At 40.1% G+C, this 59,691-nt stretch overlaps 1 protein-coding gene across 1 annotated transcript; it reads right to left on the reverse strand.

Moving 5' to 3' along the window:
- Positions 1 to 33,705: 33,705 nt before the first annotated feature.
- LOC109214984 lies at positions 33,706 to 34,227 on the reverse strand. Its single transcript, XM_019378966.1, has one exon. The coding sequence runs from the start codon at positions 34,225 to 34,227 to the stop codon at positions 33,706 to 33,708; it is 522 nt and encodes a 173-aa protein (XP_019234511.1).
- Positions 34,228 to 59,691: the final 25,464 nt, after the last annotated feature.

Below are 59,691 nucleotides of genomic sequence, written 5' to 3' on the forward strand. Positions count from 1 at the left end.
CGAAAGTTTAGATAATCAATTAGTTGGGCTACTAAGATTCTTCAATTTTAATCTACAGTATGGACATTATAAAAATTCTTTTATACTTAAGTAGCCTAATCTTCTAAATAATCAGTTTCACTTACAGTGACAGTCAATTGTATGTAATTATCCTTTAGTCGGTCTCTCAGTGTACGAAAATTTAACTCTCATGTAATACATCAATGCAATGCCATCAAATGTGTCTACTTTACTAACATATTAGATTGCCATAGAGTCTAGAGATCCTTGATTTAGTGTTTGGCAATATATTTTTTATGCCTATTCAATGCAAACAGTGCCGCCGAAAAGAATTTTCCAATTTATTATTTCACAAAATGAAAAGGGATACTTTATAAGATCACAACAAATTTTTTTTTCTTGTTAATTTAGAAAAATATTTAAAAGAAATTTGGTATACGATCAAAACCGGGCTGATCTATTGCATGACGGACCGGTGCTGAAACGTGATGGGTTGAAAATCGACCACGGATTATATCGAACCAAGGTACGAAGTTAGAGCATGCGTCTTCAAGATCATCGAGCCCGTAGCTCCGGAACCGACACCGACTCCGATCAAACTCAAGGAAATATTATCGGACCGAATAACGGAAAGCCGAAATATCCGTAACGGTCGGATATCACGGCGGGAATCTCGACACATATCAACGAGAGACCGACTAATTAGCAAATCATGAGATTTCTTATCTTTTGTAGAATTGTATCTAAAGTAGGACTCCCCTACTATATAAAGGGGGTCTGATTATTTGCAATACATATTGTAACACGCATCCAAAAGCAATACACTGTTATATCTAGTTGTTATTATCTTGTTATTTTGTTATGACATCGATTGAGGCACTTTTTGACTCGAGGGTGACCAACCTTCGTGACTAACACTGTTCAACTTGTGCGGTTTGCATTCACTTTTCTGTCATTGATTTCAATATTAATCTATTTTCTCAATTTGTGTCAAATTATATCACTTATCCTTAAAACCGCGTAAAAATTTAATTGTTATCTGATTTTGAGGGTAAACAGTTTGGCGGCCACCGTGGGGCTAAGAATAATAGTGGTTATTTGATACGAATTGCTATTTTTCACTTGTTCTTTGAAGTGTTTTTGATTTTAGGCTTAAGCTCAAAATGTAAAACTCACAATTAGCACCTCTACCTACTGACGCTGAGTCTGGTCACCACAGTAAAAACAATAACATAGCGCCAGGTAACGAGGTACCGCATGTTGATCCCGTTGGAATTCCAATTGCGGACCGTTCGACGCTAATTCGCATGTGGCTATCGACACAAGCCTACCTACTGACCCCGAGAATAGCATCTGTGGTGGAGTCCGGTTAACTCAAAACAATAAAGGAGACGAGGTCAATCTACGGATGATCTCTGAAATGTTGCAGGCTCCACAGGCGGCAATAGTTCAGTTAAAAAATCAGAGCCGCGTACTGAGCAGAATCGAGCCCGGTCCATCTCGTGAGATCACTCGCAGGGAGGAACCGGTCGCGGAAAGTTCGAAGGAGAGCGAGTCATGTAACAACCCCGAAATCATAAAAATGCTTGAAGAGCTGACAAAACGAATAGAATCAGGGAAAAAGAAAATCGAAGCATACAACTATAAAGTGGAAACCTACAATTATAGGGTCGACCAGATCCCCAGAGCGCCTCCGATATTGAAAGGCTTGGATTCTAAGAAGTTTGTACATAAACCTTTCCCTCCGAGTGCGGCTCCAAATCCAATCCCTAAAAAGTTCTGCATGCCCGAGATTCCTAAGTACAACGGAACGACAGACCCAAACGAGCATGTCACTTCATACACATGCGCCATCAAAGGAAACGACTTAAGGGATGATGAGATCGAGTCTGCCCTGCTGAAGAAATTCAGACACCCTGTCAAAGGGAGCCATGATATGGTATCACAACTTACCCTCTAATTATATTGACTCATTTTCTATGCTTGCAGACTCTTTTATGAAGGCACACGCTGGGGCTATCAAGGTTGAAACCAGGATATCGGACCTCTTCAAAGTGAGGCAAAAAGATAATGAGATGCTTAGAGAGTTCGTATCTCGATTTTTAATTGAACGGATGGACCTGCCACCGGTTGCTGATGACTGGGCCGTTCAAGCTTTTACCCAAGGACTCAATGTTCGAAGTTCGGTGGCTTCACAACAATTGAAGCAAAATCCGATAGAATATCCGACTGTCACTTGGGCTGATGTGCATAACAGATATCAATCAAAGATCAGAGTCGAAGATGATCAACTAGGGGCTCCTTCCGGTACCTATTAGAGCCGTCTATAGAGTCAAGCAAGATATTGATCGTGAACCAAGGTCGAGCGGGGATCGATACCAGCCATATAATAAGGATCGAAGAGGCAATGGGTCCATACGGAGTTCTATACAAAATGAAAGAAGAAATGACCGAGGCCAGAACAACTGAGGACTCATGAGCAAGAATTGTTTCGGCAGGCCTATCGGACCCAAAGAAGCATCGAGGTTGTCAGAATATAACTTTAACATAGACGCTGCTTCTATCGTATCGGCTATCGGACGCATCAAAAATACCAAATGCCCTCGACCTCTACAATCCAACCCAGCCTAAAGGGACCCAAACCAAATATGCAAATATCATGGCACTCACGGCCACAGAACAGAAGATTGCCGATAATTGAGGGAGGAGTAGCCCGGTTATTCAACAATGGGCATCTTCGAGAATTCTTGAGTGACCGAGCCAAGAATCATTTCAGAAATAGGGTTTCCAATAAACAAATCGAGCAAGAAGAACCTCAACACGTCATCCACATAATCATTGGAGGGGTCGATGTCCCTCAAGGTCCGATGTTAAAGCGCACCAAAGTATCCATCACGAGGGAGAAGAAAACTCGAGATTACATACCAGAAGGAAATTTATCTTTCAGCGATGAGAATGCAGAAGGAATCATGCAGCCCTACAACGATGCATAGGTAATATCTATACTCATGAATAAATCTCGAGTTAAAGGTGTGTTAATTGATCCAGGTAGCTCGGCCAACATCATACGATCGAGGGTCATAGAACAAATCGGCCTACAGGACCAAATCGTGCCTGCAGCTCGGGGTGCTAAACGGGTTCAATATGGCTTGTGAAACTACTACGGGAAAAATAACGTTACTAGTGAACGCCGTCGGGACCATCCACGAAACCAAGTTTTACATGATCGAAGGGGACATGAGGTACAACGCCCTGTTCAGGAGACCATGGATTCACAACATGAGGGCAGTACCCTGGACCCTTCACCAGGTGCTAAAATTACAAACGCCAAGAGGGAAACGATCTATGAGGAGCAACCAGCCGCAAAGGAAATGTTTGCAATAGAAGAAGTGATTACGGTATCAACACTGACAACATCGAAGGAACCAAGTTTGAACACAAAGTAGGAAACTAAATAGCAATTATCGACACTAGCCACGACCCAATTGGATAAATAAGGGACCGACGAAGATGATGATTACGGGGTTCCCGGATCTTTTACAGTACCCGATGATTCCGATGCTACAAAATCAACGATTGAAGAGGTGGGGCAAGTCACACTGATCGAGCATCTACCCGATCGGAAGGTATACCTGGGCACGGGGTTAACCTCCGAGCTCAGGGAAACACTTATTCAATTTCTCATCGCTAATATAGATTGTTTTGCTTGGTCCATTCTCGACATGACAGGGATCCCACCGGAGATCACCACTCACAAGCTAGCGTGGACCCGAAATTCCATCCGGTCAAGCAGAAAAGGAGACCCCATCCGAGATCAAACATGCTTTCATCAAGGACGGGGTAACTAAACTCCTTAAAATAGGGTCCATTTGGGAAGTCAAATACCCGGAATGGTTAGCAAACGTAGTATTAGTCCCTAAAAAAGGGAACAAACTAAGAATGTGTGTATCTTATAAAGATTTAAATAAGGCATGTCCCAAGGACTATTTCCCTTTGCCTAACATCGATCGCATGATCGATGCCACGGCCGGCCACGAGATCCTCAGTTTTCTCGATGCCTACTCCAGATATAACCAAATAGAGTGAACCCGAATGTTCAGGAAAAGACCTCCTTCATCACTAAGTATGGCACATACTGCTATAACATAATGCCATTTGGATTAAAAAATGTCGGTGCCACTTACCAACGCCTAGTAGACTGGATGTTCGAAGAATAAATAGGGAAATCCATGGAAAGTCCCTGCGAGCAGAGGACCATTTAAAGCATTTGCAGAACCTTCAGTATATTGAAAAAGTACAACATGAAGCTGAATCCGAAAAAATGTGCGTTCGGAGTCGGTAGGTAAATTTCTCAGATTCATGATATCCAATTGAGGAATCGAGATCAACCCCGACAAGATCAAATCTATCAAGGATATCATAGTATTAGACAACGTGAAGGCCGTGCAAGGGCTAACAGGGCACATTGCCACCCTGGGGCGATTTATCTCGAGTCCTCCGATAAGAGTCACCAATTTTTCTCTTTACTGAAGAAGAAAAACAACTTCACATCGACCCCGGAATGTCAACAGGCCTTGGAAGAACTTAAGCGATATCTATCGAGCCCGCCACTACTTCACACGCCGAGGGCAGACGAACAACTATACATGTATTTGGCAGTATCGAAAATAGCGGTGAGTGGAGTCCTAGTTCTAGAAGAACAGGGTACGCAATTTCCAATTTATTATGTTAGCATGACCCTAGGTGAAGCCGAAACTAGATATCCTCACCTAGAAAAATTGGTGCTCGCTTTGCTAAGAGCCTCTAGGAAACTGAAACCGTCTTTTCAATAACATCCTATATGTGTTGTGACAACATACCCATTGCAAAGTATAATGCATAAACCCGAACTCTCGGGACGATTGGCCAAATGGGTCATATAAATCAGCGGATACGATATTGAGTATCAACCCCGAACAACCATTAAGTCTCAAATTTTGGCAGATTTCGTGGCAGACTTCACGCCGGCCCTAATACTCGAGGTGTAAAGAGAGCTGTTGGTAAACTCGGGAATGTCTTTGGGAATCTGGACCCTCTTTAAGGCTGGTGCCTCGAGCGCAAAGGGGTACGAACTTGGCATCGTATTGAAGCCACCCACAGGCAATGTAGTTAGACAATCCATGAATTGTGAAATTAACTAACAACGAGGCCGAATATGAGGCTATGATTGGAGGTCTAGAACTGGACAAAAGCTTGGGGTTGGAGGTGATTGAAGCTAAGTGTGACTCCCTCCTTGTGGTGAACCAAGTTAATGGAACAGTTGAAGTCACAGAAGAACGAATGCGAAGGTACCTAGATAAGTTGCAGGAAACATTACATCAGTTCAAAGAGTGGACTTTGCAATGCGTACCTCGAGATCAAAATAGCAAGGTAGATGCCTTTGCAAACTTAGGATCGTCGGTCGAGGACGAAGAGCTCTACTCGGGGGCAGTCGTACAGCTCATGAGATCGGTATTAGAAGAAGGTCACACCAAAATAAACTCCACAAGCCTAACATAGGGTTGGAGAAATAAATACGTAGAGTATTTGAAGACCGAGAAACTACCCTCAGATCTAAAAGAATTGAGGGCCCTGCACACAAAGGCAGCCCGATCCAGCTTGCCCGAGGACGGAACGTTGTTCAGAAGAATGTTCGATGGCGCGTTAGCAATATGTCTGGGACTGGGAGATACCGAGTATGTTCTGAGGGAAGTGCATAAGGGCACCTGCGGAAATCATTCAGGCGTCGAATCATTGGTTCGAAAGGTAATCAGAGCCGGCTATTACTGGATCGACATGGAAAAAGACGCGAAGGAGTTCGTACGAAAATGTGACGAATTTCAAAAACATGCTCTGATGATTCACCAACCCGGGGAACTGCTGCATTCGGTCTTGTCACCCTGGCCATTCATGAAGTTGGGAATGGACATTGTTGGCCCTCTTCCATAGGCATCGAGTAAGGCTCAATTTATCTATGACTGACTATTTTTCTAAGTGGGTTGAAGCCAGGCATATGAGAAGGTCAGGGAGAAGGAAGTCATCGACTTAATTTGGGGCCGCATCATATATCGGTTCGGAATGCCATGTGAAATTGTATATGACAATGGGAAACAATTTATCAGCAGCAAAGTGACCAAATTTCTCGAAGATCATAAGAGCAAAAGAATCTTATTGAGACCTCATCACCCTAGTGGAAACGGACAAACCGAATCTACCAACAAAACCATACTCCAAAACCTCAAAAACTGTTTAACCGATGCCAAAGGAAAATGGAAGAAAATATTACCCGAAGTCCTATGGGCATACCGCACGACCTCAAAGTCCAGTACCGAGGCCACCCCATTCTCACTGGTTTACGTTGCCGAAGTTCTAATATCGGTCGAAGTCAATGAACCAAGTTTCAGATTCTGATACGCAACAAAGGAATCGAATGATGAGGCCATGAGTACAAGATTGGAGCTATTAGACGTAAGGCGCAAAGCCGCACTGGTCCGGTTGGCCGTCCAAAAACAGCGAATCGAGAGGTATTACAATCGAAGGGCCAACCTTCAATACTTCAATATTGGGGACTTAGTACTAAGGAAGGTCACACTAAACTTCCGAAATCCGAACGAAGGGTAGTTGGGTCCGAACTGGGAACGACCGTACCAAATTCTCGAGGTCACTGGGAAAGGATCCTATAATCTCGGAACAATGAACGGAGAATAACTACCGAGCAATTGGAATGTAACATACCTAAAATGATACTACTGCTAAGGTATGACCCCATTCGTTTTCTTTTATTTATATTTCGAACTAACACTTGCAAGTGACCAACAAGGAGCCGTACAATGTATTAGGTCTGAAAGCACGCATTGAACTCTTTTTCCCTTGAATCAGTTTTGTCCCGAATGGGTTTTCCGGCAAGGTTTTTAACGAGGCAACAGTGGATCGTGCTAACTTAGAATAGAAGACCAGTCATGAATCGGTGTTAAGGATGGCATCAATAGTATCCGAGGCTTCTCTCTATAATCAACCTCAAATATTGGGGAGCATTACCCTCGAATAAAGACTATAGCAAGTAAATTACTTCGTGATGAAAGGGTCTCGATAGGTAGGGTTTATTTTAAGGGCCAAATGGTCAAACGAACCGTGCCCGCGAAGATTGCTCGAGCCCTAACATAAAGCATGTACATATGTATAACTGTTTTAGACAAGAATAGAGAGAAGTATCTTCCTTGAAATCATCTTGTCTTTTAAAAATCTCTTATTTACATTTCTTAAAGGATTCCCTGCTTCCGATCCCCTAAAGATAACGAGCCCAAGGGCCGCCTTAACCTGAGATCGAACAATCACTCTCTCACTCGAGGACTTTCATCCGAAAATCAACTTGAACGGTTCAAGCTAATAGACATCGGGGGCATAATACCTATAGGCAACCCTCGAATTTTAAAGTCCATGGCCATTCCCACTCGAGGATTGTTATCTTAGGCAAACCTGGATAACCCAGGAAAGCAAGCCCACTAGGCGACACCTGAACTAAAAGGCTACGACCATATTAACACGGCTCGGAGACATCCGAGATCTGTAATAAACAGAAGGCCTTCAAAAAGAAAATTTTCATAACCAGTTCTAAAGGCTACGCTCGGAAAACTATAATCTCAGCTACGTACTTTGGGAGGAAGTTTCCGGTAACACCGAACCCCCAAAATGCCTTAAAACAGATTAATGTAAAGGCAAGGTTTGTTTGAAACTTCGAACATAACCAGTTTATTTCGTGCTAAGGAATTTTGATCTTTGTGAATATAGATAAGAAAGCGAAGGGAAAAATTCGAAAGCCGAGAAAGAGAAAGAAAGTCTTATATATTCATAACAAAATTCTTTTTACAAGGGACAAACAGCCCGATAAAATTTTTTACAAAGACTGAAAGGCCTCAACAAAAAGTCAAAAGAAAAGAAACAAAAACATCTAAAGGCTTAAGAGCCTCGTTCCTCATCAAGGGCATCATCTTAATCCTCGGGATCTTCCCCACCTTCGGACTCGCTTAAACCCTCGGAATCATTATCATTCTCGGGATAAGCAAACTTTTTAGCCTCAGCTTTGAGCTCCTTGGCGATCTCAATCTCAACTGAAAGGTCGAAACCCCGAGCATGGATTTCCTCAAGGGCCTCCCTTCTAGATTGCTATTTAGCATGCTCGGTGATGTCTTTTGCTCGAACCTGAGCCACCTCGACATTGGCCTTATAAACGGCCACCATCTTATCGGCATTGGCCTTAACTACTTTTGCCTCCGACTTGGCTGCTTCAAGCTCCGTGGCCAGACTTTCTCGATCAGAGGCTAGGTGGTCCATGTTCTTTTTCCATTCTTCGGCCTCAGCCTTTACCGCATCTACCTCTTCCTGGAGCTTCCCGATCTTGTCAATCTTCTGTTGGACCTATGGGCTTGGACCGTTAGTCACCATGCCCAATTCGTCGTTACTAACTTCAAAAATTCTTCTTACCTGCTCAGCTAGGTCGGCATGCTCTTTCCGAGCAACCACTAACTCAGGTCGGGGGCCCTTAGCCTCCCCTGCTCTTTGCTCACTAAGAAGTTTGTAAGCGTCTCTTTTCTCAATAAGCCCTCAGATCTAGGCCTCGTACTGGTTTAGCTCTTCCCGGTATCGGAGGAATATTTCATGGTGGAGTATCGAAGCCTGCAAACACAGGGAGAGGAGTTACAATCATCTACAAAATAATCTAAGTACAAACTAGAAATTATTAAGAGATATCTGAGGTTACCTGATTTAATGCCTATTGGGCTTCGTTGAACAAACAAGGCAATTCCACCTCGTTCATCTTGGCTTGATCCTCCTCGGTCACCAAGCACCGAAGATAACTTGCCACCCCCACGGGGGCAGAAAGAACCCGGGCATCTTTCGAAATGGACATAATGATTGACCGCTTCCGGTTAGGATTCGAACTTGGGGCTAGGAACCAGTTGACTAATTTTGAGCTCAAGGCAGGTCCACTCGATGGACTCTATTTCGGCACTGGTATATCACCCAACCCGGTGACATCCTCCGTAGCGGTAGAGTCCACGCCGTCAAGGAAGTTGTTAAAGGGGTCTACTGCCCCTTGTGGCCCTTCGATTGATCATTCTTTCAGTGCCTGAGCATTGGCAATCATAGAATCAGAAAATAATGGGGAACCAGAGAGGTCTATTACTCCGGGTACGGCCTTCGGAGCGTTACCCTCTATCCGGGAAGAACCGACTATGATCTCATTATCGGCCTCCCTATCTCGAGATAGAGTGGCCTCACTCCCTTTGATTCATGAGCTTCGGCTATAGCTCTCTCATCGGCCTCCCCAAGTAGACACAACTCAATTTCAGCTCCCGTCGATTCGGAGGCCTCTCGTATCACGACACTTTACTGCACGCGGGCCACCAGCTTGGAATTCTCTTCTTCTTTAGACTCATCCCTCAGCCGGTGGACTGAGTCCGAGGGTAGAGAGCCGGTGCTTTCCTTGGGTTTGCGCGCCAGCCTCCTTTTTGGTTTTATCTTTTTCAAGCTCGGAGAACTTGGAGCCCTCTTCCTTTTCATCTCATCACCTTGCCTCGGAGTAGGGGAATTGAGAGGCACATCCTCGTCACCGGATGGAGGCCTCATAGAAATATCCTTGGAGAGACCTGCAAAAGAAAATGGAACTAATGAGAACTAAGCGGCACGAGGAGAAAATCAAATATTATTAAATCGGAAAAGAGATCTTACCATGGGAACGGGCCTCCCACCGGCCCTTCAATAGTTCGCGCCATGCGCGCTCGAAATAGGGTTTCTGTGACACAAGGTCCTTGACCTACTCCTTGAGTCGAGGAAGTACATTTGGCATTCGAGCAACGGCTGCACCACAAAACATTGATAATAAGAGAGGAAAAAGGAAAAACAATAAACAAAATCTTTAAGGTAAAGTTATACTTACGTTTCATGTTCCATTTCCCGGAAAATGGCATGTCCTCGGTCGGGACTAAATCCGAGGTCTTCACTCAAACGAATCGCCCATCCAACCTTGGTCCTGATCCTCGTCTATACTCGAGAAGGGGGTCTTACTGGGCCGGAAGGCAAGTTTTATTAATCCCTCTCGATAGAGTCGGGGACTGTACAGGTGCATGAGATGATCGAGGGTGAAGGGACACCCCTTGATTTTGTTTACAAAAAAGCGGAGGAGAATTACTATCCTCCGAAAAAAGGGATGAATTTGACCGAGGGTCACCTCGTACCTCTTGTAGAAGGCAATGATGACCGGTTCTAAGGAACCCAACATGAAGGGATAAGTGTAAACACTTAAAAAACCCTCCACGTGGGTAGTAATTGCTTCCTCAGGCAAATACACCACCACATGTTTATCAGCCTAGTTGCAATCCTCTTGGACCTTGGAGAGGAGATCATCAATGATCGAGCATATGTATCTCGAGACCGGCTCGCATCGAGCCGGTACCGAAGAAGTTTCTTCGACCTTGAAATCAGCACCGATCGAGCACCCACCAGGAACAAACTCTTCAGGGTGAGGTTCCGTTGCTGGTCCCTCGCCGGCAGGATGTGATAAAGAGGCAGTCTCTTTTGTGGAATTGTCTTAGAAGTTTTTGCCATTTTTCTCTTGAATAGAGATGAAGAAGAGGAAGTTAAAAGGTTACGCTTAATGTTTTGGAATGTAGATAAGCAAATATTCTTGCAAAAGCCTCAAGAAATCTGGTATAAGTGATAGAGAATGCAAAGGTTTTTTAAGAACATGAGTAGAAGAGGTTTAAATGTAAAGTTTGAATGAATGAAAGTTGGAGTATTTATAGTTTGCAAATGATGGTTCAAAACTCGTAATGGCCGACCAGCAACTAACGAACATTAAATGCCATTAAAGACGTGACTGATGAGATGTTTTGTCAGTTTTGTCATTTCTAACGCGAAGAATCGAGACAAAGATTGGGGGCTCATATCGTTTCTCGTCGTTTACTCTCCGAAAAATGAGGGGACTATCTGTATACTGTGAGCACGTGATTTTTGCCCTAAGCAAATTATTCCCAAAATTCAAACAAAATAATTTTTGTTTTTCTTATTATTACTATTTTTACAATTTTGGTGAATCTTGGTGTCATTTTGTGCTAATTGTTTGCATTTTGTTTGTGCATTTTTATTCATATAAAATACAAAGATACGCATTTGCATTTAGGTTTTAATTTCATGGTTAGTATCAATTAGGGATTAATTTGTTTTAGAATAGGATATGAAGAAAATGACAAAAAATAGTTCACTTTATGCATTTTTTATTGTTTTAACCGTGAAATTGTCACAAAATAGTTATTAAATAAATTTTAGGCATTAATTAGTTTTAGCTTAATTGTTAGTTTAATTTTGCATCTTTGTAAAAATTAGAAAAAATAAATACAAAATTACAAAATGAAAAAAAAAAAGAAAAAAAAATGAATTAAAAAGAAAATAAAAATACAAAGAGAGTGGCTTGAATTAAAGGCCAGATTTGGGCCATTTTTGCACCCAACCCGCCAGGCCCAAGCGAACGCCTAACCCGGTCCGCTCACCAAAACGACGTCGTTTAGTGCCAAACAAATCTAGACCGTCGATGTACAATAGATCAACGGCTCTCAACTGTGGGTCAATTAATATTTAACGGTCGGATACCCTCACCCCACCCCCAGGTCGTCGTCTCCGATATACCCAAACCAGACCCTGTGTAATACCACCGTAACCGCCGCCGGAAATCGTCTCCGCCGGCGGCGGAGTTCCAAACGCCACCAAAATTACACCCTAGAACCACCTTCCTCTCCTCTTTCCAACCCCCATCTTAGTTTGTCTCGAATCCCATCCAGTCGCCTCGAATATCAAATCTAAACTTTTCCGGCCATGACGCAACTTCGTCCAAACCACCCCAAATTAACACCACATAAACGCCTTTACCTCCTCTTTCAAACCCCCCAAACCCCGTCCCTCGAATCTGTCCGGAGCGTCTCGAATATTGAATTGAAATTTTAAGGCCAAAGTCCAAAATAACCCAATCGAGCCTAGATTAACACCATAAAACCGCCTAGCCTTCCCCTATCAGACCCCATGGGTGTTCGGCTCAAATGTGACCGGAATAGTTCGAATCTCGATTTCAAGTTTTCCGGCGGAACCCTAGATAAGTTTTTCTTCAACAGTTTCCTTTCTTTGCTTAATTTTTGTTTGCATGTGTTTTTTCGTGTTTAGTCCAATTTCAGCAATTAGGTTTAGCCATCGATTGTCTTCTTGTATTGGCTGTTTTCTTCTTTTAATCAATCTCCTGTTAGTTTTGATTTTTAGTGTAGCAATTAGGTTAGTGTCAGTGGCATTGGTGCATAATTCTGATTTAGTTAATTTTCCTTGTTTCATCGTCCTTGACTGATTTGGTTTTGACTGCTAGTTTGATTGTCATCTTGATCTGATTTTTATTAAATGTTTAAATGATAGCTTTAAGTCATAGAGCCTTCTGTTATTTGGTAAGTTTGTTCGCGATTTAAACCTGTTGGAATTAAGATCTCTAATTGTTTTAGATGTCAATTTGTTAGTTTAACTTCTGTTTATTTTGATTAGGTTAATTCTGTTTTTCTGATTAGAATTATAGGTATTCATTAATTAATTTTTGATATAGCTGATCCATAGCTAAGTTTGGGGAACTGTTGGGTATGGGTAGTAACTCCTAGACGTTTTAAGGGTAGTATGGGTAATGGAAAAGGGTATATTAATCTGATTTGGTAATTGTGGAATTGAGGTAGGGGTAGAATGGGGATTATAAGGGGTATAGAATCTTCTAGAATAGACTCTAGTGTAGATTTTAGATAAATAGGTGCACTTACTTGTATAACAAGTCAGAAAATAAAGGGTAAGAGTAGAATTGAAATAGGGACTAAGGGGTAAAAATGAAAATCTGGAGTTGCACCCTAAGTTCACCTATAAATAGGCATTCTTTTGCCTTGTGCAGGAGGTTTTTTTTGGGGGGGAGCCATCTAAAATCCCCCAAAAGCATGCTACAAGCTTTGGAGCCTCCAGAATTCCCCAAAAGTGTGTTCTTCAATTTTCAGATCTAGGATTTGAAATTCAAACTTTAAAAAAACAAAAACAATAGAAAATCTCCAAAAATCAAAAAAAAACTGTCACATTGATCATTTTTCAGACTTTAGCTCTTAACTCAACTGTTAGTTCGTCTGGAATCAGAATTAGATCAGTTTACTCTGTTTCTGTTCTGTGCTCAAGTTCAAAAGGTGCTTGGAAGTAACTTGGGGTGCATTTGCAATTTGTTATTGGTGTTTCTCAGTGTTGATTGGTTTTTCTGGAGTTTCTGGGCTCAATTTCAAGTATATGTGGTCTATTCACGTCACCTATAGCTGATTTCCTGGTTTTATTTTGCTGTGAACTCCTCCTGGATCATTGATCTCATTTTTCTGGGCTGTTGACTTATTTTCTGAGCTGTGCCAAGCATCAGTGAACTGCTGCTGCTGTGTTTATTGTTTGCTGACCTATCCTATTTCTCCTTGTATTTCGAAATCAGGTACACATTCGCTCTTGTTTCACTGTAGATCGCCTGCTGGAAATGAAATGAAACTGAAGTTTAAGCCATGGATCCATTGTTTAGTATTTCTGTTATGTTTGAATGATTTTGTGCGATCTGGTTGGTTGTCCAGTGTAATTAACAGTGGACTGTACTAGGACTTTAACGATTTGGACTGTGTTGATTTCCAATTTGTAGTAATCTTAAGGTGGCTATCAACACCAAACATGACAAGTAGTTTATGGAGATTCGATTAGCATTGTTAGTATGCATAGTACTGGACTGGTTGAACTGTATTAATGTAATTTGTATTTACTTAGTTTTAAATTTAGTATAGTTAGTACTCGTTTAGCCTAGCAAGTTTATATGTAAAATTCAAAACCATGCGTAGTTTAAGTTTGCAATTGAGTTGAAGCTGATGATTGGTCATGTTGAGCAGTTCTAAGCAAATGTTTAATGTAAAGGTTGACAATTCTAGGTCAGTAGTCGAAATTAATAGGTCACGCCAGTTTTAGTTATCTTCTCTTCAGTTGGTTCTTGAATTTAAGTGTTGATCAGGGGTGAAATGGCCGTGACATGGTGATTTTGTGAATTCCAGTTTTGTTCCACCATCAGTATGTACCGAACTAAGCCTTGTTGCTGGGCTCGTTCAGCCCAATGGCATGAAGCCTTGACAACCACTGGTTGTCTGCCTTCTGGCCCTCATCTGGGCCTGAAGCCCAATTTAGTTGCACTCTCGCGTATTGGGCTGTTTTGGGACTAGTAAGCTGAAAATCATAGACCTAGGACTTAAGCCTCTTAATGAACTAATTGGTTGATAGATAATTAAGGCTTTTTCTTTTATTTTAGAGACAAATCAAGTGAAAATTGTAGTTTGCTCTAGTTTGGCCTTTAATCAACACGATGAGACGAGCCTCGCCAAATAAAAATATAAATTGCGGGGTCCTCAATGATTGTTATATAAAATACTTAGAACTCGGGCGGACCGTTTAGCGAATTTCGCGGTCTTCCCCAAAGATAATAAACGCGTAGTTGCTTTAGGCGCGTATTCTAATAATATTACCTTCCTAAAAGTGGGTGCACATTTATGTGACCCAAATCCAAATCTCAACGAAGTCGAAATGTGTTAACAATCACGGGTGCACTGGTGCGACGTGGTTCGAGATGCATTTTTACGACGTTGCAATTCTTATTAAAATAAATAATAATAAAAGCGGTTTACTAATGAAAGCATAGGAGTTTGGACATGTTTCGAAATCAGATAAAATCAAACACAACAGTTGAGCGACCGTGCTAAAACCACGGAACCCGGGAATGCCTAACACCTTCTCCCGGGCTAACAGAATTCCTTACTCGGATTTCTGGTTCGCAGACTACTATACAGAGTCATTCTTTTCCTCGGTTCAGGATTCAACCGGTGACTTGGGACACCATTAATCTCCCAGGTGGCGACTCTGAAATCTTAATAATAAATCCCGTTCCGATTGTCCTTTAAATGGAAAAACTCCTTTACACCCTCACAGGTGTAGTAAAAAGGAGGTGTGACACCACTCTCTTGTACCTGGTGCACAAGCAAATCTGAATCACCGATCACCACCAACTCCTGAATGTTCATGTCGACTGCCATGTTGAGCCTTAGTATGCAGGCTTCATATTCAGCCATGTTGTTGGTGCAAGGAAACCTGAGTTGAGTAGACACAGGATAATGCTGACCTATTTCTGATACCAAAACTGTTCCAATGCCTAGTCCTTTGAAATTTGTGGCTCCATCAAAGAACATCCTCTAACCGTCATATGCTTCGGTAATGTCTTCTCCTACGAATGATACTTCTTCATCAGGAAAATACGTTTTCAAGGGTTCGTATTCTCCTCCCACCGGGTTTTCAGCAAGGTGATCTGTCGATGCTTGTCCTTTGACCGCCTTTTGAGTTACGTAAACGATATCGAACTCACTTAATAGTATCTGCCAATTGACCAATTTCCCCGTCGACATGGGTTTCTGGAATATGTACTTTAGAGGATCCATCCTGGATATAAGGTATGTAGTGTAGGCACAGAAGTAATGCCTCAATTTCTGAGTTGTCCAGGTCAAAGCACATCAAGTGCGCTCAAGCAAAGAGTACCGTGCTTCGTAAGGTGTGAACTTCTTACTCAAGTAGTATATGGCCTGCTCCTTCCTTCCTGTCTTGTCATGTTGTCCCAGAACACATCCGAAGTCTCCATCCAATACCGAGATATAAAGTAGCAAAGGTCGTCCCGGTTCTGGCGGGACCAGCACTGGCGGTGTGGACAGGTATTCCTTGATTCTGTCAAAGGCTTTCTGACAATCCTCTGTCCAGCTTGTTTCAGCATCTTTCCTCAGCATCATGAAGATGGGTTCATATATGACTGTGGATTGTGCTATGAAGCTACTGATGTAGTTGAGACGCCCTAGGAAACTCATCACATCCTTTTTGCTCTTAGGTGGCGGTAACTCCTGAATAGCCTTGACTTTAGATGGATCCAGCTCAATCCCTCAACGACTGACAATGAATCGCAATAGCTTTCCTGCGGGAACCCCGAATGCACATTTTGCGGGGTTCAGTTTCAAGCTGTACCTCCTTAGCCGGTCAAAGAACTTCCTCAAGTCTGCTATATGATCCGCGGCCTTCTTGGATTTGATAATGACATCGTCCACATACACCTCTATTTCTTTGTGTATCATGTCATGGAATATGGTTGTCATGACTCTCATGTAAGTGGCCCCAGCGTTCTTCAAACCAAATGGCATCATCTTGTAACAATATACACCCCATGGTGTGATAAAGGCTGTCTTCTCTGCATCCTCTTCATCCATCCAAATCTGGTGATAACCCGTGAAGCAATCTAAAGGATTGGAGTTCATGCTTGGCGTAGTTATCGATCAGGATGTGTATATTTGGCAATGGGAAATCGTCCTTGGGACTTGCTCTGTTTAGATCCCGGTAGTCGACACATACTCTGACCTTCCCATCCTTCTTCGGAACTGGCACAATGTTAGCTAACCAAGTTGGGTACTCAACCACCCTAAGAACCTTGGCTTTGATCTAGTTTGAACTTTCTGAGTTTCTGCTTGACTGGCGGACACATGCGATTAGTAGGCAACTTGTGGGCCACTATGGACGTGCTCAAATCGGTCATGTCATCATATGACCATGCAAAAATGTCCTCATACTCTCTTAGGAACCGGACGTACTCTTCTTTCTCTGTTGGTGACAAGTGAATGCTGATGCGGGTCTCCTTGACAGTCTCGGCGTCTCCCAGATTTACTGCTTCGGTCTCGTCCAGATTGGACTTAGGCTTATTCTAAAAAATTTCAACCTCCCTAACAATTTCCTCAGGTATCTCATCTTCCTCCTCTGAATCACTATTATCATGTTGCGTTACCTCATTACATGTCACAGTCACTGGTTCATCAGGAAAATTAATAATAATGCTGTAGAAAAGAAAAATGTAAGGATAGTAGTGAATAATAAAGAGTGAATTCATTTGATTAAAACTTGAAGAAAATTGTCCAGACAAAGTACGACTCGATGAATCGAGCATTCATTTTGAAACAAGTAAAACTTAAAACAAAATTACGGGAAATCTTAAATGCCTAGAATGGCTTATAGAAGTAAATTCTGCCAAGCTACCCAGGGACTTGGCGGGCTCGGGATGGTGTGGCTGTCCAGTTCCTGAGAACGGCTCCCTTCTCCATAGTCTGAATAGTGAGGCCTTCCTCCTCCTCCTCCTCCTCAATTATGGCACTGCAATCCATGTCCTCATCCTCCAAGAACAAATTCCTCAACCCTGCTAGCGCTTCTTCTTTTGCGGTCCCAAATATTGTGTCAGCTTGGTGAAAAGCTTGTTCCAGACGTGGCACTGGCTGCTCAAGTGGGTAATATGGTCTGTGCCATGGAGGCGACCAATTCCTGTATTCTTGCCATGTGTACTGGTATCCGAGCCCAAAGGTAGTACTATAATTTTTCAGCTGTATCGGTTTGGTGATACCTTGGAGGTTCTTTCCCAATCCTTTGCCGGGTTCATATCCGGACCATGCCAATATACTTTCTATCTTGTTACTCTTCCACTTGTCCTTTTCGACAGCATTGACCCGTTCGATGTGATAGTAGGTTTCCCCTCCTATCCTTCTTCTATGTGCAATGGCCGGGATGGTCTGACTAGTGTAGATGGGGTTACTTCTATCTCCGTCAATGATTACCTCTTGGCGGTTCCATTCAAACTTCATGGCCTGATGTAGAGTGGAAGGCACGGCTCCAGCAGCATGGATCCATGGTCATCCCAACAGAAGGTTATATGAGGCTGGTATGTCAAGTACTTGAAATTCAATGTCGAACCAAGTTGGCCCCATTTGCAAACAAAGGTTGATCTCCCCGATCGTGGCCCTCTGGGACCCATCGAAAGCCTTCACATTCATGTTTCCTACTCGTATCTCGTGGAAACCTTTGTCCAACCTTTTCAGAGTGTCCAATAGACAGATGTTTAGGCTCGAACCTCCATCAACCAAGACCCTGGCAATGAACTTATCTTCAAATTGCACCGTAATATGTAACGCTCGATTATGATTCCGTCCCTCGGGTGGTAGCTCATCTTCGTGGAAGATGATCTTATGACTTTCTAGTACTTGCCCATCCATGTTGTCCATTTCTCCGCCGGTGATGTTATTGGGTACATAAGCCTCGCTCAACACTTTCATTAAGGCGTTCTTGTGTGGCTCTGAATTCTGCAAGAGTGATAGGATGGATATCTGAGCAGGGACTTTGTTCAGATGGTCAACAACAGACCACTCCTTCGCCTGTACTTTCCTCCACAGGTCATCTGGCGCAGTCTCAATGATAGGTTGCCTAGCAGTGGCCTCCTTACTTGAACCTCCTAGGTGTTCAGGTGTATAGACTCTTTCGGTTCTAGTCATTCCTTGTGCCGCGTTAGATTCCTCTACTTTGGCCTTCCCTTTTCGCCGAGCCTCAGCGACATAATCCCAGGGTATTGCTTTTGAATTGAATCGGGGTGTGGTTGATACTGTCACAGTGAAGGGTGTGACCACTTCTACTTCAAATGGAGTGGGGGTGGCTGGGGGCGGAGGCACTTCTACCTCGAATGGATCTGATAGAGTTACCTCAACCTTGATTGGTGCCTGAGTCTGAACCACAATGGGGGTAAGTTTGACTGCGACCTTAGAGTCATCGCCTTCTCGAATAAGCCCGATTGACCCCTCAGGGTCCCATTCTTCATTTGTCTCTATTACATGTATACCGTCACCTCTTTGATCAGGGAGGGGATTGTTGCGAACATTATGTGCGGCCTCCTTTGCTTGTATGACCTTGTTGTCCATTAGCGTTTGGATCTTATCCTTCAATGTCCGGCACTCAGTAGTGGTGTTCCCTTTCATACTAGAATGGTACGCACAAGTTTTGTTCGGATTGACCCACTGGGATGGATTTTCTAATTCCATAGCAGGAACAGGAGTGATATAACCGGCGGCTTTCAACCTTTCATATAATTGGTCGATGGGCTTAGCAATGGCGGTATACTGTCTGGGTGGCTTGCGGTCAAAGTTGGGTCGTGGTCTTGGATAATTTTGACGAGCTGGTGGTGATTGGAAGTGGGATGGTTGGGAATTATAGGTGTGATGGACGGAGGTTGGTTGGGAGTATCTGGGAGATGAAGGTTGGTATGTGGGTGGTGATGCCTGGTATGTGGGTGGAGGTGTTTGATATGCGGGTGGAGGCGTTTGAAATGTGGGTGGAGGTGTTTGATAGACAAGTGGAGATTTTGGGCCCTGGGCTACCATTACTGCCCCAACATCTCTCTTCTTCGATATGCCACCTGATTGTAGTGCTTTATTCGTGGCTTGCAAAGCCTCGAAGTTTGTTACCATCCCGCTCTTGATCCCTTCTTCAATTCTTTCTCCGAGTTTGATGATGTCAGAGAATTTGTTATTTTCGATAACCATTAGCCTCTCATAATATTGCGGGTCCTGTGCCTTGACGAAGAATTTATTCATTTGTTCTTCTTCCAAAGATGGCCTGACCTTGGCCACTTCCGACCTCCAACGAGTAGCATATTCACGGAAGGTCTCAGTGGGTGTTGGTTTTGTGTGCTTTGAGGAGGTGCTGGGTTCTTAGCGTTCTGTTGGTTGATGTCAGGGACATTCAGGGTAAGTGACAGGTTTGCCAAGTTGCGAACTTGCTCAAGTTCTCCTTGCAGTTCCAGTATCTTTTGCTCCAGTCTTAAAACCAGATCATTTGGGGCCAGAGTACTACGGAGGTTGGAGGTTTCTGCATTCTCAACATTCTCCTTTCGGATACCACTTAAATCATCCATCTTTGCCTTTCCTTTGCCTTTTGTGTTCCTTGGAGAAGGAGGAGGTGGAGGGCCTCTGGATCTGGTGTGATATGTTGATGAGGCCAGTATGATTGAACCAACCTAAGGGGATGGGAATAACAATAAAAAAAAAGGCAAAAACAAAAGGTAATAAGTCAGTGAGGATCCTAAAATGTTTTGCAGTATTTAAACACATATTGCGGAAATATAAATTCGCGTCCTAATTTGGGAGCCTCGTTGTGCCTGAGGTAGGCCTAGCGACAAGTACATTTGGAGAACTTTTATTGCCAATAAATGCTTCATTTCATAATGTAAAAATAGACGAATCCCAAAACGACACTAAGATAATAATAATAAAATGAGTTACTACTGGCACTTGGCCTTATTACATTTTAGGAGAAGCAAAAAATAAATCCAGCCTATTTGGTCCCAGAAGGACCTTCCCCAGATTCGATCTTCCGGACTCCATCATAGAGATCTCCCAATTCACGCAGCCCTAGCAGCAAGTAGGCCCTGGCCAGATGTCCTCCTTCAGCTCCTTCAGCGTTCTGGCAATTCTCAATTCTTTTTATGACCTTGCCTCCCAACTCCACTATTCTTCGCTCCAGATATTCCAGTTTCCTATTGGAAGTGACTGCCATCTCTTTCCATTCCTCGATCAATCTCACATTCCTCTCATGTATCTCCCGGCGTTCGTTCTCAGAGTCGTGGACCCTCTTGCGCAGCCTGTTGTACTTGACCTGAGCTTCAACTTCCTCATCTATGATTCTGTTCCCTCGACCGGCCCCTAGCGTCCCATTCCTTTCAGATTGTCTTCCAACCATGCCGGGTAGAGAGGCTCGCACCCCGCATGATACCTGTCTGGCTCGATGGTGTTCTTCTCCACAATGATTTTGCAGTGCCACATATGCTGAGCCTAGCACTTATGAGGGACGTCGTCGTCTTGAAAGTCTGCCCTGAAATGATTCATCTTAACAACCCTTGGTACAACTTATTTTCGGCCTGCTTGCCTCGTAACTCGCATAGGGACATATGGGTATATACCCCTCAACCCGATTAGCACCAAGTGCGAAGCATCGCTGGATCTGATAATAAACTCGTCTATCGGGAACTATTCGACCATGCACATGTTCCTCGGTTAGATTGTCGAAGAACTCTACCCATTCCTTGGCGCTTTCTGGATGAGCAAATCTATCCGGAATATAAGTCATTTTCTTGGGGTGATGGAAGGCGATGTGATCGTTCCAAGCCCTTCGCGGGAATTCTTGGCGATAGTGACCCTTTTGGAAATGCTCCAACAACCACAACTGCAGTAATAAGTTGCAGCCCTCGAAATGATTTACCCATCTTTGACAATGCTCCAGAGCCCTATAGATGTCGGCTACGATCATGGGGACTATGGTATATGCCTGTCCATTAATTCCTTCCATCAGAGTCTTTGCAACCATAGCCAACCTAGTGTGAATTCTTCCCTTTTTCATTGGGAACACTATCAGGCCTAGGAAGCACACAATGAATACAAATACCCTGCGGTGGATATGACCCAGAGAAGTGAGCGAGATCTCATCATGGTAGGTGCGGAAAGATTTGCTATGGCCATACCTCTCGTACAGGTATTCGAAAGGTATATAAGATTCCTTCAAGCACACTAAGTTGACATTCTTCTTCAATCCCATCATCTTCTAAAAAACCCTGCCCGTACGGTTTTCCGGTACCAATAGCCCAGGACTATCCCAAGTTAATCCTGCAAGCCCTCCAATTTCCTCCAAAAGTGGTGTCATTTCTATGTCGCCGAAACGAAACACCGCCCTCTCACTATCCCAAAATAAGGTGGCAGCCTCGATCAGTTTGTTGTTTGGCTCAATATACAGCAAGGAGGGCAGATTACCCAGGTACTTCCTCACATGTTTCATGTCACTTGAGGAAAGGTCCTCCCACCAATCTAGTAGTAATGATGGGATGTTGCTAACCATACCGAATCTGGGGATCTCGTGCTTCATTTCCTGCAAAACAAAAGGTTAGACCCTACCCCCACCAGACTCGACTATTTATACATTTGTGATCAACATATCGGCATTTAGTTCTCCAAATTAATGCACAAAACGTGGTTGTGTCCATTGGGATTATGGAAAACCCGATGGACTTTGGATAAGGCTTATCTTAAAGGATCATTATACGGACAACATAACTGATCCGACTAGGTCTGACCATGATGCATGCACAATTTTAACCAGAGTAAGGTTTCTATGGGGTTTTAGACTGGTACCCTCGAGCGGACAACTCGAGGGGGAAGGCACGAAACCATCGACTGCACCGCTGATCGACTGGTTTTACCGCAAATAAGCCTTTCCGAATTTAAGGGTAGTAAATAGGAAGAGCGCAACCACTCATTAAAGCGTTGCTATAGGATTTGATATGCACGAGTGGAATATGATGTGGAGCATGATTTATGAAGCAGTTAATAACACGTAGTCAAGTATTTGCACGTAAGGAAAAATAAATACAGTATATAAATAATTGAAAGACGGTTACAAGAAAAGAAAACAAAGAGACAAGTTAGTTTCAAGCATAAAGAACAATAAATGCTTAAAAGAAAAAAAACAGTCAAATTAAAATAAGGGAAGAGAGTACGGGATAAAGCATGCTTGGACTAATTCATAAGAGCAAGTTCGTTTTTGTAATAGCCTAATTATCCCCAGCAGAGTCGCCATGCTATCGCGCTCCCCTTTTTTCCCTCCTCGCGGAGGGAGGTCCGGGTTTCGACATTCCATGGGGTGTGATAACTCATTTCCTTTTGGAAATTGGGTATTTGAAGAGTCGCCACCTAACGGATTATGGTGCGTTAGGGCACCTAGAGTGATTAACTCTTGGATTGGTTTGCATTACCAGAGATTAGGGTAAGGGCTCAAAATAACCTCGAGGGGAAGGTGTTAGGCACCCCTCTTGGTCCACAACTATGGGTCCCGGCCGAACTTATATTCACAAATTAGTCCATAAATAAACAATTGAAGCAAATAATTGTAGGCAGAGCATGTTGGGCATTGTATAATAACAAGACAAGAATTTAAACAAGTTGTGTGCAGGAAAGTAAAGCTTCGAGTAAAGAGAGTTTAGGAGAGGGGTCCTAGGTTGGTTAGCCTATAGGATCATCCCACACAATGTCCAGTAAACACTCCTCGATGAGGGGCTACACGTGACATCAGCGTGTAGTCATCATATCCCATATCTACCCTTCCCATCCCCTTAGTGGTTATGCAAAGCGAGTGTTTGGTCAGCGATCTCTATTGCGTGCTGCTACCCGTCCCTTCTTAATGGTCCTGGAGGGATTTAGGACCTCTACCTATAGGTGGTTCTAGACAGACCCCTAAGGTTTTAAAGGTGAAAATTCTAAGGTGACAGGCAAAACAAGTAAGACTTTTAGCACATAAGATAAAAAGGAGCAATTAGAGGCTCAAAGTTTCCTCCTCAAATAAGGCACATAAACAGCACGACTCAAGCACAATTAAGGGCTTTTTATTAAACAGTATCCTGAGGCAGGATGTCTAGGTGAATATGCAGAAGACAAGCAATTTATTTTATAAACTCAGGAGTAATGACCCTAGCAGTTGCCTATTGGTTTTAAAAAGCTTGTTAGGATCAGAAAAAACATTAAGTCCTACAAACAGTTTCAGGATTGCAACTTTTGAAAACGCCCTACAGGCTTGCCTATACGCGGAATACTGATGAATACATTTTAAGGTAAAACATGGCAGATTTTAAAATAGACCTTTAAATCTTTATGGGCATGCTGTCTAATAACATATTAAGCAGTTTTTTAAAAGAACTCGTTTCAGGAAGTATAAATCATTAATTAGACCAGTTCAGAAGTGAACTAAACGTAGACTGGATTGATTTGAACTGGTTTAGATCGACAGACAGAATTTCTGGTGGCATTCCTTATAGGCATGATATCTAAGTTTAATACTGATTTCAGAAACTTTTCACGCATGAAAAACATGTAAACACATATTATAACAGAGGCTGGGTTAAATTATACCCTATAGGCATGGCATCTACTTGTGAAACTGATTTTGAGACTTATAAACATGATCTTTATTATGAATCACTTGAAACCTATAGGCATGATTTCTAACATGGCGAGACAAACATGACAAGATGTGAAGATCCTATAGGCATGTTTTCTACTTGGTAAGGCAATCATATCAAAATGTAAAGTCCTATAGGCATGGTTTCTACCCGTATTACCTCACAAACATGTAACTACCCACCCTTTTTCACTAATTACCCCAATATTTGTTTACAAGTTATTACAGACCATATGAATGAATTACATAAGTAAATAAGAAAATAAGAAGCTATTCTATAGGGAGCCTTCAATTAGGCCCAGATTTCCAAAGCCTCCAATAGCCTCAAATGCCCAAATTCCATAGACAATGTCATAGTCCAGGTGCATCAAAGTTCCCTAAGGATCTCAAGGATCCCGGGCAGTGCTTACACCTAGACTTGGTAACCAAATTAAATAAGTGCAGTGTGGAAGGGCCAGCCTCAGTATGCCAGAGTTTAGAGGGCTCTCAAGAGGATCCCAAGGTAGTAAAAATACTGGAGGGGGAAGAACCTATTAACCTAGGAGTAGAGTGAGAGTGCTTGACATAGTTTGAAAGGGTTTTAGTAAGAAAACAGTGTTAAAAGAGACTTGTTTGAAACAATTTTGTAGAATAAAAGAGAGGGTCATGCAGTAAAACAACTTTGAAAAGAGAGAGTTACATGATCAAGCAATAGTAAATCAAACATGGAATCTAAAATCACATCAGCAATGTTCACAGGACCAAAACCAAGAGGAAAGAAACTACACACAAGGGTGATGGGGATTGGGCACACATAGAACACATGATTGTAAACACAGAACCAGCCAAGGTCTTAAGAAGTGGTATACACATGCTCAAACACAATTGATCAAGCACAATCACAGAACCAGCAACACTTAAAGGGATTTAGTAGGATCCAGATGATTTAAGACCAATTCCAAAATCATACAAGTCAAGAGTGTAGACTACATAGAGGGGATTCATAACATAAACCAGATAGTGCAAAAACAGACTACATAAAGGGGGAACATGTTCATACTGATCCTAAGGAAGGGGGTTCATAATATGCCAATTATGTAATCACATTAACTGGAAGTTTCACAGCAAAACCATAAGTAGAAGCAAATTAGAGAAAAGATGAACTGAAGCAATAAAAGAACCATGTTGTTGTTGAAACTTGAATTGAAACTAGAATATACCAGTAAAGACGACAGTAAGCAAAAGTGAAGGAGCAGGAGAGCACAATAGTTAGCCTTGGCTTGCAGCCGGCTAACTCAGAATAAGAGCAAGTAACACAAAGAGCAGAAAGTTTTAAGTGTGAGAGAGAGAGCTTTTGAACCAAAGTGTTCGTGTGTTGTGTTAATGAAAGAGTGTGTATATATAGTTTTAAAGCAGGTATCAAATAAGGTAAAAATCAAAGTTCATCAGTAATTATGGGGACTCAGAATCAATCAATCACGAAATCATGGTAAGTACTCCTTTAATTGAGGAGTCAACTTCAAACGGTAATAAACATGTGGCAAATAAGGAAGGAAATCGTATGAGGCTGAGCATAACAAATAAGGAAAGATTTTCTGCATAGTACAAGTACACATACGTAATAGAGGCTAGGTTCAGCATATTTCAATCAAGGAAAGAATTACGAAATCAATTAATAGCATAATTGGCCGTAGAATAAGGTCAAAAAATATTTTACAAGGTTAAAAATCAGTAGAGATATCATGCGAAATCAGTGAAAGATCAATCATAAAGATTCAAGGATTCAAAAGTAGAAAATAGCACTGATTTAGCACGACTTTATAATAACAAGCACATTGTAAGCAAAAACCAGAACTCTAAGAGGTCGAGTAGGGCAAAAATCATATATAAATTAGGGATTCCTGTACAGCATAGTCTGAATTAGTAGAATAAGCATATACAGGAAGGAGAAGTGGAGAATCAGAAACATTGGTGAACAAAATAGGGTAAAATCACACAATAGGCAGGGATAGCCATAATTAGGAACCTTAACAAGCAATCATAGGGTAAAATCACAAAATCACAGAAACATATAGATTAACTGAACACGTTATCAAAACAAAACTCAGAAACCCAAGATTAGAACTAAGAAATTAGGGTTTTCAACATAGGCAAGTTGAAGAGGTAGTAAAATCATAGAATCAGTTGAAATATGCAAGCGATAGAAGTTTTAAACATAAAGATTCGATTGAAACAAAGTTTTGAAAGAAGTTCCGAAAACCCTAATTTGAGAAGAAGGTAAAAACACTTTGAAATCGATGATTCTTGTAAAGAGTTACTAGGATAGTGTAAAACATCAAAGAAACAAACTCAAATCGTTTAAAAATTGTACAGATCTAGGAGATGTAAGCAAAAATTAGGGTTTTCAGAAGAAACCCGAGTAGAGATGAAAGAACCTGTTTAAAATCTCAAGGATCGTAGTGTGATTTCGCTTGAAATCACACTGAAGTAACCAAGAATAGACAATAGCAGACCCTAGATGCAATTCGGCGTGGCCCAGCCCTTGAAGACCTCAGAGAAGGTGAGCATGGCAATAGAGGAACCATTGGAGGCTTAGGAGTTGAAGGGAGATCAGCGGAGAAGAACGAAGAAGAAGGTCGGCGGTTGAGAAGATCTAGGGTTAGGTTGAGTGGTTGAGAGATGAGAGAATACAGAGGCGGCGGAATTTGGAAATGAGATAGGGTTAGGGGATCGTTGGAATTGAAAAAGGAAAGGATTAATACGAGCCGTTGATCTGAGAGATCAACGACCAGGATTTGATTGGTGCTGGGTCGGGTAGGCGGGTTCAGGGTTTGGGTCGAGTAGTTCAATATGAAATTGGGCTGGGGTTGGGTTTAATTTAGGCTACAATTGAAATGTAAATCTGACTATATTTTAAATATCCAATTTTTCCCATATAATTTATAATAAATAATAAATAATTTCTGGAAAATAATTTTGTGTACTAAAATGATTTAAAATATATATATATATATATATATTTAACATTTTAAAAATATAGGAGACTAGTTTTACGCATATAAATGTAATTATACATTAATAAGGCCAATATTGCAATTATATGCAATTTTGCTTTGAAAATACAAAATGCAACTATAAAAATGCACAAAAATATTTCAACCATATTTTGGCATAAATATAGAAATTAAATGACTAAATCATCATAAAAATAATTTGAGGGATAATTATTGAGGATTTTATGAATAAAAGGGAAGGAGATAAATCAATTTAAAATTGTGGAAAAAATTGTAAAAACCTTGTGCATGCTTGTATATGCATATATATGCTATTTTGAAAGTATTTATGCATATAAAAAAATATATATAGGGAAAAATTGGGTATCAACAGCTACGTGTTGCGGGGGCTACGTACGCACAAGGTGACAGGAGTCCGTACGTAGCTAGATTCATGTTATTGTTCGGCTAGACTTAGGGTCACACCATGCTATACTTGTACTATCGGGGTTATCTTTGCTCGTTTAATTCCTTTATTTCGCATTACGACTTGAGACTAGACTTGTGTAGAGTGATAGACTTGCTATTGTGGAGATTAACAGGCTTCATGATTAGCCGTGGATTAATTGTACTCTCCTTAAGAATTTATCCTGCGTTGTGCGTCTTCATCGAAAAGCACATTTATTCGTGAGTGGGATCAAGGACCCGTCAAAGCTTCTTATTCTAATGGGATCGGGCCGTTCGTCTTGGCAGTGTAATAGATATATCTATGGTTCGTGCCATTCGATCCTGGGCAGTGCGCACATCTTATGGGATCGGGTCGTTCACCTCGGCATGATTATGTACCACACTCTCATGGGAGCGGGTCGTTCGCCTCGGCAATATAATAGATGTTTCTATGGTTATGTACCAGATTGTGAAGGGATCGGGTCGTACACCTCGGCATTTATATAAAATATTCCTATGAAATCATGCGTAATATTAGTCAAGTCGCTAGTGCATGTAGAAAGTTTCCTGATTTAAATTATGACAATCTATCTGGTGAGGTCCATTATTTATACATTCTTCGGTTGAGGAGGTAACTGTTAATCGAGAGTTTGAGTTTGCAGTTGAGAGGAGGATTGTACCACGTATTCACACTTGTTTATTTTATTTGTTACTCTGCCCCATATCTGTTTACTTCTTACTGTATCTGTCTTATTGGACCACTAGTAAGTGTCGATGTCGACCCCTCATCACTACTTCTCGGGGGTTACGCTAGATACTTACGGGGTACGCATTGATTTACGTACTCATGCTGCACTTATTGTGCAGGCATACATATATGTTTCTGGTGGTCCTCTGGGTGCAAAGGCGCGGCTGTTGCAGAAACTTTACGGTGAACTGCACTTCCTTGATACGATCCGCAACATACAGAGTCTCCATCAGAGTTATTTATATTCCCAGTCTAACTTGTATTATAGATGGATGTTGTATTATTGTTGTACTCATTGATAGATGCTCATGCACTTGTGACAGCAGATTTTGGGGGTTCTTACGGGTTTTTCATTATTGTAGTTCGTGTAAATATTATCATTTACCCTGTAAATTCTATTTCATACTATTTAATTAATAAAAAATACAATTTCAAATACTAATATGAGTAATTAAGTTAATCATACATCGTTGGGTTGCGTGACGGCGGTGTTAGGCGTCATCACGACCTTTAATGGATTTTGGGTCGTGACAATCGGTCCTACATATAGTTTAAATTTGTATTTTCATCTTTAAATTCAACATCTAGCAATAATATGGAACATTGAAATTTTAGTCAAAATTTTTTAAATCGGAAACATTTTAAAAAAAAGGATTAACGTTTTACTTAATACGGGAATCTTTAATTTTTTTTAAATAAATTATAAAAATAACATAATGAAATAATATAGAAAGTACATTAAAATTTTGATAAAATTAATTAAAAAACTCATAGAAAAATAAAATATCTAGAATTGTTTTATAAGTATGCATAACACAATAGTGTCCAATTTATTATAAGATATAAATCAATTATAACATCTGAACTTTCAAATAATTAAAATATTAAATTTTTTTTATAAAAATATTAACAAACTACACATTTAATTACCTCTCAAAAAGTAAATAATTAAAAAACTTTATAAGTACTATAAATAAAATATTACTCCTTCATAATTAAGTACAATTGTAGTAAAGGAATAAGTCTCATAATTTTGGGAGACATAATGCTAAGAAATAAAGTACAATAGCAGGTGAAGATATAATTTTTTCGGATATTCATTTTTAAAAGAAATATTCAAATGATATTCACATTCATGATGTTCTCACTCAAATAGTAAATATGCAATATTAAAACTCGATATTTTAGTTAATCTGAATCTTCATATTTATGTATATGAATAGAACTTTTATCATTCATTTGTTAAATTATTTTGAGGGTCAATATTACTAATTATAAAATTTAACATATGATTTACGTAGTAACTCCCGAACGCTAAGAATAGTCGTGTTCAGGATGCACAATTTGACATTTGGGGCGTAAGCCTCACACATAAGCCGTCGCAATAAGTGCCTCGCCTAGGAGTGAGTCATGGATGAGTCCCGAAAAGACTTTTAAGACATTAATTGGCAATTGCACAACTCGTCTATTCGGAGGATAAACATCACAATATTTTAAAAAATATAATAATATAAATAACGATATTTTGATTCTAGAAAAAGAATAATTCAACAATTAAAAAATACAAAAATTTTCAATATTAGATGTACATGTTCGTAATTATCGACTGATAATATGACATTTAAAGTAAAACTCATTATTTTTTTTTTATATTTGTATCAAATGTCATAACTTTTACGATATTTGTTCAAACATCCTGTTTTTACTATATTTTGTATCAAATATCATTGTTTTTTTCGTTTTATTGACATTTTATATCAAATGTTATTTTTTGCAACATTTAATATCAAAAATTGTAGTTTTTACAACATCTCTTCATAAATGTTGGTGTTTTTACGATATTTCTTTATAAATGTTGTTGTTTTTACGATATTTCTTTATAAAATGTTGTTGTTTTTACGATATTTAGTATCAAATGTCATTTTTTTACAATATTTAGTATCAAATTTCATTATTTTTATGATATTTTGTATCAAATATCGTAATTTTGACGATATTTCTTCATTAATGTCATTTTTATTACGACATTTTTATCAGATGTCATATTTTGATGACACTTAGTATCAAATTTCGTTGTTTTGGTGACATTTTGTATCAAATGTCGTAGTTTTTACGATATTTGTTAATAGATGTAACGACCCGACGGTCGTTTTGAGCATTTGCATATTGTTTAGCTATTTGAAGCCTTGAGTAGCATTGTTTTATGTATTATGACTTGTGTGAATCGTCGGTTTTGGTTTTCTGGTTATTCGGGATTGATTTGGAAGAATAATTCTCAACTATGAAGCTTTAAATTGGAAGAGTTGATCAAGTTTGACTTTTTAGTATTTGACCTCGGATTTGAGTTCTGATGGTTCCGTTAGGTCCGGATGGTAATTTTGGACTTAGGTGTGTTCCCGGATTTGCATTTGGATGCTTCTAGAAGGTTTCGGCACAAATTGGCGGAAATTGAAAGTTTGAAGGTTTGGAAAGTTCATAAGTTTTATCGAGAGTTAACTTTGTGGATATCAGATTCGGATTTTCAGGAATTGGAATAGCTTCGTCATGTCATTTGAGACTTGTGTGCAAAATTTGGGTTCATTCCGGGTTGATTTGCTATGTTTCGGCATGAGATATGGAAGTTAAAAAGTTCAAAGTTCATCAAGTTCGAATTGAGGTAAGATTCATCATTTTGGTGTTTTTATGTGTGCTTTAAGGTGTCCGTGTTGTGTTTTGGGACTTGTTGGTATATTCGGACGGGGTCCCGAGGGGCTCGGGTAAGGATCAGAAGGATTTTGGATAATTTTTGCACTGCTGTGTTCTGCTGATTTCTGGTGTCACAGTTCTTCATCGCGATCGCGACTAGCTGTCCGCATTCGCGTAGAGTTGTTTGAAGGCTGGGAGAAGTTGTTCTTCGTCTTCGCGAGTCCTCAGATGCGTTCGCATAGCTTGCTGCAGATTGTGTAACGTGTTCTCGCAAGCTTTCACACGTTCGCATAGTGATTATGAGACTGAGCTGGGCAGAGGCTGTTTCTCTTTGCCTTCACGATGTTGTTCCCGTGATCGCGTAGCTTTGAGAGCCTTGGGTGTTTCATTCGCGAGGCTGTTCATGCAATCGTGTAGAGTATTTTGGTGGCAGATTTCTTTTGTTCATCGCGAACGCGATGTCTTTTCCGCGTTCGCGTAAGAGGGAAGCCTTGGCAGAATTATAAGTACTATATTTCGGGGGTTTCAACCATTTTAGCATTTTTGGAGCTATGGAGCTCAAGTTGAGGCGATTCTTGAAGCAATTTTCACCATGTGGATTGGGGTAAGTTCTCTATACTCGGTTTTGATATATTTCATGAATATATCATAATTTTGGCAATTGGTTGATCAATTTCAAAAGATTAAATTGAGGGTTTTAGCCTAAAGTTTCATAAAGCGAATTTTTAAGTTTTGAACATCGATATGGAGTCGGATTTAAGTGAAACTAGTATGGTTGGACTCGTAATTGAATGGGTTAACGCATTTTGTGAGTTTTGTCAAGTTCCAAGGTGCGAGCCCAGGTTGGACTTTTTAGCCGATTTTGGGCTTTTGATTAAAGATTCGACCTTTATCGATTGGGTTTGTTTCCTTTGGCATTATTTGCTGTATTTGAGTTGCTTTTTGCTAGTTTTGAGCCGTTCGGAGGTCGGTATGTGCGTGATGGCAACTTTGGGGCATTGTTTTGCTTGCTCGGTATTGGATTTGGCTTGTTCGAGGTAACACTTCTAAACTTGATGCTGAGGGTATGAACCCCCGAATTACGTGTTATGAGTTTGTTGTTGAGGTGACACACATGCTAGGTGATGGGCGTGCATCGTGTGAATTGTGACTCCGTTATTTCTGCGGTACTGTGTAGTTACCTGATCGTGTTTGTAACCATGAAATCTCTACGTATTAGAGCTTTTGAGCTGTGACCCATATTAGAAACCATGTCTAGGCTACATGCTTTTCCTGTTGGGACCCATTGAGGTCATTTATGCTGTTGAGTTACCTACTTACATTGCATTTACGTACTCAGTCATATGCATATCATATCTCAGTCTCTGTTGCCATTTATTGATACATCATATCATTATTTTTGGGCTGATTTTTCATACCATTAAGAGCAAGAGAGACTAGAATGATTGATGACTTGGTGAAGCCGAGGGCCTGATTGTGAGTATGTTTATGGGATCGGGCTGCACAGTAGCATATTTTATTGATTTATGATGGGAGCGGGCTGCACGCCGCAACTTGTTTTACTGATTTATGCCATGATTTGGCTTGTTATAGCGCTTGGGCTAAAGGAGCCCCTCCGGAGTCTGTACACACCCCCAGTGAGCGCAAGTACCTACTGAGTGCGAGTGCCGAGTGTCGAGTGCTGAGTATTTGGGAGGACTGAGTGATTGTGAGGACTGAGTGGCTGTGAGGACTGAGTGACTTGGAGGACTGAGTGAACTGATACTCTAAGAGTATGCATATGGTTTATTCACTGAGTTGCATCACATTTGACATGCACATTTTTTGGTAATTATATTTTTCATTAATCACCAAAGCAGTCATTACAAACCAGCAAAGTCATCCTCGACTTGCTATAATCTTTACATAATTCTATCTCTATAATTATACTATATGCAATACATAAGGACTTGTATGACTATCTTTGCCTTCTAGTCTTTTACAATTGTTGCTCTGTGTCTTTTAGAACTGAAGCTGCTGCATTTTTGTTCTTACTACCCTCTGTGCTCTAATGTTGCATATCCATGCCACTTATCTAGCAATTTGCTCTTCAATCCTTGTTTGATCTTCAAATATTTTACTGTTCCTCTCCTTTCAAATTCCATAAATGTATTCTGCATACATCATCTTCAGTATTTTTGCTTTGCACGACTTTCCTTTTGATTGGAGAATCAACCATGTAACCACCTGTGACCAAGGATTCATTGGGTATCCCATATTTGTAGCCATCTCAGTAATCTCAACCATACTACTCTGGGGAAGTTGCACTCACCAAACAGATGAAGATGTGATTCATCTGCAGTCAGACATAAACTGCATCGTGGGCTTACTTGGATTCCCCATTTGGTTAATCAATCAGCTGTTAGCATTCTTTCATGGCACTGGATCTACATTGTAAAAACTGCTTTAGGTCTAGCCTCATTATGAAATATCAAAGATCTCCACTCCACTTTATTGTGATTTCCCAGTAAGCCTAGATAAATCTGTCTAATAACACTCTTACTTTGCTTTAAATCTGGAACTTGCTGCATGGTTTTCCTAGCCTCCATAATCTTCCTCACCATCCAACTTGCCTATTGTGGGATATTCATTTCCAGAATACTTTTCCCTTTGATGTAGTATGCATGAACCATCTTATCCAAGCTTTGTCTTCCTTTTGAGCCAGGTCCCAGTGAATTTTGGTGATTTCTCCATTATTCTAGACTTAAAGATTTATCAAATTATAGCCTCCTACAGATTTAGGCAGACACATCTTTTCCCAAGCTATCAATGCTTTCTTTGTAATTGTATTAGTGCCAGATCATATGTAGCTTCTACAATATGCCTCTATTAACTTCATCACTTTGCTGGCATGATGAACAGTTGAGCCCAATAGGATTGAATACCAATAATAATTGCCTGTACTAATTGTACTGTACCAGCATAAGACAACTTTCGAGCAGTCCAAGAAGTTACTCTTGCTACTATTTTCTCAAACGGAGGTTGCCATTGCAAAACAGTTATCTTCTTTGTATCCAAAGGCATCCCCAAATATTTAAAAGGTAGTTCACCTAATGAATATCCTGCATTTTGTAGTATCTTCATCTGTTCTATCTGTGTCACTCCACCAAAATGAACGACACTCTTAGTGAGATTGGCTTGTAAACCAGAGGCAGCAGAAAATTTTTTGAAGCAATCTTGCAAAGCTTGAATTGAGCTATTGTCACCTCTGGCAAACATAAGAAGATCATCTGCAAAGCTGAGGTGAGTTATGTTCAGCTTGCTGCATCTTGGATGAAATTTATACTCCTTGACTTGCTTCAATCCTCTAAGTAGCCTACTCAAGTATTCCATGGCAATTGCAAACATAAATGGTGACATGGGGTCACCCTGCCACAAAAGGCTTTGTCAATTCTCCATTAATCATGATCGAGTAGCCCACTGTTGACATACATGTTTTCACCCATTGTATGAATTTAGTGGGAAAACATAAGTACTCCATAAGTTGTTCCAAGTATACTCATTCCACTGAGTCATAGGCTTTCATCATGTCCACCTTCAACATACATCTAGGACGACATGCACACTTAACATACATGCATAGAGATGCATTTTCTTCATGCTATACAGTATCACGTCCTTCATGACTTCTCACGCATATTGACATATAGGCATAGAGATGTATTTTCCTCATGCCATTTAAAAATGAAACATTTACCGTGGAAAGCTTTTGGGAAAAATTACAGTTTTCAAACTTACTCATATTTATGGCAATTTCGGTAAAAGACTTAGGTTTTCACCGATATACTTGAAAAAACGGAACTACTTTCAGAAACTATAAATAAGCTGAGATTTTTATCTCTGAGTTACTTATTTTATTACTTGCTTTACGTTGTTATGAACTGTTGTTGGCTATTGGTGTTGGATCCGACCTTTGTTCCAACTCGTCACTACTTTCAACCTAAGGTTAGATTTGTTACTTATTGAGTACATGGGGTTGGTTGCACTCACACTACACTTCTTCACCTTGCATGCAGATGTTGGTTGTTGATGTTGCTGTGATCGACGGGAGCTAGAATTTTGAAGACGTACCTGAATTCTGGTTGTAACTGCTTCTTGTTCATGGTAGCCTTAGATTTATAAAATTTGTTTATGTACATTTCGAACAGATGATGTATTTATTTCATACCAGCTTTGTAAATTCTAATCTTATAAGCTCATGATTTGTACTACCAGTCCTTGAGAAATGTATAAGATTCAGATAATTTCTTTTACTTTTGTCTTATTAAATATTATTGGAATTGGATAGTTATTAGCTGTCTAACCTAGCGGGTTGGGTTAGGTGTCATCATGACTAGTTGAATTTTGGGTCGTGACAGATTGGTATTCTACAAGTCATCAGCAAGTGTCTAGTAGAGTCTTGCAGATCGGTATGATGACGTCCATACCTGTCTTCGAAAGGCTACAAGGCATTTAGGATAAATTTTCCATCTTTCATTCCTTATCATATGGCATTGATTCAGCTCAAAGCTTAACTTTTTGAATTCCTTCCATGCATTCGTATGCGCATGTGAGCGCTAGATATCAGTTGTGCATCGACGGCTTGCGATTCCATGGATGAGGTGCGAGACATTATTTCTGTGCCTGGGGATGGGCCACTCTAGAGGACTTGAGGCCGGGTTTCGACTGTAGCTTGAGCACGGGTATTTTAGTTATGTGAGGACAGGTTTTTGAACTTATATGTCCGGTATTGTCCCAATGAGTAGAATTATGACTCGATGATGGTTGGATGGCTATATGATGAGTATGATGTGGTTGCGGGATGTGTTCAGATAGATTGAATGTGAAGAAAAGAGTTTGCATGAGATGAAAAAAAAAAGAATATTGGGTGCTTGATTTCTGTCTTGATTTAATGTATAGTCTCGAGTTATGGGTGTGTTGAAGGACCTTTCATTTTGGTTAAAGGTAGAAAAAATTATATTCTCATGTCTTGTTGATGAGTTCAGAATCAGGAAGATTAAGTTATTGCGTAGTAGTTGTGACTGTGGAAGGGTATAGAGAGATGTCAGTTTGAGGCAAAGCAGTTGGGTTATCTCTTGCGGGGGTGTCCTGAGGTCGTCTGATCCTTATGTTGTTTTTTAGAGAGTTATCTTTTACAAGTGAATTATATGTGTTGCAATTTGGGTTAGGATCGCTTATAGGAGTTGGCTTGACTGTTACAAGAGTGAATGCGACATTAGTAGGTGATTTGAGGATTAGATGGTTTGTGTTACATGAGCTTATGAAGGATTTAGCTGAATCTCATTGCGGTATTATGGCAGTAATAAAGTATGGGCATTGTGAGTTATTGTGTGTTTTGATCTATGGCTTTGGGCCAAGTGGGGGAGTCTACTGTCGACGATTTTATTGCATGGTTATGTATTGTATCGGTTTCAGTCTGAGGCATACTTGTGGATCGGTTATGACTTGCAGAGGTTGGTTTTGAGGATGAATTAAGCAATGGAATTTCTGGATGCATGATGTATTACACTTTATGGGTATATGGGAAACAATGAGTGAGAGTTTTATTCTTAAAGGATGTAGTGGCATGGAGTAAGACTTTACTCGGCTGCAATAAGGCGGGGTTACTTCGTTGGGTGTTGTCGTGCTGTTGGGGAACAGGTCATTTGACCCGTTTGATCGGTGCAATTGAGATTTGATCAGAGTAGATGACTCTCGAGAATGGTTCTAATGGATTCAAGATTTATATGTAGCAATTAAGAATTTCGAATTGGTATATGGCTAGAATCTGAGATTTACATTGGATGGTGTCGAGACTCGTGGTATTTCTATATCATTATGGATTCTACGTTTCAATATCAGGAATGTGAACAAAATGTCTTTAGATTCATAGAAGGTCTCTTCAGAGTGGGTGTCTCGATTGTGGCACTTTTGGGGTGTTTAAGAGGAAATACATCGGCTTATGCACCTTAGGGAAATGTGGTTTTATGCTAGGATCTATTATGGTGAGCGTTGGGTTAAGGGTCGTAGTCTTCTAGCAAGGATAAGTGTCAAATTGAGGGTAATTCAGAAGGAAACTCAGAGAATTAGAACAGCTTGGTAGTAGGTTGGATCAGCACAGTAATGGATATGATCGGTTCTTTGGGTACTTATGATGTGGTGAGTCTCTACAGGTGTTTTGTGGCAATAATGTTGAGTTTTGTAACTTGCGTGACTTGGTTGAGTTAGAGAGATTCGGTTCTGATGGTCTGGTTATGTGAAAATAGGTTTCGAAGATTTCTCGATAATTTCTATCACAGTACGAGGTGGATATTTCCTACAGGCGTGAGGAACATGTTGCGTATTGGGATTTTCTCTTGGATGAGATCAAACGGAAGGTCCCTGGCTAATTGAGTATGTAGTTTGCTTGTGATCAAAGTTGATTATGAAAATCTCGTACCTTTACTATGATGGCATGATAGATGTGGCATTGTATGGGATTAAGATTTGCATGTGCATGGTCACGGGTCGGTTTTGAAGGGGAGATCATAAATTCTTAGACAACAAAGACGGTTTCAGATGCCTATATGAATGTTATTGCTACTTGGTATTGCTTGAGAATGGTGTGCATTTCAAAAATGACATTGTGTTTTGAGTTACAGATGCTTCATTGGTATTGCGGTACTCGCTTAGTTGATCGACTGCTGATTTTCAGATATTTCTATATCGCACGGAAGAATTAGAGAAGTATTCCTCATGAGATGATCATGTATGAGAGATGTGTTAGACATTCAGGTGGTGGCATTGGGATCAGCTATGGTAATTCGTGTGTTCAATGGATTTGGTGACTAGGAGTTCCCAGGAGCTGATTGTTTCGTGGTTATGGACTGTGAAAATGTGGCTAAAGCTAGCCAGATAATAGTATGTGTTATGGTCCAGTCATTTTGGACTTTCTGAGGGTTATATATATCTATTTGTGGATGACTAGGGTTGATTTGGGGGCCATTAGTAGGCCTAAGGATGATGTGTATTCTACACCGGGTCGGATTGGTCGACTCCGTACTACTATTGTTGATGGATATGCTATTCAGTTGGAGTTGAGCTTATTCGTGTTTCATATGCTTTATGAGTTACCCTTCTATGCTACGAGGAGTTGTGATTCGTTGGTTATATGCACACATGGTGCGTTTATTGGGGGCATAATAGCGGAATTTGAGCGAGATGGGTATTTGGGTGTTGCATGATTGATCGCGCATTGGTTATGTTCTTTCGGGTTTGTGCAGAGATGTGTCATTTGCTTCTCCGTGGTTATGGTCATGCACCTTTGGTACTAGACATCAAATTGTGCGTGATTGTTTGATTTTGAGCATTGCGACTTGAGATATTTCGTGTGGAACAGTGTTTGGATGGGTCACGCATTGCAGCGAAGTTATGTTGGGATATAATCCTTTATGCTAGATTCTTGTGTTTTGGTTCTACAGTGTGTGTTGGGTTCTTAACATTGCGTGGTGGTGGTACTTGTTGAGCTTGCGGCACGGTTCTCTCATTAGAGTCATTTACTATGTTTGAGCACGTTTACATTGTTGCGTATTGGTGCAAGGATTGCACGGTTTGTGTCTTAAGGTTGTATTGATACGGCATGTTAGTAGGGCGGCTGTATTTGATAAGATGAGGTCGTCGGACCTATAATGGGTACTATCGGATCTGATTGCGGTATATTTGAAAGGATAAAGTCGCTAATCGGCTTAAAAATTTGCTGCAATTCTTGTTGAAGGAGAGAGATCCATGACTTGTTGATCTAATAAACTGTTATGAGTTTCTGCGTGTTTCTTTCATCATTGGTAGTGTACGAAGGTTTTAGAACGAGGTTTTGTTCGATATGATGTGTATTACCGGTGTCGGGTTTGTTTCGAGCAGTTATTGTGGTCAGAAGTTATTGCTACAAGTACGCGAGTTATATGGTATATCATGTGTTTACATCTTGGTTATGGTTATGGATTGATACATCTTGTTCATACTTATACGATGTGTAAATGCGAGATTGAGGTCTTACAGGAAATACCGGATGTTGGAAATTTGGTTCTAAGGTTTACGGGCTAAGGTTGAAGTAATGATCTTTAGTATGTTCTGTTGTCAGGCCTATATGGAATAGGGTGACGTGGGATCACCCTGGGTATGTGCATGGTAAGGTTACACGACAGTTTGATGGCTTTTGGAACAACTCTTGGCACGTTCAAGGATGAACGTATGTTTAAGTAGGGGAGGATGTAACGACCCGACCGGACAGTTTGAGCATTTGCATCACATTTAGCTATTTGAAATCTTGAGTAGCATCTTATGTATTATGACTTGTGTGAATCGTCAGTTTTGGTTTTTAGGTTATTCGGGATTGATTTGGAAGAATGATTCTCAACTAGGAAGCTTTAAATTGGAAGTGTTGACCAAGTTTGACTTTTTAGTATTTGATCTCGAATTGGAGTTGTGATGGTTCCATTAGGTCCAGTTGGTGATTTTGGACTCGGACGTATGCCCGGATTTGCATTTGGATGGTTTTAAAAGGTTTTGGCACAAATTGGCACAACTTGGAAGTTTGAAAGTTTGGAAAGTTCATAAGTTTGACCGGGAGTTGACTTTGTGGATATCGGATTCATATTGTGATTCTGGGAATTGGAATAGATTTTTGTTATGTCATTTGAGACTTGTGTGCAAAATTTGGGTTCATTCCGAGTTGATTTGCTATGTTTCGGTACGCGATATGGAAGTTGAAAAGTTCAAAGTTCATCAAGTTTAAATTGAGGTGCAATTCATCATTTTGGTGTTGTTATGTTAGCTTTGAGGCCTCGAGTAAGTCCGTGTTGTATTTTGGGACTTGTTGTTATATTAGGACGAGGTCCCGAGGGGCTCCGGTGAGGATCGGACGGATTCGGATCATTTTGGCACAACTGTGTTCTGCTGATTTCTGGTGTGACAGTTCTTCATTGCGATCGCGACCAGCTGTCCATGTTCGTGTAGAGTTGTTTGAAGGTTGAAAGAAGTTGTTCTTCGCGTTCGTGAGTCCTCAAAAGCGTTCGCATATCTTGTTGCAGATTGTGTAACGCGTTCGCGCAAGCATTCACACGTTCGCATAGTGATTTTAGGGCTGAACTGGGCAGAGGCACTTTCTCTTCGCGTTCGCGATGTTGTTCCCGCGATCACGTAGCTTTGAGAGCCTTGTATCGCGCATTTGCGAGGCTATTCATGCGATCGCGTAGAGTATTTTTGCGGCAGATTTCTTTCGAACGTGATGTCTTTTTCGCGTTCACGTAAAGGGGGATGCCTGGGCAGAATTATAAGTACTTTATTTCGGGGGTCTCAGCCAATTTAGCATTTTTGGAGCTTTGGAGCTCGGATTGAGGCGATTCTCGAAGCAATTTTTACCATGTGGATCGGGGTAAGTGCTCTCTACTCGGTTTTGATTATATTTCATGAATCTATCTTCATTTTGGGTTGGTTGATGAATTTTAAAGAGGAAATTGGGCCTTGTAGCCTAAAGTTTTATAAAGCGAATTTTTGAGTTTTGAACATCGATTTGGAGTCAGATTTGAGTGAAACTAGTATGGTTGGACTCGTAATTGAATGGGTTGTCGGATTTTATGAGTTTTGTTGGGTTCCGAGGTGCGGGTTCGGGTTGGACCATTTGGCCGATTTTGGGCTTTTGGTTAAAGATTCGACCTTTATCCATTGGGTTTGTTTTCTTTGACATTATTTGATGTATTTGAGTTGCTTTTGGCTAGTTTCGAGCCGTTCGGAGGTCGATACGTGTGTGATGGCATCTTTGGGGCATTGTTTGGCTTGCTCGGTATTGGATTTAGCTTATTCTAGGTAAGTAACGCTTCTAAACTTGGTGCTGAGGGTATGAAACCCGAATTACGTGTTATGTGCTTGGTGTTGAGGTGACACACATGCTAGGTGACGGGCGAGTGGGCGTGCACCATGTGAATTGTGACTCCATTATTTCTGTGGTACCGTGTAGTTACCTAATCGTATTTGTTACCATGAAATCTCTATGTATTAGAGCTATTGAGCTGTGAACCATGTTAGAAACCATGTCTAGGCTACATGTTTATCCTGTTGGGACCCCCTGAGGTCATTTATGTTGTTGAGTTACCTGCTTACATTGCATTTACATACTCAGTCATACGCATTCATATACATATCATATGTCAGTCTCTGTTGCCATTTATTGATACATCACATTATTATTTTCAGCTGATTTTTCATGACATTGAGAGCCCGAGAGACTGGAGAGATTGATGACTGAGTGAGGCCGAGGGCCTGATGGTGAGGATGTTTATGGGATCGGGCTGCATGCCAAATCATGTTCTATTGATTTATGACGGGAGCGGGAAGCATGCCGCAGTATGTTTTACTGATTTATGCCTTGATTTGGCTTGTTATAGAGCTTGGGCTGAAGGAGCCCCCTCCCCCTCCCGAAGTCTGTACACACCCCCGGTGAGCGCAGGTACCTACTGAGTGCCGAGTGTTTGGGAGGACTGAGTGACTGTGAGGACTGAGTGGCGGTGAGGACTGAGTGACTGGGAGGACTGAGTGAATTGATAGTCTGAGAGTATGCATATGGTTTTTTCACTAGAGTTGCATCGTATTTGACATGCACACTTGACATACAGGCATAGAAATGTATTTCCCTCATGTTGTACGATATCACGTCCTTCATGACTTCTCACACATATTGACATATAGGCATAGAGATGTATTTTTCTCATGCCATTTGAAAATAAAACATTTACCGTGGAAAACTTTGGGAAAAATTAAAGTTTTCAAACTTAATCATATTTTTGGAAATTCGATAAAAGACTTGGGTTTTCACTGATATACTTGAAAAGCGGAACTATTTTCGGGAACTATGAATAACCTGAGCTTTTTATCTCTGAGTTACTTCTTTTATTACTTGCTTTACATTGTTATGAATTGTTGTTGGCTATTGGTGTTGGACCCGACCTTTGTTCCAGCTCTTCACTACTTTCAACCTAAGGTTAGGTTTGTTGCTTGTTGAGTACATGGGGTCGGTTGTACTCATACTACACTTCTACACCTTGCGTGCAGATGTTGGCTGCTGATGTTGCTATGATCGACGGGAGCTAGAATTGAAGACTTACCTGCGTTCCGGTTGTAGCAGCCTCTTGTTCATGGTAGCCTTAGATTTATAAAAATCTGTTTATGTACATTTCGGACAGATGATGTATTTATTTCATACCAGGTTTTGTAAATTCTAATCTTAGAAGCTCGTGATTTGTACTACTAGTCCTTGGAAATGTATAAGATTCAGATAATTTCTTTAACTTAATTGTCTTATTGAATATTATTGGAATTGGACAGTTATTAGCTGGCTTACCTAGCGGGTTGGGTTAGGTACCTTCACGAGTAGTTGGATTTTGGATCGTGACAATGTTGATACCCAATTTTTCCCTGTATATTTTTATATGCAAAATATCTTTAAAAATAGCATATATATGCATATATAAGTATGTCCAAGCATTTTACTATTTTCCCATAATTTTTAAGGGTTTTAAACTGATTTATTTCCCTTTTCCATCCATAAAAACCCAATGATTATTTCCAAAATTATTATTTTGGTAATTCATTTATTGGAATTTTAAATTTAGGCTAAGATATAGCTAAGGTAATTTTTTGCATATTTTTACAACTTTATTTAGTATTTTTAAGTTCCATTGCATATAATTGCAATATTAGCCATTTCAAGATTCAATTATGTTTTATATTCCTAAAATTAAGTCCTGTATTTTTAAATTGTTAATCATATATTATAAATCAATTTAGTGCTTTCAATTGGTTTATAAAAATTTATTTACTATTTTTATAAATTAAATGGGGAAAAAGGGCTATTTAACGTATAGCCAAATTTGGCTTTCAAATTTAGCCTAAATCTAACCCCCAATTCCCAACCCATTTCTGATTAAACCCAATACCCAACCCCAATTAAACCAGCCCAAAGACCCAAGCCCAAACCCTAAAGCTACCCGACCCAACCCGGATTAAATCCTCGCCGTTGATCAATTTTGATCAACGGCCCAGATTCATTCTTACCTAATTAAGCCAAACGAACCCCCCCAGACCCCTCATTTGCCTCACTCGTCTCTATCTCTCTAACCTCTGGTTCTCTCTAGAACCTTCCCCCTTCCCCTTCAGCTCCGATGAGTTTCATCCATCTTCTCCGACCACCTCCTGGCCTGAATCCATGGTGGTTTCAATACCCACCATCCTCCTATGGCTCCTCACGCTTGGTTGTTGAATTTTCATGACTTTACCACGAAGAGCTGGGTCCAGACCTCTGTCGATTCAAGTTCCACGGCTATCTCCGGCCTTGCTCCGGCAAGCCGTGTCTGTTCGAGCCTGGCCTCAACTCCCCCTGTTTAGATCCAAGCCTTTCTCACCATTTGGGGTTCCTCTGAAAACCCTAGCTTTGAGGTTTTTCTGATCTCTTTAGATCTGTTCCAGATATATGCTTTCCGTAAGCTTTTAAGACAATTTCGATATTTCTTTTAAAACCATTGCTTTCCAAAACCTTTATTTTTCGATCTAGGGTTTTTGAGTTAAGTTTCTCTGGTTTTCCTCTTATCTTGTGTGTTTCTCGGATTTTCTCTTTCTTTTGTGTGCTTCTATTATGTTTCTTCTACTGTGTTTCTTGATGCGTTTCTTCTATTATGCTTCTTATTAGTCTCTTCTACTGTGTTCCCTATGTGTTTCTTCTACCATGTTCTCCTGAGTTCTTCTACTGTGTTTCGCATGTAGTTCTTTTACTATGTTTCTCATGAGTTTCTTTTACTGAGAGATGCTTGTTAAAGGTTTCAGTTCCTTTCTGAGATTTCCAAATGTATTTCGTTAAGTACTTCTGCCTGATTTACTTGTTCTCATCTCTGCTCTCGATTAATGGTAGAAACCCTAGGATTTGGGGGTTCATCCGAGTTTTGAGACCATTGGCTATGTGACTTGCTTGTGCTTCATCTTTGAACTTGCTTGATTTCAAAAAAACCTAATCTTTTGGACTTATTCGAGTTCCTAGAGATGTTTCATCTGTTGCTTCATTAAGTTTCAAAATCATGGCTTCAATTTTGTTTCTTCGCATGATTCTGACTTTTGTTAAACTCTATAAGACCTTTACTTGACCCCTTTTTTGCATGTTACCACTGAATTACCATATTCCTATAGTCTACCACTTACTTATTTTGCAATTGCATGACACTTTCACTTTGTCCTAAATTCAGCCTCGCATGCCTGATACTTGTGTACTCTTTATATGTGCTGAACATCCTTTCTAAATGGCTTCCAATTGTGATTGGTTTCTGACTTCCTTTGTATAAGCTTGATTGATTTTCTTTCCATGTTTGCTGATTTCCCTATGACTCGATTTAAGTTATTTGACTTTCCTTAACTTTTCTGACTTGGTTCACTCATGGACCGATTTGCAAAACCGTGTATTTCAAAATTCTGCCATTAAATAACTTTTATGTATTTACCCCTAACTGCATGCTTTGTACAAGATATTTATTTGATTTCTTCCCTTAAATAGTTTTCCCGTTTGAATCTGAGTTCCTTAATTAAAGGAAGTCTTGTGTGATTGATTCTTAATTGATATTCAGTTCCTTAACTGTTTTCTTACCTTATTTCTGCCTGATTTTCACACTATAAATGCACGACTCTTTCATTAACACAAAACACTCATTCATAGTCTTTCTAAACTTACATTTATACACAATAGTATTCTCTCTTCTTGTCTGCACTGTGGCCTGTTTACAAAACCTACTGCTTTTCTCAATTTGTTTCTTTGAAACTGGTATGTCCTGATTTAAGCTTAAGCACCACAACAATTTGTTTATTTACTACTTTTGTATCCATGTCTACTTACTGTTTAGTTCAACACTCAAATTAGCCAGCTGATTTCTTTCTGCCTGTTTCTATTATGAATCCCTATTCCCCACCCCCTTGTGTGTTTAAGCTAGGGTTTGGAGCATGGCAGTATGTAAATTGTTGCCCATGAATCAAACCTGATCCCTTGGGATCCTAGCCTCTATTAATGTATGTTTGAACAAGCTTACGGTATGCTAGCATTCTCCATTGATGGGTATGCTAGCATCCTCTCCCCCTTTAGAATTCTGTTTCTGCACTGGCACACTCTCTTAGTCCTTAAGTTCTGCCCCCCTCTTGTGAGCCTTGCCTTGGGACCCTTGAGCTCCCTCTAAACTTGGACACTTGAGGGCTGGCCCTTCCACACTACACTTGCCCTAATTTGATAATGTATTTGTGTGTGAGCATTGCCTGGAGTCCCCTTTGAGGCTCTTAGGGAACTTTGACACATCCAAATGGGAGAAAGGCTTTGGATCATGATCTCATGGAGTTTGTTTACCTCATATTTCAGGCTTGAAGTCTGAATCAGGCTCTCCTTGGTTGTACTTGTATTTATATTTTTTTCTTATGTATTTTTTACTTTATTCTGGGCTGTAATAATTTGTAGTAAACTCTTGGGGATGGCTAGTGAAAAGGGCGAGTAACTATGTATGCAAAGGGTAGATATCATGCCTATAGGTATTTCTGAATTCTGCATTCTCACATAGATATCATGTCTATAGGTATTTCTAAACTCTGCATTCTCACATAGATATCATGTCTATAGGTATTTCGGAATTCTGCATTCTCATATAAATACCATGTCTATAGGTGTTTCTGAGTTCTGCATTCTCACATAGATATCATGTCTACAGATGCTTCTGAATTCTGCATTCTCTCATATAGAAATCATGTCCATAAGTATCTGGAAATCTGAGTTCTGCATATGCATATAGAAAGTATGCCGATAGGTCCTTCTGAATCTTGTACATCCATTCTTCACCTAGCAATCATGTTCATAGGTCTTAAACAATCAACTGTGATTAGATATCATGTTCATAGGCATTAAATGAAATTCAGCATCTAGATATCATGTCTATAAGGCTTCTGCATTTGCACCATATCTACAAAAGGCTTAAATCAACTACGCGTAGAAAGCATGCCTATAGGAACTCTTAATCGAATCTGAACCGCTTCATTCACATATGGATATAAAAACCAGTAATAAGGGTACTGTCAGTTGCAGAACTAATAATCAGTTTGTTTCAATCTGGCCTCTCTTTTAATAATTTGATTCCCACATTTAGCAAGTTTAACGAGTATGCATTCAAACAGTTTATTTCAAGTTTTACTATTTTTGAATTCAGTATATATCATGCCTATAGGACCTCGTTTCAACACTTAGGCAAGCCTTAGGGTAAAATTAAATCTTTTTCTGTTAATAGCTACAACCAGCAGGCAAGCCTGATTCGGGCTTCTTATCTGAATTATGTAACAAATCAGTCTGCCCCGACCTTTAAGTTCTTAATTAGACCCTGACTAGTATGTGTAAGTCATGCTAAATTATATGCTTCTTTGTGTAAAGGAGGTATATCTGAGCCTTCTTATTTGTTATGTGCTTTCCCTCAATTTGCTATACATGCTTTTGTATGTCGCCTTAGAATTTTACCTTTAAAACCACAAATAAGCCTAACATCCCTCCCCTTTAGGATTAGTAGTCCTAAATGCCTCCGGTACTGATAGGATTGGGATGGGTAATAGCATGCAATAAGTAAACGAGACCATTCCGCGCTTTAATACCTTAACGGGGTGGGAAGGGTAGATATGGATATGATGACCACGCGATAATGTCACGTGTAGCCCCTCATTGAGGAGTGATTACCCGGCATTGTGTGGGGTGATCCATATTATTAATAAACCTAGGACCCCCCTTCCTTTATTCTTTCTTTCCAGTATTTTAAACTCTTTTTTTTAAAACAGCTTTTTCTAATTGTTCTTTCAAACCTTGATTACTTTCAAACCTTTATGTGATAAAAAATCCCCTCTTATTTGAGCCTTATTTGTCTATATGCTAATTGTACCCAAATTCACAATAACTGTCTGGCCGGGAACCACACTAGTGGATCCGGAGGGGTGCCTAACACCTTCCCCTTGGGATAATTTCAAGCCCTTACCCTATCTCTGGTTATTCAAATCAAACCTCCTTGGTGTCCTAATGCACCCTAATCATTAGGTGGCGACCCTTTAAATCAAACCTAATTCCCAAAAGGAATGAGTTGTCCTCCCAAATGTCACAAACCCGATTTCCGCGGGGGAAAAAGGGGGCGCGACTGACAATAAATTACATGAATTTCACGTTTTCCGACATTTTTTTCAAATGTCGCTAAATAAATGTCGTCGTATCCTCACTTTCTTGTAGTGTTATTTTTCTCTTTCTTGTGATTTGACTCTGAGTTTTCTATGAATTTTCATCTCATTTTATAAGGAGTACGGGTGGGCATCGGTCGGTTCGGTTCGGTTATGAATATTATCGATTTAGCATATCGGTTATCGGTTTACAAATTTGATAAACCGATAACCGAACCGATAAGATATTGGTTATCGGTTATCGATTAATCGGTTATCGATCATTATCGGTTCGATTATCAGTTTACCCGATAAGATAACTCAATCTAGAGTTAAGCGAAAAAGAGAAGACAATTCACTGGAGTTAAGCAAAAAAGAGAAGAATTCACATGTAGTATACTACTCATTTCTGCATTCTGTCCAGTGGCCACAACTGGAATAGTACTAATTCTTCAACAATAATTGTCCAAATACATTAATAGTAATACAAAGTAGTAGCAATTTCACCTTAAAATTAACAAGTCCAAACATATAGTACTAACAGTCCAAGATAAACTGGATGTTGTTTGTCAAATGCTTAACCTGAAAAAGGAAACCATAGAGCAAAATATTGATCTGTGCATGGGCAATACTAACACAGAAATGAAAAACACCTAGAAGGCAAGAAAATATTGTCCTGTTGTCAAAGCTCAGCATACTGTACAGAAGAATAATGTTAAAAAATATACCCAAAACTGGCGAAGATTGACGATTGAGAATTGATAAGTGCGAAGAGAAATTGGTAGTAGGTATAGGTTGCACAACGTGAGCTCACAAATTTAAGAAACGAAAATAGAAAATAAAGAATCATTAACTGTCAAAAATACCAATATAAAGATGAATTTTGTTATAAAAATTAAATGCCTAATGTATAAGACTAAAGACTTACGCTAGGAGTAATTAGTAAGGTCTATGAAGAATGAAGATGAAGCAACTGAAGAGTGTGCCTGAAAAAAAATAGGAGAGAATGAACTGAAGCCCTAGCATATATATATATATATATATATATATATATATATATATATATATATATATATATATATATATATATATATATATATATATTTAAGGGTAAAGTCATAATTTTATTAATTCTTATTAGGTTATCGGTTAACCCATTAACAAAATTGGCAAATCGAGGCCCGAACAGATAATCCAATAGTGAAAAAATCTAAACCACTAACCCAATACCCCGATACCGATATAAACAATTAACGGTTCGAGTTATCGATTTTACCCGATATATGCCCAGCCCTAATTAGGAGTAACAATTAGTCGCACATATATGCTCTGACTTTTTATGAAGAAGATAGCTCAAGAAAAAAAAGGCAAATCTAATGAATTAGGAGAAGATACAATATATAAGAAATAAGTGCGGTAGCCTTTTATTTCCAAGATGGAGCCCAACACAACGAAGAATATATTTTAAAAGAGGATACATGAGACCTGGAGGTCCGTTGACGGGGTAGGGGTATAATTGGGCCATTTTGCTAACAACGAGGGTATCTTTTTTCATCTTTCTAATAGTATAGGGATTATTTTTTTATGTTCAATAGTTCAGGGGTATTTTTTCCCTTTTTCGTAGTTAGGATTTGTTTTTCCTGTGTTTAATGTGGCGCCTCATGAGTTGTTTAAATTCCATCTTGGCCGCTTCAAGTCCAAGCGTTTTCTCTTTTATATTTCCTCCAATTCATTTTACCTAAAATCGTTTGATTGAATTATTGTTCACAAAGTTCAAGAAATAAAAATCTATAATCTTGAACATATCATGACATTTGACTATAAATCACACTATCAGAGTAAATAAAAAGTTAAATAGAAGTATTTTATAAGTAAAAAACACGATCGTTGTCATATACAAGAAAAATATCAAAGAGTATATGATCACGCCCAACTATGCCTTACAAAAAGGACACGCGGACGTTGCAAATATAATCTGAGTATTTCGCCCAGAGTCGAACCCACAAGGAATTAACCTATCAATTACTCTCGTTAGACTTACGAAATTCTACGTAATCAACTTCCCAAATGTTGTTAATAACAATTGAGGATGTTTCTACTAACTAAGACTGGCTGAAAATAAGCAACTGAAGACTAACTATGCTTAAGTTGTAAATTATTTAAGAGAAAGATCTAAGGTTATGCTTTCCCCTATTGATGGAATCCCTTCCGGTTATGTTTCACATAGATTCACCTAATCGTCTCTATCAATCATGAGCACTCTTATTACCGTAAATCTCTCCCGAATAATCACGATAATTTACTAGACGCGCTCTCCCGAGTTACGCTAGCTGGCTTTGTTTATTACAGCTCACTTTAGATTGCACAAACCCTCGGTTATTGATCTCTCATATACTTTGGGAGTGGTGTTGTTCAACAATTACCTAAATATGCACTCTCTCCCGAGTTATGCACACTAATAAGGTACAGCTAATTGAGGATCCTATCAATTGACCACAACAAGAACGTAGTTGAACAAATAGAGATTAAACTGGGCAAACTATATTAACATCACAAGAACTTCATCCTTCAATAGGTTCCATCAAAACCTTAGACTAAATATTTAGCTACTCATACTAGTGTTCATCATAACAATAGTCAAATTCATCACAAATAGTAAAACACAAAAGGAAGAAAGGAAGAACTCGATGTTGAATTATCCTCCTTGCCTCTTGCCTCTCCTTGCCTTCAACTAAGCTATGAAACCTTGATAATAATCCCTTGGGTGAGCTGGACCTTCTATAGGTTAAGTGGATTTACCCCCGAACTTCCAAGTTTACCCCTGAACTTTATTTTTTAGAACTGGGCTAGCGCGGTCGCGCTAGTGGCCGCGCTAGTCTGGGTCATCATTTTAGCTCTTCTTTCTCTCGTCTTACCACGTACTCAGCTCCTAGGGGCTTCCCTTGCTTCAATTTAGCTCCAATTACAGTTCTAAGTCCTCATACATGCCACTCACTCCTGCAAAACATGAAATTCACAATTAGAGCCAATTTATCATCATTTAACTATCTTATAACAGTGAAACATAGTCAAGCTGGGGCATAAACAGTCGCCAAATTACATGAATCTTGCCTATTATCAACACCCCACACTTAAATCATTGCTAGTCCTCGAGCAATCCACCACACTCTATAGAGGTTCCTTCACTAAGCCTTTTTCCCTAACGTATCACACCAAGAACAAATCACCAAAGTTACGCCTAGTAGTGAACAATCTTTGCCTCAAAAGTCGACTCTCACGTGCCGTGCAATATTCATACTTACTCAAATTACTCTACACAGAAGTCAAGACTTGCCTTTCCTTCGTGAATCACATGCCCTCACATCACGCAAGAGAGTAGTTCCACTAATATTAATATCAAGAACAATTAGGAACTTAGATAAACAAAATTCGCCCACTCTCAAAAAGAACATTCACATGCCACAAAGACGCACCATAGGCTTGCCCGTAGTGTACTACTCTACTAATCGAGCCCACTCAGTCTAAGATCAATTAGGACTTCACTTGGTTGTAATGTAGGCTAAGGGACGGGTAGGATATATTTGGATATAGTGACTAACCTCCCTAAGCACTTTTAATGCAATCACATTAACCTTCAAAACCATACTTATGTCAACCAGACACTCCACCACATTTTTATTTATAACATCCCACTCCATTAGGTGCAATTGTAACAAACCACCACTTGTCAACTACTACATTTACTCATTTTTTTCTTTTCTTTTAAGTGGTGCTTATTCTTTTACTTTTCCAAACACTGCACATTTCCTCTATTTCATCGGTTCCACTCAAAACCAAACCACCACCCCACACTTTTGCTTTTGCATAATTTCAATACCATTCAAGTGCTTATGGGAGGTAAAGGGGTTCAAACAGATGTCCATTCAAATAATTGGGTAAGGTTCGCAATGTGGTTGCCAAAGAAACAGGCTTATAGGCTCAACGGGTTTGTCTACGATGTATTACATTTAGGTGGGTCTACTTTATATATCTGGCTCAATAAAGAAATGCCTATATCACTTCTAAGACTGAATGATACTACTATTTCGCTTTGCTAACGCACGGGGCAAGTTCTAGGCATCAAATGTAGGGCATAGAATACAGTACAACTCACACACACCTGGCACATGACTCACTCCAGATTGGCTTATCAAGACACTCTCGTTTGAGTATTCAAGTCAGTTACAACATACCAATTAAGGCACTCTAGCAAGAATCAACCACTGAGACTAAGCGTTACACTCTAGTGTCTACTGTGTTCAGGTGTATCAACGCCAAGGGTTTCTCTTTCTATTTTAGCTCGTAGCCCATCAATACTAACCAAAAACTAAAAACAAAATAAACAAAAACTAACTACACCTGGTTCAAGATAAACCCTTGGAAAAGAACCGTGGCCCAAAGAAAAACCAAGGGGGAGTTCCTACACTACCTAAAAAAAATCTTTTTGGTATTTTCTTTAGACTTACTTCCCTCAAGAAAACTGTCTAAAAGATCCATCATCAGGAAGAGTCTCCATATTCCTTTTTTTTACGTCGACTTAGTCCCTCAAGAACCCCGTCGAAAGAGATCCGTCGTCGGAACAAGTCAACTTACCTACTTTAAACTTACCTAAATTAACTATTACTCAAACGACAAAAAAAAACAATCAAGAAGAAGAAACATCAAACAATCTAATTGTTACATGTACATACACACATTGAAGTATCCCCCACCCCACACTTAAAGGTAGCCATGTCCTCATGGCATAAAAAATTAAGGAACAGTGAGGTAAAGGAACTTCCCTGAAAGATCACTCCTGATCGGAGACGATGTCTGGGTTAAAATTGCAAGCACGAACCAGAGCTCTCAGCCAGCCTAAGATTTTCTTCTCCGATTTCACCTGCCGGTCAGCCACCGCGTCAACACGGGTACCTAAGTCAGTGACCGAGGTAAGCAACCCAGCCACCTCCTGCTCCAAAGCGGTGAACCGGGAAACCCGAGTAGCTCCAGAAGGTGTTGCAGTCCCAGATGGTGCTGCAGCTGCTGCAATTTGCTCATGGGCATGTGGCTCGGCCCCCACGTCCTCCTGCTCAGCTTCCTCTTCCTCAGAGTCACTACTATCCTCACCACCTGCTGCCGCCGGCTCCTTACCAGTGGTTACCTTGTCTGCCCGGAACTTGCGATCTTTTGGCACTGTCCCATCCACCGCCAGATTTTCCGGCACCCGAGCTTCCTTGCAAAGTTTAGTAACCAATTAAGGGAAAAAGAACACATACCTCTTTATTGGACAGCGGGTGAAAATCTCCTCATGAATCACTTTGGCCACGTCGAAGTTGTGACAATTGATGAAGCACCAAATCAAATCCGCTCGAGGGCCATTTGTCGCGCCCCCTTTTTCCTCCGCGGAAATCGGGTTTGTGACATTTGGGAGGACAACTCATTCCTTTTGGGAATTGGTTTTGATTTAAAGAGTCGCAACCTAATGATTAGGGTGCATTAGGACACCAAGGAGGTTTGATTTGAATAACCAGAGATAGGGTAAGGGCTTGAAATTATCCCAAGGGGAAGGTGTTAGGCACCCCTCAGGATCCACTAGTGTGGTTCCTAGCCAGACAGTTATTGTGAATTTGGGTACAATTAGCATATAGACAAATAAGGCTCAAATAAGAGGGGATTTTTTTATCACATAAAGGTTTGAAAGTAAACAAGGTTTGAAAGAACAATTAGAAAAAGCTATTTTAAAAAAAAAGTTTAAAATACTGAAAAGAAAGAATAAAGGGAGGGGGGTCCTAGGTTTAATAATAATATGGATCACCCCACACAATGCCCGGTAATCACTCCTCAATGAGGGGCTACACGTGACATTATCGCGTGGTCATCATATCCATATCTACCCTTCCCACCCCGTTAAGGTATTAAAGCGCGGAATGGTCTCGTTTACTTATTGCATGCTATTACCCGTCCCAATCTTATCAGTCCCGGAGGCATTTAGGACTACTAATCCTAATGGGGAGGGATGTTAGGCTTATTTGTGGTTTTAAAGGTAAAATTCTAAGGCGACATACAAAAGCATGTATAGCAAATTGAGGAAAAGCGCATAAAAAATAAGAAGGCTCAGATATACCTCCGTTACACAAAGAAGCATATAATTTAGCATGACTTACACATACTAGTCAGGGTCTAATTAAGAACTTAAAGGTCGCGGCAGACTGATTTGTTACATAATTCAGATAAGAAGCCCGAATCAAGCTTGCCTGCTGGTTGTAGCTATTAATAGAACAGATTTAATTTTACCCTAAGGCTTGCATAAGTGTTGAGACGAGGTCCTATAGGCATGATATCTACTAAATTCAGAAATAGTAAAACTTGAAATAAACTGTTTGCATGCATACTCGTTAAACTTGGAATCAGATTATTAAGAGAGAGGCCAGATTGAAACAAACTGATTATTAGTTCTGCAACTGACAGTACCCTTATTACTGGTTTTTATATCCATATGTGAATGAAGCGGTTCAGATTCGATTAAGAGTTCCTATAAGCATGATTTCTACGCGTAGTTGATTTAAGCCTTTTGTAGATATGGTGAAAATGCAGAAGCCTTATAGACATGATATCTAGATGTTGAATTTCATTTAATGCCTATGAACATGATATCTAATTGCAGTTGATTGTTTAAGACCTATGAACATGATTGCTAGGTGAAGAATGGATGTACAAGATTCAGAAGGACCTATAGGCATACTTTCTATATGCATATGCAGAACTCAGATTTCCAGATACTTATGGACATGATTTCTATATGAGAGAATGCAGAACTCAGAAACACCTATAGACATGGTATCTATATGAGAATGCAGAATTCAGAAATACCTATAGACATGATATCTATGTGAGAATCCAGAATTCAGAAATACCTATAGACATGATATCTATGTGAGAATGCAGAATTCAGAAATACCTATAGACATGATATCTATGTGAGAATGCAGAATTCAGAAATACCTATAGGCATGATATCTACCCTTTGCATACATAGTTACCCGCCCTTTTCACTAGCCATCCCCAAGAGTTTATTACAGCCCAGAATAAAGTAAAAAATACATTAGAAAAAAAATACAAATACAAGTACAACCAAGGAGAGCCTGATTCAGATGTCATGCCTGAAATATGAGGTAAACCAACTCCATGAGATCATGATCCAAAGCCTTTCTCCCATTTGGATGTGTCAAAATTCCCTAAGAGCCTCAAAGGGGACTCCGTGGAATGCTCACACCCAAATACATTATCGGATTAGGGCAAGTGCAGTGTGGAAGGGCCAGCCCTCAAGTGTCCAAGTTCAGAGGGAGCTCAAGGGTCCCAAGGCAAGGCTCACAAGAGGGGGACAGAACTTAAGGACTAAGAGAGTGTGCCAGTGCAGAAACAGAATTCTAAAGGGGGAGAGGAAAGGGAAATAGCAACAAATAAGTACACATAAGGGGTTCAGGGGAAATAGGGAAATTGAAAGAGGCAAGAGCAGGTTGTGGGCATACCTAGCAAAGGAGAATGCTAGCATACCATAAGCTTGTTCAAACATACATTAATAGAGGCTAGGATCCCAAGGGATCAGGTTTGATTCATGGGCAACAATTTACATACTGCCATGCTCCAAACCCTAGCTTAAACACACAAGGGGGTGGGGAATAGGGATTCATAATAGACACAGGCAGAAAGAAATCAGCAGGCTAATTTGAGTGTTGAACTATGCAGAAACATTAAGTAAATAAACAAATTGTTGTGGTGCTTAAGCTTAAATCAGGACATACCGGTTTCAAAGAAATAAATAGAGAAAAGCAGTAGGTCTTGTAAACAGGCCACAGTGCAGACAAGAAGAGAGAATACTATTGTGTATAAGTGTAAGTTTAAAAAGACTATGAATGAGTGTCTTGTGTTAATGAAAGAGTCGTGCATTTATAGTGTGAAAATCAGGCAGAAATAAGGTAAGAAAACAGTTAAGGAACTGAATATAAATTAAGAATCAATCACACAAGACTTCCTTTAATTAAGGAACTCAAATTCAAATGGGAAAACTATTTAAGGGAAGAAATCAAATAAACATCTTGTACGAAGCATGCAGTTAGGGGTAAATACATAAAAGTTATTTAAGGGCAGAATTTTGAAATACACGGTTGCATAAATAAGGTAAGAAAAATCAATTAGTAGCCAGTAAATCAAGGGGGGCAGAGATTTTGTAATCACTGGTCCATGAGTGAACCAAGTCAGAAAAGTTAAGGAAAGTCAAATAACTTAAATCGAGTGATAGGGAAATCAGCAAACATGGAAAGAAAATCAATCAAGCTTATACAAAGGAAGTCAGAAACCAATCACAATTGGAAGTCATTTAGAAAGGAAGTTCAGCACATATAAAGAGTACACAAGTATCAGGCATGCGAGGCTGAATATAGGAAAAAGTGAAAGTGTCATGCAATTGCAAAATAAGTAAGTGGTAGACTATAGGAATATGGTAATTCAGCGGTAACATGCAAAAAAGGAGTCAAGTAAAGGTCTTGTAGGGTTTAACAAAAGTCAGAATCATACGAAGAAACAAAATTGAATCCATGATTTTTAAACTTAATGAAGCAATAGATGAAACATCTCTAGGAACTCAAATAAGTCCAAAAGATTAGGGTTTTGAAATCCAGCAAGTTCAGAGATGAAGCACAAGCAAGTCACATAGCCAATGGTCTCAAAACTCGGATGAACCCCCAAATTCTAGGGTTTCTACCATTAATCGAGAGCAGAGATGAGAACACGTAAATCAGGCAGAAGTACTTAACGAAATACATTTGGAAATCTCAGATTGGAACTGAAACCTTTAACAAGCATCTCTCAGTAAAAGAAACTCATGAGAAACATAGTAAAAGAACAACATGCGAAACATAGTAGAAGAATTCAGGAGAACATGGTAGAAGAAACACATAGGGAACACAGTAGAAGAGACTAATAAGAAGCATAATAGAAGAAACGCATCAAGAAACACAGTACAAGAAACATAATAGAAGCACACAAAAGAAAGAGAAAATCCGAGAAACACACAAGATAAGAGGAAAACCCGAGAAACATAACTCAAAAACCCTAGATCAAAAAATAAAGGTTTTGAAAGCAATGGCTTTAAAAGAAGTATCGAAAATTGTCTTAAAAGCTTAGGGAAAGCATAGATCTGGAACACATCTAAAGAGTTCAGAAAAACCTCAAAGCTAGGGTTTTCAGAGGAACCCCAAACGGTGAGAAAGGCTTGGATCTAAACAGGAGGAGTTGAGGCCAGGCTCGAACAGACACGGCTTGCCAGAGCAAGGCCGGAGATGGCCGTGGAACTTGAATCGACAAAGGTCTGGACCCAGCTCTTCGTGGCCAAGTCATGAAAATTCAACAACCAAGCGTGAGGAGCCATAGGAGGATGGTGGGTAGTGAAACCACCATGGATTCAGGCCAAGAGGTGGCCGGAGAAGATGGATGAAACTCATCGGAGCTGAAAGGGAAGGGGAAGGTTCTAGAGAGAACCAGAGGTTAGAGAGATAGAGACGAGTGAGACAAATGAGGGGTTTGGGGGGGTCGTTTGGCTTAATTAGGTAAGAATGAATCTGGGACGTTGATCAAAATTGATCAACGGCCAGGATTTAATCCGAGTTGGGTCGGGTAGCTTTAGGGTTTGGGCTTGGGTCTTTGGGCTGGTTTAATTGGGGTTGGGTATTGGGTTTAATCAGAAATGGGCTGGGAATTGGGGGTTAGATTTAGGCTAAATTTGAAAGCCAAATTTGGCTATACGTTAAATAGCCCTTTTTTCCCATTTAATTTATAAAAAATAGTAAATAAATTTTTAAAAACTAATTGAAAGCACTAAAATGATTTATAATATATGATTACAATTTAAAAATACAGGACTTAATTTTAGGAATATAAAACATAATTGAATCTTAAAATGGCTAATATTGCAATTATATGCAATTTAGCTTAAAAATACTAAATAAATTTATGAAAATATGCAAAAAATTATCTTAGCAATATCTTAGCCTAAATATAAAATTCCAATAAATGAATTACCAAAATAATAATTTTGGAAATAATCATTGGGTTTTTATGGATGGAAAAGAGAAATAAATCACTTTAAAAACCTTAAAAATTATGGGAAAATATAAAATGCTTGGACATACTTATATATGCATATATATAATATTTTTAAAGATATTTTTCATATAAAAATATACAGGAAAAAATTGGGTATCAACAACTGCCCCTCTTTACCCGGGAAGGATGAAAGAGTTGTCGGGTAAAGATATGATGACCAATTTTGACCGGACGAAATGTTTTGAAGAAATTTGGCCGCTCTCCGGTTTCTGAGTTTCCTACATATCCCTGGTCTTACAGGAATCAGGCCATATGTAGTTCGGGATCCGTCGGCGGAATATGCCGACGGAGACCTTTCAAGAACAGACGCAATATTTAGGTTGGGATAAACGGTTAAGGTCTAATAGGGCTGCGGGAACTGGAGCGGGATCGCTCCTGCCGAGATGGCCGTTGCTCGCCGGTTTACCTGCAAATAAGCAATACAAGCGTACATTGTGCATAAATTTAAACATGATGCATGTTCCCGTCGGACCATGAATGTTGTCTTTGGATGGTTAGGATGACGTCCTCGGACCATGACGTCTTGGGCCATGAAGCGTATAATAAAGGATTTGCAGGCTATGAAATGATGCTCTCGGGCTATGAGAATGATGCCTCCGAACCATGATGCCTTTGAATAATGATGTGCGAAAAATTAAAGGGATCTTCAAGCCATGACATGGTGTTCTCGGGCTATGTAAATGGTGCCTCTAAACGATGACGCCCTCAGATAATTCGGCGATCTTTCAGCCCATGAAATGCAATAGGTGGCGATCTTTCAGCCCATGAAATGCAATAGGTGGCGATCTTTCAGCCATGCAAAAATAAAGTGGCGATCTTTCAGCCCATGAAATACAATAGGTGGCGATCTTTCAGCCCATGAAATGCAATAGGTGGCGATCTTTCAGCCATGCTAAAATAAAGTGGCGATCTTTCAGCCATGCAAAATAAAGTGGCGATCTTTCAGCCATGCAAAATAAAGTGGCGATCTTTCAGCCATGCAGATGCAGATGGAGATAGTGTTTAGTCTCAGAAGGCAGAATGGTAGCCTCATGCAATGAAAAATATGCAAATGGAGACAGTGTTTAGTCTCGGAAGGCAGAATGGTAGCCTGATGCAATGCAGAAATGCAGATGGAGACAGTGTTTAGTCTTGGAAGGCAGAATGGTAGCCTTATGCAATGCAAAAATGTAGATGGAGACAGTGTTTAGTCTCGGAAGGTAGAATGGTAGCCTGATGCAATGCAGAAATGCATATGGAGACAGTGTTTAGTCTCGGAAGGCAGAATGGTAGCCTTATGCAATGCAGAAATGCAGATGGAAACAGCAAAAGGTAATAGAGTTCCTTAGCTGATAACAGGCTGCGATAATTGTGACTGCTGGGGATATTGTGATATAGGGCATATCACTGGTGTGTGTAGGTAGCAAATGCTGGCAAATGCAACAATTCGGAGAGTTGTATTCCTGAACAATGTTTGTCTCGTGAGTGTACAGTATGTCAGGTGCTTTCGCAATCCAAGTGTCTGTATCCAAACAAAAATCCTGAGTTTTGTAGAGGGGGAGGTTAGTTCGCATCCCTGATGGCCTTGTTCGATCCGTTCGGCTTTGATACGGTGATACGGTAAGTATCATTGGGGGTAGCGCTGCTGAACAAAGTGATTTCGATAATAAACATGCATGAATTTGAAAAAAATATGTCGTAAGTATATATTTAAGAAATAACTTTTAGATGAACCGACGACTGTGATGTGGCTCAAGACATTGCAACCTCTCTTGCTACGGAATTTTGAGGGTCCTCCTCAAAATTCTGCCCCAGTTTATTGGGTTGATGCTTCTGGCAGCCGCTTGCGATGATCGGCTAAAATTACTTCGGAATTTTGAGGGTACTCCTTAAAATTCTGCCCAGTTTCCAATTTCGGGGAAATGAAAATTTTATTGAATTGTGACCGAACCCATAAGGCTGCCTACGTATCCCCTCTTAAACGGGAATCAGGTCAGACGTAGTTCAATTACATCATGTAAGAAAACATAAGATTACATATAGTAGCGCTTGACTGCATCTGAATTGATTGGTTTCGGCCAAACTTCTCCGTCCATTTCTACAAGTATAAGGGCTCCTCCTGTTAGAACCCGGTGAACCATGTATGGACCCTGCCAGTTGGGAGAGAACTTCCCTTTGGCTTCATTTTGATGCGGAAAAATTTTCTTTAACACCAGCTACCCCGGTGTGAATTGTCTCGGCTTGACTCTTTTATTGAAGGCTCTGAACATTCTGTTCTGATAAAGCTGACCGTGGCAAACTGCATTCATTCTTTTTCCATCTATGAGAGCTAACTGTTCGTGACGACTCTTCACCCATTCTGCATCGTCGAGCTCAGCTTCCTGTATGATTCTTAAGGAAGGAATTTCTACTTCGGCTGGAATGACGGCTTCCGTACCATAAACCAGCATATAGGGGGTT

Source organism: Nicotiana attenuata, unplaced genomic scaffold, assembly GCF_001879085.1.
Source record: "Nicotiana attenuata strain UT unplaced genomic scaffold, NIATTr2, whole genome shotgun sequence".
In the NCBI taxonomy this organism is placed as follows: domain Eukaryota; kingdom Viridiplantae; phylum Streptophyta; class Magnoliopsida; order Solanales; family Solanaceae; genus Nicotiana; species Nicotiana attenuata.

Excerpts from the sequence above, each read along its gene's own strand:
- LOC109214984 (XM_019378966.1), bottom strand. The coding sequence starts at position 34,227 with ATGTCACCATTTATGTTTGCAATTGCCATGGAATACTTGAGTAGGCTA.